Source organism: Thamnophis elegans, chromosome Z (genome assembly GCF_009769535.1).
Source record: "Thamnophis elegans isolate rThaEle1 chromosome Z, rThaEle1.pri, whole genome shotgun sequence".
Taxonomy (NCBI): Eukaryota; Metazoa; Chordata; class Lepidosauria; order Squamata; family Colubridae; genus Thamnophis; species Thamnophis elegans.
In genome coordinates, this window is record NC_045558.1 from 123,617,053 (window position 1) to 123,689,141 (window position 72,089).

A 72,089-nucleotide genomic window follows, 5' to 3' on the forward strand; every position below is an offset into this window, starting at 1 on the left:
TGTATTTCATATTTCTGATGGATTCCTGACCCTTAGATGAGTCCTAAATGACGCACATACAATCAAACTAATGCAAACTTTTTCGATCCAGAAGATATCAACTCTCTGGACTCTGTTAGCTAAGATTTGTTAATCGGCCGCATTAGTCATCTTTGAAAAGGCAGTGTCAACATGGCTCTCCCCATTTTCAACCTTCCTGATTTCAGAAAACACTGAGTTGCTGGTTTATCATTTTATCTTAGAGTTGTACAATTGTGGCGATACAGAAATTCAGAGAATAAACAAATCGGGAGGAGGAGCCTTTCTTAAATATATTCAAAATGAGATTAAAAAGGCGAGTTAATGACCTTTGGATTCTTGAAGCAGACAAAATAAAGCATCATATTTATATCATATATGTTCCACACTGGGAATTGTGGGGGTTGCCAAATAAATGAGGTGCAGACAGGAATAAAAGCTAACATTTTATTCCAGTAACGATAGCAAGCTAACAGTGAAAACCGGCTCAGTGACAGGCCTCCGTCTGACAGCTCCCTTTTATACTCAGCTGTCAGACGGCTAGCCAATCAGCTGCTACCTCGGCTCCTGCCACTACGGCGGACCAGAGTATAACCTTAGAACGTGACAATATATTATATATATATTGTGTGTGTGTGTCTTCTAGATTCACCATGTTAGCTTAGAGCAGTGTTTGTCATGTGTGGACTTCAACTCCCAGAATTCCTCAGTGAGCAGTGTTTCTGAGTCCTGGCAGCTTGAAGAGGGGTGGACTTCAACTCCCAGAATTCCCCAGCCAGCAATGCTGGCTGGGGAATTCTGGGAGTTGAAATCCACATCTCTTCAAGATATCAAGATTGAGAAACACTGCTGACTGGCGCATCCTGGGAATTGAAATCCACTCATCAAGGTTGAGAACTACTGGCTTAAAGAGAAATCTGGCTGATATTCATGGGAAAGAAAATGCTAGACAAGATCACTTTGAATCTAATCAATCAATATTTATTTATACAATATACAATACAATAGCGGAGTTGGAAGGGATCTTGGAGATCTTCTAGTCCAACCCCCTGCCTAGGCAGGAAACCCTATACCGTTTCAGACAAATGGCTATCCAACATCTTCTTAAAGACTTCCAGTGTTGGGGCTTTCACAACTTCTGGAGGCAAGCTGTTCCACTGATTAATTGTTCTGTCAGGAAATTTCTCCTCAGTTCTAAGTTGCTGGTCAGGCCTGCATTTATATTCCTTTTAGAATTTTGGCCTGCCACACTTTCTCTTATTTCATTATGCCGTTTCTTTAAGTATAGTCAATGGGAGGGGGGATTAGAAGGGGTAGGATTTTGGAATGTATTGTTTTTCATTCTTTGCTAGAAGCCAAGGTCATCTTTTGTCTCCACACTTTCACACCTGACCGGAAGAAGCTGGGCATGGACACCAGCGTGGAAGAAGGAGATTGGACCATGTGATGGACTGTGGGTGTGGGGACAAGATCATGAACTTTTAACTGGGTGGGATTCTGATGTAACTTCCAGAGTTGGAATCCCCACAGCTATGTGCCAACATGCCTGCTTTATTAAATTGGAACTTTAAGCATAGTTTTGCCTTCGACTCTGATTTAATTCTACATGGTATTTGAAACGCTGACATTGCTTCTCTCTTTGATTAGTCTCCACCCATTGCTCTTGTTCTGCCCTTAGGTGCCTTGGATAATAGTTTGACTCCCTCCTCTTTGTGGAAACTCCTGAGATATTGGAACACTGCTATCATGTCTCCCCTAGTCCTTCTTTTCATTAAACTAGACATACCCAGTTCCTGCAACTGTTCTTCATATGTTTTAGTCACCAGTCCCCTAATCATCTTTGTTGCTCTTCTCTGCACTCTTTCTAGAGTCTCCACATCTTTTCTACATCGTGGCGACCAAAACTGAATGCAATATTCCAAGTGTGGCCTTACCAAGGCATTATAAAGTGGTATTAACACTTCACGTGATCTTGATTCTATCCCTCTGTTTATGCAGCCTAGAACTGTGTTGGCTATTTTGGCAGCTGCTGCACCCTCCTGGCTCATATTTAAATGGTTGTCCACTAGGACTCCAAGTATCAGTGCAGCCTCCCTCAGTAACCAAGAAAGAAACCACTCATCTCCATTTTGCAGAATTAAGAGTACTTTTACTGGTTATGAGTAGATAGCAGCTAAGCAAAGCAAGATCTGAGGCAAAAGTGCGCGTAATCATAGATATCAATATGCGACCCAACGTCCTCTGGTAACCCCATCCCATAGTCCAATCCGCACACCCCTCAGGTGTCATGTGGGTTCCATCTTCGAAAAGCATCATCAGGTTGGTATGCTGGATAGTTGGCCTTGGCGGGCAAATCCACTATCATGTGCATGTGCAGTAGATGGTGAGAACAAAACTCCCTTTTTTTTACAATCACTCCTGTACTTAAAACTTCCCCTCCCAAATACCCTGCCTCCTCCTCCCCGTTTCAATGACAGCCGAAAGCCAGTAGCGAAGCAGAGGCTGACACCAAGAATTCTCTGTACTATCTAATCCGCCCTCTTCTAAGTGCTAACGATCTAGAGGTTAAGCACTGTTGACCTTATTCCTCCATCTACCCATCCATCCCTTTAGCTGACTTTTCTGTGGGTGTTCCTTCCCTAAATTGTTTAGCCTTAGCCAACCCAAAATTGCAAAATATGGTTTCTCAATAAATTGTGAATAATCCCTGAGCAAAATGTCAGGGGCGGGGTGGGGAGAACAGTAGAAGAGGAAGGCTACCAATGTTGTGTTTTTTCCATAATATAACCACTGTATATAATGCTTATATGCACAATCCATGATTAACCAGATAGGGTAAAGAATAACATAGTTGGAACGGATTTTGGAGGTCTTCTAGTCCAACCCCCGGTTCAGTAATGGGCCCCTATACATTTCAGACAAATGGTTGTCCAATTTCTTTTTAAAAACCTCCAGTGTTGGAGCACTCACAACTTCATGGAGGCAAGTTGTTCCACTGATGGTTCTAATTGACAGGAAATTTCTCCTTAATTCTAGGTTGTTTTTCTCCTTGCTTAGTTTCCATCCATTGCTTCTTGTCCTGTCTGCAGGTGTTTTGGAGAACAAGTTGACCCTTTCTTCTTTATAATAGTTTCTTAGATATTGGAACACTGCTATCATATCATCCCTAGTCCTTTGTTTCATTAAAATAGACGTACCTGGCAGCTGCATTCTCCCAACAGTATTATGTCTTGATCCTAACAGATTAACAGAGTTGGAAGGAACCTTGTAGGTCATCTAGTCCAACCCTCCATCCAAGTAGGCGACCCTATACCATTTCTGACAATTAGCAGTCCAATTTCTTCTTGAAAGCCTGCAGTGATGAAGCTGCTACAACTTACAAACGCAAGCTGTTCCATTGTTTGGTTGTTCTCACTGTCAAAGAATTTCTCCTTATTTCTAGGTTGAATCTCTCCTTGATTGGTTTTCATCCATTATTCTTTGTCTGGCCTTCAGGCGCCTTGGAAAATAGTTTGACCCCTTCCTCTCCATGGCCCTTCAAATATTGCAACATTGCTATCATATAAGAGCCGAGGTGGCGCAGTGGTTAAATGCAGCACTGCAGGCTACTTCAGCTGACTGCAGTTCTGCAGTTCGGCTGTTCAAATCTCACCGGCTCAAGGTTGACTCAGCCTTCCATCCTTCCGAGGTGGGTGAAATGAGGACCCGGATTGTTGTTGGGGGCGATATGCTGGCTCTGTAAACCGCTTAGAGAGGGCTGAAAGCCCTATGAAGCGGTATATAAGTCTAACTGCTAACTGCTATGTCTTCCGTGGTCCTTCTCTTCACTAGACTATCCTGGGTTAGCCTGCCCAGTTCCTGCAACCATTCATCGTATGTTTTAGCCTCCAGTCCCCTAATCATCTTTGTTGCTCTTCTGTGTACTTTTTCTAGTATCTCAACATCTTTTTTATAGTATATGGTGACCAAAACTGGATGCAGTACTCTAGCTGTGGTCTTACTAGGGCTTTATAAAGTGGTATTAGTACGTCACTTGATCTTGATTGTATCCCTCTATTAATGCAATTTAGGATTGCATTGACTTTTTTGGTTGCTGCCGCACACTGCTGGCTCATATTTAACTGGTTATCCACTAAGACTCCAAGATCCCTCCCACAGTTACCGCTATGGAGCCCGGTTTTACAAGCTAAAAAGCTTGATTTGTAACATTAGTTTCATCTGTCGCTTAGAATTTTGCTCAGACAGAGGTCACTGAGATAGTATATCTCCTTCTGTGAATGCCAATACCGTACGTGATTAAAATTTTGGAGTGCCACCATGCTGTACCATTCCCATTTCCAATTTTCTTGCAAACAATTGATTTTTGGTCCAAAGGTTTTATAGAACGCATTGTTTATTCTTCTCCTAACAAATACTGTATATTGGATTTCTTTGTTTGAAACACATAGCTAGGACAGAGGTGGGTTGCTCCCAGTTCATCCTGGATTGGGAAAACCAGTAGTAGCGGCGGTGGGAGGCTCCGCCAACCCACCCAGACGGTTCTGCGCATGCACAGAAACATTGTGCGTGCAAGCACACCCAAATCGGTAGTAAAAAAAATGGTAACCCACAACTGATGTAGGAGCATAGCAGATGAGCATCTAATTCTATCTCCATGCTGCATGATATTCATTCTCTTAGCTGAGAACCTCATTGAAGTGAGTCCTACTTTTGTTTTATAAAATGTGATGGAACGAAGGTTTTAGGAAGAACTGACTCTTCTGAATAAAGAAAAGGTGTGAAAACAGACCCTCAAAACAGGATGCCACTAGAGATACAACGATGAAATATGCTACTATTATCATCCTGCCTTCATCTTCTTTTAATCTATTTTTTTTCTGTTATAAAGGAGAGAGTGAGTGGGTCTTTTCTTAGCAGAAGTAAAACAGAACCTATTCAGGAAATGGCTTAGTTACAGCTAACTTATTTCAAAATATTCCGGCTTCTTATTTAGAGTGACTAAACTTTGAACTCCTGAAGATAATCTAAATATTGTTCTCATTTATATGAGGCACAAACAGAGTATGCCCATTAATCTCAGTTTCTGTGAATGTTGATCAGAAAATTATATCAGTTTTATTCTACTTTTAGTTGTCATGGATTCTACTGATCCAAAAATTATGGATATTATATATTTGAGGAATGTATGTGGCTCAAAGTGAAATTATTGGATCCTTGGTATTCTCTTGCCTTGAGAAATTGTGGGAGCTTCATCATTGAAGCTTTCGAGAAGAGACTGGACTGCCATCTGCCAGAAATTGTGTGAGGTCTCCTTCTTGGGCAGGGGGTTGGATTAGATGACCTACAAGGTCCCTTCCAACTCTGGCATTTTGTTCTGAACTCAGTTATTTTCCTACAGATGTTTGATTCAGAGGTGGGTTGCTGCCGGCGTGCACAGTTGCCTATAAATTGTTTTGTACATGAGCAGAACATTTAAAAAGTACTAAAAAACATGCCAGCAACGGCATGGGAGACCGAAGAACCAATTCGGGAGTGTGGCCAGCTTGCCATCCCTACCAGTTCGGTGACCCAGACGCAATTTCCACTACCGGTTTGCCTGAACCAGTGAGAACCAGTAGCAACCCACCTCTGGTTTGATTACCAGACTAGGTAACATTATCAGTGCAGAAGGAAGTGCTGGCTATAAGAGGGAAGTTGACCAGACTTTCTGAAATCTTAATATTTAATAATCAAAAGTAATTCTTTTTTTTTTAAAGTGGGGCCATTTAGAGCAGGAGGCTGGTTGAGCAATTCTGAGAGTTGAAGACACCCATCATTTAATTTAGAAAGTTAATCTCTATTTGATTTTGTGAATTGTAATAATCAGGAGCATTGAGCAGCAGCAGCAGCAGGGTTTTCTAGAGATAGTTACTTTTCTACTGGCTAAAAGGGGTGGGGGGAATGATTAGATGATAGTGATCCAACCATAGAGGAACAAGAGAAGATTAGGATGGAAACCTGTTGTACCTGCAAGGATTCCGATGATAAATTATTCCTCCTGCCCAATGCAAGGGGTTGGAGCAATGTTGGCGGAATAAAAGGCAGCCCACTACATTCATATTTAATGTTGTAAGCACACAGCGTTGATGTTGTAAGCTGCCTAAATTGCCTTGCAGAGAGATGGGCAGCAAACAAATGTATGGTTCATTGCACTGTCAGCCAGATGTTCAGACTGAATTTGGCATTTTAATCCACCTATCAAGTTCTTTCTGAGGGCCTGGGATAGGCAGATGTGGATGTTTGATGGTGTTGCAGATATCATCGCAGGATGTAAGCTTTTCCAAGTAAAGCTGCCATTTGCACTTGACCAATGGTGAATTCATCACCACTTGGAACACCCTCGGCATTGACATATTCGCCCACAGTCAATTGCAGCTTAACTTGGAACAGCTTACATCCTGTGACAATATTTGTAATACCATCAAATATCCACATCTGCCTATCCCAGGTGCTGGGAAAGAACTTGATTGGTGGATAAAAATGCCAAATCCAATCTTAACATCTGACAGTGTGATAAATCATAATAATATTGATGAACAGGAAGAAAAAGATCAGCCGGGCTGGTGGAGATAGAGAGGATACAAGATCTCAGACAGTTTCCTCTACCAAATGAAGTGCCAGAAGAAGGTGTGTGTGTGTTTGTGTGTGTGTGTGTATGTTTGTGTGTGTGTTTGTGCATGTGTGTAGGTATGTCTGTGATGTTTATTCTTGTAAACATGCATTCAGCTGGGGAACCTAATTTAATTAACACTATTTGTATGACCTTATCCTTTGATGTGTGGATTAGGTCTGGGTAACTTATTTGGGGTTTTGAGGAAGTAAAGGATTTTCCCACGTTTGCTATTTTTACTTGATCAATTTAGTTTCAGTTGACTGTTGTTTTTTTTTAAGTGTATGGCATGTGTTAGCCAGGGATCACCAAGGTGGCTGGCTGCTTCTGTGAAAGGACTTTTTTCAGGTGGTGTTATCTTTACCCGCGGGACACCTAATTGCCGGAAGTCATTTGCGGGAGCTCCTTTCTTGTCCCTATGCAGTTTATTCACTCACGGGAATCAAGCCACCAACCTCAGCGGTAGGTAGGCCCAGAGTCTTACTATATGAGCTACCACAGCCCCCTGACTGTCAATTATCTAGTGGAGATGCTGATTCTCAATCCATTGTGGATTCTGTTAATGTTTTAAGGGAAGATGGAAATAGAATAAAGAATAAAATAAATCTCTCTATATAAAAGCCAAATACCACTCAAACACATCATCATGAAATCTCCAGAAACGTAAAGCTTATTAATTTGAAATTTGGCACGTACTGTATGTTCCTCTTGGCTTCTAAGTGCTTGCTAAGAAAGGATTTTTCGGAATGACGATCAGATCATTAATATTTCTTATACAGTAATTGACACGCTCTGATACTAAGGAGTTCTACTCCCCCTCCCCACCTGAAAAAAAACCTGTTTCAACTGCCAGTTACCTCACATTTTGTTACCTCAGTTCAAACTGGCAGACATTCCACTCCTTCACTCAGGAGTGGTCTGGGACTCCTTACAATACAAAATGCCGGTACCTCACCAAAATGTCTACTCCTTCCACCTATGAAACTGCTTCCAGACTCAAGGCAGTGGGAGCAATATTCCCTTATGTGTTTCAATCATTGACCACTACTGACCAAAGGATTGAACCGGAGTGTACTGCCCGATCACATAGTTTCATCACAAAGCACTGGTATCCAGGTACCGGTAGTTTTATAAAACATCACAGATCTAGGTGAAGGGAATGATAGCCAAGTTTTTCTCTCTCCGCAGCCTGTCAGAATGTTTACTATTTCTGAAAGAGGAATGTGCTAATGCCTTCCCGCGTGCAATAACCATTGATAGATTCTCAAAAAGGGAAATAAAGTTTTGCTTCCTACAGACATATTCCGAAACTGGAGAGGTGCTATATCTAGCCATTCATAGGAAGTCAAAATATTTTGTTTACTAACTATTATTTTATGCCGCATGCGTTATATCCTTCCTCATTTTAAGTTTAGATGTTTAAAAAAAGGTAAGGAACAGAGTAATTCAGGATAATTCGCTTTAATATTTGACCAGTGCTAAAATTATTGGTCTTACACACTTACTGAATAGAAGGTTGTAATTGCGAGTGTGAATACGATAGGGAACTTGTTCTATTTTTCATAAATAATTATTGTAACTATTATACATATGGTTTTTAAATGACCTGTCCTGGAGATAATTCTTGAACTAGAAACACAAAAACAGGAAGAGAGTTGTTTCCAATGAAATTTCATTTTAATGTATAATGATTACTGTACATTCAAAGCAGTGGTGGGTTACGCCCGGTACTGTTCCATTCCGGTGCTCAGGAGGGGCCACCTGCCCACCCATGCTCCTTGCCAGTATTTGAGCTCTTTGGCGCTTCCATCACAGAGCGTACGGCGCCTGAGCAACGCTCTCCCAAGCAGCTGGAGTATCACGGAGGCGTCATGGATCATCGCAGGAAGTAAGAACGCATGCGTGCACTGTGCACGTTCATGTGGTGGACGCCCGGCCCCATTGCACCGTACTAGTGGCAATGCGATCCAGAACCCACCACTGATTCAAAGTGACAATAAAGTTATTATTCTGTTCCGTTCTATACCACTTGTTATATTCTCTGACTTGCATAGAGGAATATTGGTCTTTTAAATATCAACGTCCCTGCTTGAAAATTAATCTACGTAAAGGTGTTAAGTGGAACTTTCCTTTCATTGCTATTATCATGGTGCTCTGTAGCTATTACAGACAGTTCTTGACTTACAGCAGTTCATTTAGTTCATTTAGTGACTGTTCAAAGTTACAACGGCACTGAAAAAGGTGTCACGGCCATTTTTCATACCTACGACCATTGCAGCATGTCCATGGTCACATGATTTACATTTGGATGGTTGGCAACTGATTCACATTTATGACGGTTGCTGTGTCCAGTGGCCGCGCAATCCTGTTTCGTGACCTTCCAACTAGTAAAGTCAGTGTGGAAGCCAAACTCGCTTAATGACCATGTGGCTAATTTAAGAAGCAGTAGTCCACTCAACAAATTTGGCAAGAAAAGTCGTAAAATGGGGCAAAACCTACTAAATAAATTTCTCACTTAGTGACATAAATTTGGGACTCGACTCCACTGTGGTGGTATGTTGAGGACTACCTGTTTTATTCTGTATGTCCTATTTTCATTATGTGTACAATATGTTTTAATATTATGTGGAGGTCGTCTTTTGCAGTTTTTTGTCTGTTATTCTTAATGTGCACTACCCAGAGTTGTTGTTGTTCCGTTGCTAAGTTGTGGCTGACAGAAAGCCAGACTTCCCACTCTCCACTGCCTCTTCATGATCATTGTGTTGATGACGCTATCTATCTCATCCTTCTCCTTTTGCCTTACATCTTTCCCAACCTCAATGATGCTTTTCCCCTCTCTTCTCATTTGGTAGCCAATGTATTTGAGCTTCAGTTTCAGTGTTGGTTCTTCCAAAGGACAATCAAGGTTGATTTCCTTCAGGATGACTGTTTTGATCACTAAGGGACTCTTGAGAGTCTTCATCACAATTCAAAAGCATCAATTCAAATGTTGTATGGTCTTATAATTCCAATAACCTAAATAAATAAATATTTCCCATTTGTTGTTAGTAGCGAAGTCGTGTCCGACCCATCGCAACCCCATGGACAATGTTGCTCCAGGCCTTCCTGTCCTCTACCGTCCTCTGGAGACCATTTAAGCTCAGGCCTACTGCTTCAGTGACTCCATCCAGCCACCTCATTCTCTGTCATCTCCTTCTTCTTTTGCCCTCAATATTTCCCAGCATTAGGCTCTTCTCCAGGGAGTCCTTCCTTCTGAGCATATTTTCCATGGAAAATGGTATCTATCTTTCCCAAATATCAAAATATCGGAGCTGCTACTAGAGTAGAAATCACTTGTTTTGATCACTCATTTAATTTTGATGTAGGATTGTTAGAGATTTGGATTAATTTATACAATTTGTTTTCACTGCTCATAAAACGATTTTACTCTGTATTTTCCCTTTGTTTCAAGACAGATGAGAATCGATTACATTTGACCGGTTGCTATAAATCCATTCTGCCTGGTACCGTGTTTCCCAAAATGAAGACAGGATCTTATTTTCTTTTTGCCCCCGAAATAAGCGCTTGGTCTTATTTTTAGGGAGATCTTATTATTTTTGAGGTGCTGAAGGCGGCCAGCATGGTTACCTCATGGCTGCTACTGTGTTGGACTTCTGACAATTTCCAATGAGGACTGTAGGAAGTTAGCACCCACCCCTCTCCAAGAAGAATGAAATATTCTAAGAAATATTAACAAGGTAGAACATTATACCTTCCTGGAGGAGAAAAAGGAGATGCATGCTCTTGGAAAGCAGCCCCCATCTTTGTTAATAGCCCCAGAAAGACTGGGCCAGCTTATCTACAACACAAAAGACCTTCATCCTCAGGATATAATAGGATTAGCCCTCTACCCATCTCATCCCATGGTACCTGGGAAGATTACATCACCCAGCGGGATTCAACCAAGCCTGGGACTCAAGACAACCTACAAAGTTACCCCTGCATTGCCCTATGGGAGTCCGACAACCAATCAGAATACCTGCCCTTACACAGGAACAGGAAATTCCAAGACAGGGCCCAAAAGGGTGTAAATTTATTTCTTTCTCTCACCCATGTGCTCATTTTGCCCATGAGTTCAAACCATGCGGTCCTGTCCACCATTAAACCATCTTTCCATATAGCCTTCATGTTTCCAGTGTCTTTCTTCCCACTTGAAACTGAACCCAGCATGTTTCTTCCAACATGACTATAGTGATAGAAGAATAAGGATCACGTAATGGGACAGAAAAAGCAGCTATAGGCAGGGCGTTAGTTAGGTCTCCATTCTCACATGATCGGTGCTAACTGAGGAATCCTGGGAGTTGAAGTCCAGACCCCTTAAAGTTCCTATGGTTGAGAAACACTGCTCTGTCTTCCTGAAAATTGGCCAGCCTGAAACATCCCTTCTCTTCCACAATCTGTGGATGTTATTTGTGTGTTTTAAGTTTACTGAACACGCTACAAGGATAATAAACCTTTATTTCCAAACCAAGAAAATTGTGAAGATTCAAAGTTTAGATGGCAGACCTGTGCTGATACAGTGACATTTCTTTTATCAAATTGAATGTGGCTATGATTTAGGAGTCTAAGTGCAATGGAGTTAAAATTGCCAATAATTGGGGAGGAGATATAATGTGCAACTTTGGTAAGAAATAACTTCTCTGAAGACTCTGGCAGATGAGTGTGTGTTGTGTGTGTGTGTGTATTGTGTCACAATACACACACACACACACACACACACACATATATATATATATATATATATATATATATATATATATATATATATATATATATATATATCAGCACAAATGATATATAAAAATGTTTTCGTAGATTTTCACGGGTGTAGGTATGCTGGTCTTGTTGTATTCGGGTCTTTTCCCATGTAAGATTAAGATTGTCTTGGCAACGTTTCAGCGAGGTCTCACTCACCATCTTCAGGCCTGGTTTCCCAAAATACATTCATACATACACACATACACATACACACACACACACACACTATATTGCCAAAAGTATTTGCTCACAACTGATTCTGATTATGTGGATGGGCGAACGAATACGTTTGGCAACATTGTGTATGTGTGTGTGTGCGTGTGTGTGTGTGTGTGTGTGTGTGCGCGCGCGCATATGTATGTGTATGTATGTATTGTTTGTTTTTGTGTGTGTGTGTGTGTGTGTGTGTGTGTGTGTGTGTATGAATGAGCTGGTTTATAGCAGCCTTTGCTCATCTGGTGTCCTTCAGAGCCATTGGGATTACAATTGTCTAGAATTTTAGGATGCTAGGCAGTCTCAGCACATTAAGAGGAAGCCAGGTCTACTAAGTCTGGTCTAAAAGATACTAGATCATGGTTAGTTATTGCTCTTGTGACTCTGGGGTGTAGATGACTAAAGGCTGGCTGTTCTTGCCCTTATCGTGCCAACAGACATCAAAGAAGGGGTAAAATGTGCCTGTAAAACGCTCGTGGAAAGCAAAGAGCTGGACTAGATTGTCTTCATCACTGGCATCATAGAAGGCCAGGAGGCCATCATCGAAGCTCAGGTAGATGCCAACTCGGCTGGGCTTTCCCTCCAGCTTCAGAGACCGGGGTTCCTTGTGCTCCACATAGGCCTCGTAGCTCTTGCCTTCCTTGCAACCTACCAGCCAGAAGCCATTGGACGGGGTGGCATGAAGGCGACCCTTGCGTCCAGTTTCAGCTGAGATGAGGCCCACAGCCCAACGGGGCTTGTCTCCCACTGTCACCTCCCAGTAGTGTTCTCCTTGTGAGAAGCTCTGGTGTGAGACCAGGCAGTTGGACTTGTCAAACCGTTGTGGATCATCTAGGCTCACGGCTTGTTTGTGTTCCACACATTCCACTCTTTTCCCATCTTCGGACACCACAAGATTGGCTTGGGCAGTGGCTGGGTCAAAGGTCAGGTTCTCCAAAGCTTCAGGAGGACAGAAAGAAGGTAAGATTAGCCACAATGTGAAAATAAGGACTTTTTTTTCTCCCCCCCCCCCTTTCGTGGAGAAAATTTAATCAATGGATGATTTAATGCATGTTTTTTTAAAAAATAGCATAAGAATGTTCACAATCATTCATTCTGAATTATTCATTCCTTAACATGCAAAGATAGTTCATTGTGAAATCATTAGAAGTTGCTTTTATGGACTTCCGATTGACATCACAGCAATATCAGACACAGGAAAATGGGTCTCCGTTCCCCTGTTCTGACTTCTCCCTGCTGGTGGGCTCCGAGAGGAGCCAAAACCATCCTGTAGAGAGGGTGAAGCAAAGAGGGGAACCCTGTGAAGAACTTTATTAGTCTTACTTATATTAGAATGCATGACACCCAGGTGCCACACAGTTCATGCATTGATTCAATATATTTGTAAAAAATAAAAAACTTGAAATAAAAAAAAGTTTCTTTTCTGAATGAAGCTGCCCAATCTTATACCCTCTGCAAAATATTTGCCTCGCTCTCTCTTATTTTTGAATTAAGCTTTCCCAACAAACTATTAATTCAATTTTAGAAAGGATAGAGCTGAAAAAGGAGGAGCCAATGTCATGATGATATGGACGTGCGGTCTCGATGCTCCGAGACCACTGCCGATACTTTTGCCACTGGGTGGTCCAAACGGACCTAAACCATCCCGTAGAGATGGTGAACAGGAAGAATATGTCTTGCTGATCTCAGGGACACCGCAAAGTCCCTGATCTATCCAAGAGAAGTTCTTCAAGCCAGCGACAAAAAGTCCAGCCCCAAGCTGATGAAGTTGGGACGGCTCCAGAATGGAAGGGAAGCAGAAAGAGAAAGTGTGTCCATCTGGTGAGGAAACTTTACTGTTTTGGAAAGACTGCCCCCCAAATTTTTTTTAAGTTAAATTAAATCCGAAAGCAGAAGAAAATAAGCAGTGAAAATAACCTATATTGGATTGCTATGGATAGTCTGTTTCTTTTTCTTTGTAATTTTACTTTGTAAATTGAAGTGCTTGCCACTTTTTTTTAAAGAGAACGGATCAGTTTTTCTTCTTCTATTTTTTTTTTAACCTATGGATTAAAGTCTTCTTTATTTCAACAGGGACTTTTGTTACTTGCTATTAATTCTATGGGATAAGAAAAAAGAGGAAAAACGATGGATTTAAGGAGAGAGAACTTCTCAGAAGCAAGATTGACAACCAAAGATAAGCTGAATAAAATAGCAGATGGAGGGCATCAAGATTACTTAAGTGATGCTATAAGCAACAAGCTGCAGAGAGAAGTCCACAAAAAAATTATTAAGGAAATAAATAGAAGATCAATTCCACAAATGACAAAAGAAATAAGACTGTATTATTACTGGAAGGATACAGGCTGAAATATGAAAGTTGATAATAAAAAGTAGTTAATTTTAGTAATTAGTGATTAGTAATTTAGTAATTTCTAGAGTGCTATGTTAAATAAATAATTGACATATATGTGCTGGTTTGATGAGAGAAAATTTGATATAATTAGCGAATGAATTTTTGTTAATAAATAATATAACAATAACAATGAAATCACAAGGGTTAGACTTAACAATATATATATATGTACTGGCTCAATAAAAGGTATTGGGATACAAATAGTAAACAGCGATTTGGAAAAGAGGATTAGAAATTTTGTTATCAATCATAATTAATTCTTTCTTAGAACATGTTATAAAGGTGTAATGTTATTGGATGATATTAGAAATAATTAATGAAATGTCACTATGTGGTTGTGTTTTTAATTTTGGATTATTTCATGCAAAAGGACGTTAAGACAATTATAGTCAAATGAGAATTGTGGGATGTTGATAGTAAGATATATAGAGATTTTTTATTTAAAATATACAATGTGATGATATGAATTATAAGTAATGACTGTGGAAGAGATGCACGAACGTTATTTGTAACCAATCGACACACTTCTACAATATGTAACGAAAGATGGGGTTTTTTGCGTTGTGTTTGTCTGTTTAACCAAAAATTTAAAAACTCTTTAAAAAAAAAGGATAGAGCTGAATAACAAATATACTGACTACAGCAGGGGTGGGTTTCAACCGGTTCACAGCGGTCCCTGCGAACCAGTTGGTCGGCGAACCCGGAAGTAAGTAACTTCCGGGAACGGCAAAGGGCCCACCCGCCCGCCCGCGCTCCTTACCCGGTTTTGACGAGTTCTGCGCTTCACGCATGCGCAGGACGCATACAGCGCCTGCGCGATCCTCCAGGAGCAGCTGGAGCATCGCACAGATGCTAGTACGCATGTTGCAGTATCCCTGCAGTCACATGATCAACATTCAGATGTTTGGTTCATATTTATGATGGTTGCAGTATTCTGGGATCATGTTCTATGGTCACCTTTTACGACCTGGCAAGCAAAGTCAATGGCAAAGCCAGGTCCATTTAACAACTGTATTCCTAACTTAACAACTGGTGATTTACTTAACAACTGTGGAAAGGTTGTAAAATGGGGGGAAACCAATTGTATTTCTATCTTGCTTAGCCATAAAAATTTTGGGCAGAAATTGTGATTGTATATTGAGGATTACCTGAACACTTTATCTTTAGGAAAGTGTTCTCTTTAGCACTCAGGGCAGAGATGTTACCGTGTTGTGTCATGTGATAGGCAGAGGTGAGATTCAACCAGTCGGGACCAGTTTGCCCGAAATGATAGTGGAAATCGCGGGTGAGCTTTCCCACCCACCCCAGCTCTCTGCCATCCTATTTAGGCATGTTTTCAAGCCAAAGTGCATGTACGGAAGGTCGTGCGCTCACATTTGTGAACTGGTAGTGAAAGTAAGTGACAGCCACCCCTGGTGATGGGCTATAATAACCTGTACTGTAATGGCAACATATAGACTGGGGTGAGGTAAATTGGAGCCCCTACATCAACTCTTGCATTCAAAAGGACACAAAGGGCCAACTTCTTTTTTAAAAAATCCACATGCCACCTTATCTTGCAAGTGGTGGCCTCTACCTGGCATTATTGCACGGAACATCTTCCTCCATACTTGGAATTTAAATTCATCAGAAATTATGGGGAGCTGGATGTCCATGCGGGCAATGGGTGGAGATTCCCCCAGGATCTTCTGCAATCTATGGGAAGAAGGAAAGCAAAGACATTTTATCAGAGCTTGGGGGAGAGAAGGGGATCCCGCTAATTTTCTTTTAGATTTCCCCTTATTAAATTTAATTTAAAAAAATAATGACAGTTAATTGTTTATTAAAACAAGATTCCCAAACAAGGAGCCCATCAACATATCTTGGAAGACATGTTCCACATTTTGAAGGAATTGTGGCAGTTATAATTCAACTTTTCTGGAGAGAGAACAGGATGAAGTACAGAAAAGTTGGATGATGGTCATATAAAAGAGAATAACAGAATTGGAAGGGAACTTGTCGGTCATCCAGTCCAACCCCCAGCCCAAGTAGGAGCCCCTACACCATTTCAGACAAATGATTGTCCGATTTCTTCTTTAAAACCTGCAGTGTTGAAACACTCACAACTTCTGGAGGCAAGTTGTTCCACTGATTAATTGTTCTAACTGCCAGGAAATTTCTCCTTGGTTCTAGGTTGCTTCTCTCCTTGATTAGTTTTCATCCATTGCTTCTTGTCCTGCCCTCAGGTGCTTTGGAGAATAGATTGACTCCCTCCTCTCTGTGACAGCCCCTCAAATAGCGGAACACTGCTATCAAGTCTCCTCTGGTTCTTCTCTTCTCTAGACTAGCCATGCACAGTTCCTGTAACCATTCTTCATATGTTTATAGCAGTGATAGTGAACCTTTTTTGGCACCAAGTGCCCAAACCGGAATGTTAGTGCATGCACTGCATGCATGCGCCAGAGCACCGGAAACCTGAAGACCAGCTGGCTGGTACGCACATGCCTGCTTTTTGAACTTTTTGTTGTTGTTGTTCTTTTTCAAGTTGGTTTTCTGCTGTTTTGAGGCCAAAAATGCCTCAAAAACGTCACCTGAAAACGACCCGAATAATAGCCCGAAAAAAAATGGCCTGTTTTTGGCATTTCTCAGGCCATTTTTTTAAACTTTTCTGGCCTTCTGGTGCCCACAAAGACCAGCTTGCCAGCACGCCTATGAGTGCCGGAAACCAGAAGAGCAGCTGTTGATGGCACGCATGGCCACAGAGAGGGCTCTGCATGCCACCTCTGTCATAGGTTCGCCATCACTGATATATAAAATTATAGAAATCATTCTCCAAGTGCTGCTACCTACAGAGCAAGGATGGGAAGGCCTATTTAGAAATGTCAGCAGAGCCAGAGAAACTGAAGGTTTACAGTACAGATAGGCCTCAACTTACCACCGTTCATTCAGTAACCATTCAAAGTTACAAAGGCACTGAAAATGGTGATATATGACCATTTTTCACACTTATAACTGTTACAGCATGCCCATGGTCACATGATCCAAATTTGGAATCTTAGCAACTAGTTCATATTTATGACAGTTGCAGTGTCCTGGAGTCATGTGATCACGTTTTGCTACCTTCTGACAAGCAAAGTCAATGGGGAACCCCTATTCATTTTACAACTGTGTTCCTAATGGGAAAACTGCATTGATTCTCTTAACAACTGTGGCCGGAAAAGTTGCAAAAGCAAAACACACTTAGCAACTGTCTCACTTAGCAACAGAAATTTTAGGTTCAATTGGGGTCATAAGTCAAAAAGTAGTTTTAGTAGAATTAAAAATTGGAAAAGAATCTTTGAGATGGGAAAGTATGAAGACAGAATCAACGCAAGACAGATGGAGACTGAATGGGCGCTAGGGAAATGGAGCAACCTGTTGGATGGGAAAGGGAGAAATCATAGCGAATGTCATATGTCACCACAAAATAATGAAAGCCAAATAAAAGAATTATAATACGAATCAAACTCTGGGAGATCAGATCTCAAATTAAAAAGAGTAACATGGAATGGAGTAGAGTCGAGTCGAGTGGAACGAAGTGGAATGGAATGAAGTGGAATAAAAATAAGAATAGAATAGAGTAGAATAGAGTAGAATAAGAAATAGAGTAGAATAAGGAACAGAACAGAACAGAACAGAGAAGAGAAAAGAAAAGAAAAAAGAAAAGAAAAGAAAAGAAAAGAAAAGAAAAGAATATTCTTTATTGGTCAAAAGTGATGGGACATGCAAGGAATTTGTCTCTGGTGCATAAGTTCTCACTGTACATACAAACAACAAAATGATAAATGATACATACTAAAAAAACCTCTGCATCTATATAGTTTAACATTAAGGAACATTGGAGATTTTGGTGAATGGCAGAAATTTATTCAGAGCATTTTCCTCTTGATTTCTCCATAGACAAGCCTCATTATTTGTTGAGATTCTAATAAAATTCTGTTTCTATAGTTTCAGGACTATACAGAAATTCTATGTTCAATTCCTTAGAAATGCAGGTTGCATTAAGAGCATCTTCAACAAATAACATTGGAGACTTCGGGTTTGATGTTGCGATGAGATCGAACGTGAGGAGCAGGACTCCGCAATTAAGTGCTGAACTCCTTTTTGGAGGGCCCCCCCCCCGAGGGGCTAAAGTCACCCTGTAGGGTAAAAAAGAAAGGAGGAGCACTCTGCAGGTTGTGGAGAGCAATGGCTCTCTATCTGGACGTAGGTATTCCCTCTCATCCAAGGACAAAAAGAAGAGGCAACCATTATGGCTGCCCTGAAGCTGGGGCAGCCGAAGAAACAAAGAATGTGCTGGAGCAGTGTAAATGAACAGTGATTGGAACTGTGTCAGGTGATTCTTTTTTTTTAACCTAGAACCTAACCCCCCCCCAAAAAAAAATAAACCCACAAAGGAGACTTTGAAATGCTCGTCAAAGCAGCAAATAATTACAGAAAAATAATAGACCTGAAAGAAAAGGAACTAAAGGGAGAGCAAAAAATCTTTAAAATATAGAAAGATTGGATTTTTAAACTTTATTGGCAATATTTTGGTAAGGCATTTTAAAATGTTGGAATTATTTGTCTGAATATTGACTATTTGCAAAAAAACAAAATAAATATCTGTCAGATTTTTTGCAACATTGAAATTTAAACTGAAGGCTACATCTACTCGTGAATGGAATATATATTAAATCCTATAAGCTTGGGAAGTACTGATAAGAAAAAGGGGGGAGTGGAAATAAATAATACCTGGAGGACTGCTGTGCTATCTACTGTTCTATATCTGTCTAATACATGGTTATTGGAGGTTTAACTATGAGATTATGGAAGACATCTAAAGAAAGTGACTTTTACATGCCAGGATCTATGATTCAATTTACAGAGTGGACTTAAGGAGACATTTGGAAATTTTCCTATATTACCTAAATGAAACTAAGTGACTAACTGTGGGATGCAAAGAATTATAATTACTGCATTCCCCTAAAGAGCAACGGTAGAACTGAGCAAATGGTTTCTAAAATGGCTTTTTGAGGTCATAGACAATTGAGACTTTGGGGCAGTGACAGACTACTGACAGGCTAGTGAGCAATATTTGCTATCAAAATAAGGCAAGATGAAAGGAGGAGCCAACGTCGTGACAACACAAAGTGCGGTCTCGACCGTCCGAGACCACCATTGACACTTTTGCCTCTGGATGGTCCAGTAGGACCTAAACCATCCCAGAGAGATGATGACCAGGAAGACAAAGCCTTGCTGGTCTCAGGGACACCATAAAGTCCCTGATTGACCCAAGGGAAGGGCTTCAAACCGGTGACAAACAGGCAGCCCCCAGGCTGACAAAGTTGGAGACAGCTCTGGAAGGAAGGAAGTGAAAGAGAGTCCATCGGGTGAGGTTTTGTTTTTACTTTGAGAAAGATTGCCCAAAGAAACCTTTTTTAAAAAGATAAATTAGTCCTCAAAGTAAAGAATAAAGGGGCGAATTTAATCCTTATTGGACTGCCTTAGGAAGTTTTTGTTCTTGCTTGCAATTATGTTTTGTGGATTGAAGTGATTGTAACGTTTCCTTTTTCTCCGCTTGAAGTGAATGGACTAATTTTCTTTTCCTCTATTTATTACTACCTTATTTTTTGGCTTAAACTAAAAGTCTTTTTTTAATTTTAACCAATTCTCCCTTCTATTTGTTATAAAATTATACCAATGACATTTAAAGATTTTCGTTTTCCATAAAATTAAGAAAAAGTATAAAAAAGTGGAATCTACCATTCGGAAGCCTGAGTCTGAAGTTTTTTTTCTTTGAAACAATGTATCCTTTGTTCACTCCTATTTGATCTCACTGACTTTGTAACTGAAGGGTTTGCAACTTATTTACAAAATCTGATGAAGACGCAAGGGCACAAATCGCTTTTTGCAGGTGCTCTTGGAAAATATTTTGGCAAGAGAAGGAAAAGGAAAGAAAAAGATAAGAACCCTACTTTGAACAGTGCAAAAGAACTTGTGCTTAAGACTTAAAATAAATATAGATATATTCACAAAAGAAGTTTGAAAGGCTAGAGTGGCAGTGGCTATTAGACTCCCTTTTTTCTTTTTTTCTATTTCTTTTCTTTTGGAAAAATTGATCAACATTCAGATGAGGAAACCTTAACATTTCAAAACATCCTGGTTGGAATTCAAAATATCTTAGAAGGATTTGGGAGATTTGAGAAGAAATTGGATTGACTATTGTTTATCACAGCAAAAGCTGATGGGGTTGAAGCCCCCAAAATTAAAGAAGAGAATGAAAATATAGAAGATAAAGACAAGACAATAGATGAACTTATTAATGGAGCAAATATGGATGAAAGCAGAAAGAAGGGAAGATGGAAAAGTGAATTTGACAATTTGGAGCTTTATCCCAGATTTCAAGATACAGGGGAAAAAAGATCGATAAGGATGGAGATAAGAAGAGAAACCTATTCAGAAATAAGTTTGACAACCAAAGATAAGCTAATGTTAATAACAATTCAAAGGCAACGAGACTGTATGAGAGCTCTTCTAAGAAATAAAGGTCGGAGAGAAGTTCATAAAAACTTTGGAAAGGAGCTGAAAAGAGAATTGACACAACAACTGGCAAGAGAGATAAGACTGTTTTGCTACTGGAAAGATACAGGTTGATAATAAAGTTGACGATAAAAAGTTAGCTAATTCTTGGTGATTAATAAGTAGGGATTTTAGTATTTTGTAAACTGTTTTAGATTATCATTGAATGTTTAGTCGTTAACATATAATCAACTACGACAATAATAATGAAATGATAACCTTAATTAGTATAAGTGACCTGGTCATAAATTGTAAATTGGGATTTGGTGAAAAGACCTATAAATTTTATTAATACATTTTTGTTTAGACTTTGTTATGAAGGTATAATTAATTTGGGTCTGAAGAGAGGAGATGTGATACAAATAGTAAATAATTTTTTTTGTTAACCACAATAATAATAAGGAAATGTTAATTGATACTTTTGGTGATTAATAAGTAGGAATGTTAGCATTTTGTAGATTGTTTTAGATTCTTATTAAATGTTCGTCTTGTTAATATATAATTAACTATGATAATAATAATGAAATAACAACCTTAATTAGTAAAAATAACTTGGATATAAATTGTAATTTGGGACTTTGGGAAAAGACCTATACATTTTATTAATAAATTCTTGTTTAGAGCTTGCTATAAAGGTATAACCTTTTTTGGGCCTGATGAGAGGAGAGGTGATATAAATAGTAAATAATTTTTAGTTAATTACAATAATAACAAGGAAATGTTAATGGATAATGTTTAATGATATATACATGTGTGTTGTACCAGTAAAAGCAAATTGGATATAAGCTTTAATTTGTGAGTTGGGATGAGGGGAAGAGGGAGGGAATGCTTAGATATCATACTAACTGACTTTGTTTTAGAATATGTTATAAAGGTGTAAAGCCATTGGAAGTTTATTGAGATTGCGAATGTATGCTAGTAGGTGGTTGTGTCTTTAAATACAAATGATTTTAGATAAAAGCATGTTTAAATAACTGTAACCAAATGAGAATTGTGGTACAGTGATAGTAAAATATATAAATTTTAAAATGTACAATTCAATTTGAATGAAGTATATGTAAGGATTGTGAAAGAAACGCACGAAATGTATTTGTTACCAATCAACACGCTTTCTACAACATGTAACGAAATATGATTCTTTTTTGTGTGTTTTTGTTTAATTAAAACAATAAAACTTTTCCAAATAAAAAAATAAAAATAAGGCAAGATATTGCATCAGGAGGAGATGAGTGGATTTCAAAAAGAAATGGCGTTGATGCTCCAAAGTACTTATGATATATTGATAAAGAACCACAAGGAGATAAAAGACTTAATGTAAGACATTGTGGGGAAATCAGAAAATGTTCAACAAGGGACAATGAATAAAGAGCATAAAACACAGGAAATAGAGGAGATAATAGAAAGACCAGAGGAAAAGATGGAACAGATAAATCAACAAATAAAACAAGATAAGAAGCAGAAGACAGTAAAGACTTATGAATAAAATAAAAAAACAATATATATTAAGAGATCAAAAAATGGAATGATTATTATTATGGTTGTTGTTGTTGTTTGGTTAATCTTTGGTGAGATACACAGCCTTTGGGGCTGGTTGGTAGCTCAAAGCTCAAGTCCTAACCAAGGACCTAGGAAATATTAAAGTAACGCCGGAGGATATAAGCTGTTCCAAGTAGGGCGTTTTTTTGTAGAGTCAGAATGTTCAAGTCTGATAAATTTAAAATTTCCAAATAGCGAGGTAGCCCTTTGGGTATTGCTCCAAGGGCTCCAATTACAATCGGGACATGATTTCTTTTTCCACAGTTGCTCAACTTCAATTTGCAAGTCCCGGTACTTTGTGATTTTTTTTCTTGCTGTTTATCTTCAATTCGTGCATCTCCAGATATGGCAATGGCAATGAACCATACTTTTTTCTTTTCAACTATTGTTATGTCAGGTGTGTTGTGGGCCAAGTGCCTGCCAGTCTGGATTCTGAAGTCCCACAAGATCTTGACTTTCTCATTTTCTAAAACCTTCTCAACCTGATGGTCTCAGTGGTTTTTGCTGTACTCAAATCCAAACTTTTGGCACAATTTCCAGTGAATGGTCTTAGCAACGCGGTCATGGTGTTGTAGGTAGTCAGTTTGTGAATTATTATTATTATTATTATTATTATTATTATTATTATTTATTTATTTATTTATTTGGTTAATCTTTGGTGAGATTCACAGCATTTGGGGCTGGTTGGTAGCTCAACAGCTATTTGTATTTGCATTTGTATTTAAATGAATGATACCCAGATGCCTCGTTGATACTGAAATAATGATACTGATGTATATCCAAAAATAAATTTAATAAAAGAAGTAATATTGAAGTCAAAACAATGATGTCTCATTGCTATACAAAGGATGAAATTGTGTACTAACCTAATGTCTGATGCATGTACATAGGCAGTGTCAGTTGTGTCATATTGTCACATATGTGTCAACATTTGTCCCTCTCATCCTCTTTTGGACACTAAGAAGATGGCTCTGGTAAGGAGGAACTTAACCGACGGGTGTTCTCTGGGCTTCGTTGTTTTCTTTTAGACATTTCATTACCAAACTGGGTAACATCTTCAGTACTAGTAGAAAGAGGCAGAGAGTACAGAGACTCTCTGTACAAATGCCACTCCCTATTAGCACTGATGATATTAACTAGTTTGGGTAATGAAACATCTACAAGAAAACAACCAAGTTCAGAGAGCACCAAGGACTCCGCATTTTGGAGATACTAAAGATGCGCACAATTCAGAGAAGAGGGCTAGCTGGTGGGTTGTTTTAAATGGACACAGCTCACCTGCTGACGACCAGACAATATTTCTGTGGAGAAAAAAAAAAAGCAGAAGTTAGCAAAGTTCATATACTTTTCCACCATAGAGCAGATTTTGACAATTTTGTTTGGTGGATATGACTTCTAGAACTCCTAGCAGCATGGTTAGGTAATTTAAAAATGAAATACAGATCGTCTTCAACTTATGACCATAACTGAGCCCCAAATTTATAATGTGTTAAATGAATTTTGTCCCATTTTACGACCTTTCTTGCCATGATTGTTAAGTGAATCACTGCATTTGTTAAGTTAGTAACACGGCTGTTTAAGTGAATATGGCTTCCTATGAATCCAGCTGACCAGCATTGACTTCATTGGTCAGAAAGCCGCAAAAGGGGATGACATGATCCCAAGACACTGAAACTGCCATAAATATGAGTCAATTGCCAAGCATTTGAATGTTAATCCCGTGACCATGGAGATACTGCAATGGTTGTGTGAAAAATGGTTATAAGCAGGTGTGGGCTGCGGGGGGTACGAAGGGGTTCAGGAGAAGTTCTAGCTAAGATTCTGTGCAGTTTGGAGAACCCCCAAATCCACTGGTGGCTGTCTCCCCCCTCCCTGTCCCTCCTCCCTCTCCCTGAAGTCTCCACACGGCCCGTTTTGGATGCAGGTAAGTGCATGGCGCCCCCGGAGGCCTGGGAAGGGCAAAAAACGGGCCTATCGGAAGTTCGGGAAGCCCAGAAACAGGCCCATTTCCAGTCTCCAGAGGGCTTCCGGAGCCTGGGGCAGGCTAAAACACACACACACCGCCGTGGTGCAGGAAGCCGACTAGGCCACGCCCATCCAGCAACCAGGCAGAGAAGCCCTTCCTAAAATTTTTGAAGCCCACCCTTGGTCATAAGTCACCTTTTTCAGTACCATTGTAATTTTTAAATGGTCACCAAATACATGGTGGTAAGACAAGGACTATCTGTATGCCGCGTGTGCTTATAATAAGGTTGATCATACAATGCAGAAGCATAAAAGGCTTTGACTTGGTTTTCAGTGTCATCAAGACTGAGAAGCATTTTTTAAAAATGGAGATGCCTCACCCTCAGGAACTCAGTCTGTGGTTCGTCTTGAACTTCCCCCAGAACCATCTCCATCTGCTTCAGCTGGTCCAGATAGCGGGTCACAGTCTTGCGTTCATTTTGCAAGGCCTCGGAGGCCTGTTGTTGCACCCTCTCGGCCTCCTGTCCCAGGGAGGACTCCAGCATCCCCAGATAAGACCGCATGGCCCCCAGCTGCTCTGCTACTTGGTGTTTGAACCGGGATACTGTTTCCTAGTGTGGGGAGAATGTATAAAATTATATATAATTGTCCTGGGGCTAAATACAAGATGAAAAAGGCTTATGGGTAATCAGTGTTTCTAAAACCTGCTTATAGTCACCTAGAGAGCATGTCTGTTAGATAGATTTAATCCAATTTTAGGGTAATTTCCTCTTACCAATATGGGCGAAATATAGTACTGTCATTGGTTATACTAAACTACGGTTCTTAAATAATATTAAGAAAAGTGCAATTAATCTGGTAAATACTGTAAGCTTGCAGAGCATAGGTGTGAAATATTTCATATGCATGCCTGTGTGTTTGTGCAATATGTATATTAAATTTATATGCCATCCCTCACTGTTGTAACAACTGGGTGGCTTACAAAATGATAAAAAGGTAATACAAAACGATTAAAATTAAGAGGATTAAATAGGAAAAACTAAGATGACATGCGGTAAGGATATTCTCCCTAAGTATAAAGTTTGTAGAATATACAGTAAGTTCTTCAATGTAAATTAAATATAGAACATTTGTATCATGTGTTTGTGTGTGATGTTTGTATACATGCACACATAAGGTAGGCGTGTGCTTGCTCAGCATGGAGCAATGCAGTTGGTGAGCCAGTGTTTTAAAGCTGTATCTTTATAGATCTTGTATGTTATAAACCACCATGTGGTCTTTCTACTACCTACCTATCTGAGTCTCTCGCACACACAAAGACAAACAAACATCCAGGATTGGTACCTCCACTTCTGCTATTTGCCGATTCAGCAGGGCAATCGTCTTCTCCTTGCGTATTTGGACCTCTTGAAGTTGGACCTGCTGCTGAGGAAGCTGTTTCTGCAATGATGCCAAATGGTAAGCAAGGAATGACGAAATACAGACATTTCTCAGAAAAAGAGCAGGAGAGAAGATACTTTATTTGACAGTGATCTGGAGGCAAATATTCCAGGAGATTCATAATCGCCTGCTCTATCCTCAGGGAGACAGTACAGTTAGTCCTCAACTTACAACAGTTCATTTAGTGATTGTTCGCAGTTACAATGGTACTGAGGAAAGTGAGTTCTGGTCATTTTTCATGCTTACAACCGTTGTAGTATATTAGGCTGCTGGACAGCTGAGTCACATTGATGGCAATTGCAGCGTCCTGGAGTCATGTGACAAGCAAAGTCAACAGGGAAGCCAGATTTGCATAACAACTGTGTTATTAATTTAACAACTGCAGTGATTCAAGAAATGTTGTAAAAAGGAGCAAAAGTCATTTAACCAATTTCTCACTTAGCAACATAAATTTTGAGCTCAGTTGTAGCCGTAAGTTGAGGACTATCGGTAGTTTCATTCATTCATTAATTCACTCTCTCAATCATCTACCCACCCACCCATCAGTCAGTCCATCCACTCATGTCCCCGTCTGCCCACCCACGCACCCATCTGTTGTTCCATTCATTCATGAACCCATCTGTCCATCCATCCATTTGCCCATCTGCTCTTTTGGTTTCCAGAGCTCCCACGCACATGAAAACCAGCTGTGGTGGGCCGGAACCCAGAAGAGCAATGGGCAACAGTTCACATGCCCGGAGAGATGGTTCTGCCACTTACAGCATGCGTGCCACAGGTTCACCATCACGGCTTTAGGACAAATACTTTAGCTCAGAGGGAGAACACAAATCTTGCAAAAATGGTACCAGGTTCATGGCATTTCTCCATCCAGCAAGGTCCTTGCTTGCAATCCCACTGTCGCCTGTCCTTGCTGGGTTGACCAATGACCTGACTGAATCCAAGCCAGGGTCACCTGCTGGACTGACACTGACAGACGAACAAGGAGGAGAACAAGACACCAAGCCCTTAGGGCCGTGTTCGGCCTCAGCCTCTTACCTTCATCCTCTGGTGGGCCTCAGCAGCGGTAATGATGTTGTGCCCCTTATGCTTGCCTAGAGAGGCGCAAACCCCGCAGATCACCTGCCGGTCCTGTTCGCAGTAGACACTGAGTGGGTCGAGGTGTTCTTCACAGTGATCGCGAGGCACCTCCCGGAAAGACTCCACCAAATGCTCCATCTGCTGGTTGATCCGCAGCTGCTCCACCTTGGTGAGGGCTTGGCAGGTGGGGCACGAGGGGGCGGTTTTCCCCCCAGACTCTTCAGTGGCCACACGGGCTAAGCAGGCCTGGCAGAAGGTGTGCCCGCACTCTGTGGTCACAGGGGACTGGAAGAGCTTGAGACAGACGGGGCAGCTGAGGTCCTGGTGCATACCCTGTATGAGGCGTTGTTTGGAGCTGGACATGGTGGCGATGGAGAGACAGGGACCTGGCAAATAAGAATGACAGTGGGAACCCAGAATCTGGTTTGCATAGTCTTCTACTAATGATGCCCCCATTAAACCACCAGGCCCCCCTTGTTTTCTGCAATGCAACAAACATCAAACATAGGAAATATGAATTAGAAACTCAATGCATGATGGTTAATTCCCTGGAATTCTCTTGACAATTGAAGAAGCTTCTTCAGTTCTCAGAAAATGGAATGGAATGGAATGGAATGGAATGGAATGGAATAGAATAGAATAGAATAGAATAGAATAGAATAGAATAGTTGGAAGAGACCTTGGAGGTCTTCTAGTCCAACCTTCTGCTTAGGGAGAAAACCTTATACCATTTCAGACAAATGGATGTCCAATGTCTTCTTTAAAACTTCCACTGTTGAAGCATTCACAATTTCTGGAAGCAAGTTGTTCCACTGATTAATTGTTCTAACTGTCAGGAAATCTCTCCTTAGTTCTTCTTTTCGTGATTAGTTCCCACCCATGGCTTCTTGTACTACCCTCAGATGCTTTGGAGAATAGCTTGACTCCAGTAGTGGGATTCAAAACTTTTTTACTACCGTTTTGGTGGGCGTGGCTTGGTGGGTGGGGTGGGGTGGCTTGATGGGCATGACTTGGTGGGCGTGGCAGGGGAAGGATTCTGTAAAATCTCCATTCCCTCCCACTCCAAGGGAAGGTTACTGGAAAAATCTGAATTTCCTCCCAATCAGCTGGGACTCGGGAGGCAGAGAATAGATGGGGGCAGGGCCAGTCATAGGTGGTATTTACTGGTTCTCTGAACTACTCAAAATTTCCGCTACCGGTTCTCCAGAACTGGTCAGAATCTGCTGAATCCCACCTCTGCTTGACTCCTTCGTCGTGGCATCCCCTGAGATATTGGAACAGTGCTATATCTCAAGGGCTGCCACAGCTATTGGCAGAATAGTCAAGCTATTCTCTAAAGCACCTGAGGGCAGGACGAAAAGCAATGGATGGAAACTAATCAACAAAGAACTGAAGAAGCTTCTTGGATGAGAAATGTTTTCAAGGAAAAGCAAAGGAAGTCCAGTTGCCTTTTGACAAAGCACCTATGGGACAACCATGATCTGGGTGACTGAGAATCTCCACAGAGATTAGGCAATGTTAACTATGCTGCCCTCTACCAAGAAAGATGTAAAAAAATATAATAATGTGCCATTTAGTCCCCGCCTATCTTGTGTAACATTTTGGCTCTGTTGGGATGCAAGGGTAGAGGATGTTTTGTTTGAGGAAAGAGATACATGGGCTTCCAAAGAGTGTAGGCAGGCCTATCAAAACTGGCCTGCAAATATACAAATGTCCACTAGAAGGCAGGAAAGTATTGTTTCCAGCTCCTCTTTGAGACTGCCATCTAATGGCCATCTGGAACTTTGCATCCTAAGATGCAACTTAGTAGTTACAGCATAACATAACGTCCTGTCTCCAGACCTTCTCCAAAATCTGCATCTCCTCAAGCTTTTGAGATCACTGGCCAAAACAGAAATAATGAAATTACAATAAAAAAGGGGAAGCCACCTCTCCCAGTAAGATGATGTATGCTTTTAATATTTGTATAACTTTTTAAAGGAAGTTTCTAACTTTGTGCTTCCCTTTTAGCATGTGACCAAGGTTAAATGACAAATCTCAGTCGGCTCCTTCTAGCGCTGTTGGTCCTTTTTCTCCTTCAAAATAACAATGAGGAAACAGAAGGTTTATCAAAAGAAGGCAAGAACATTTCTGAGTAACAGCTCCATCAACAGAGTTTGGGTCCATATCTTCATCTCACAATCATGTAGCCAGAACCAGGCCCACTCTATATTTCATCCCTCTTTATAGCTCTTGTTAAATTATCCGCCCTCCTCAGTTAGTCCCATTTTTGATTTTCAAGAAATGTAGGGGTTAGTAGACTGAAAATAATGTATGGAGTAATTTTTTTTAATCTTCCATCAGCAATTCTTTCTCCTTATCTCCAGATTTCTATTGGGTTCAAGTTCTTCATTCCTTCTGTGAAGAGGGCTTTCTGATAGGGCTAATTATGACTCTCATATTCACACTATAAAATCTGGGAAGCTAACAAAATAATAGTACAGGTGGTCCTCAAATTACAACAGTTAGTTTAGTGACCATTCAAAGTTACATCCGGAGGTGGGATTCAGCCAATTTGGACCAGTTCAGGGGAACTGGATGCTAATTTTACATCTAATTCAGTGAACCGGTAGCTGCGAGTACTGGCCGGCCCCACCCACCCCACCCCCACCCCTCCACATGGCTTGTTTTGGATGCCAGGTAAGACGCCCGCATGGAGGCTTCCGGAAGGTGAAAAACAGGCCTCCCAGAAGTTCCAGAAATCCAGAAACGGGCCCATTTCCAGACTCCCAAGGGCCTCTGGAGCTCGGGAGAGGCCATTTTTGCCCTCCCAGAGGCTCAAGGAAAGCCTCTGGAGCTTGGGGAGGGCAAAAACACCCACTCACACTCCCCCCGTGGTGCAGGAGGCTGAGTAGGCCATGCTTACCCAGCAACCGGGTATAGAACTGGTTGCGAAAATTTTTGAATCCCACCCCTGGTTACAACAGCACTGAAAAAAAGTGACTTACGACCGTTTTTCACCATTGCAACATCCCCGTGGTCACATGGTCAAAATCCAGACACTTGGCAACTGACTCATATTTATGACTTTTCCACTGTTCTGGGATCACCTTTTACGAACTACTGAAAAGCAAAGTCAATGCAGAAGCCAGATTCACTTCACAACCTTATTACTAACTTAACAACTGCAGTAATTCACTTAACATCTGTGGCAAAAAAGGTTGTAAAATGGGGCAAAGCTCCCTTAACACAGCAACAAAAAATTTGGGCTCAATTGTGGTCATAAGTTGAGAACTGTATATTCAACCTTTACATATTATACTGTGTCTAATATTATCTGTCTGTCAAATCTTTAACAACTTCGAGAGTCCCAATTAATGCTATTATCCTGGTATTTCCACCTTACTAGACCATCACCTCCTCCTTCTCTTCCTCCTCCTCCACCAATTTCTCTTAAGAGATCAATGGAGAGCTACAGTTATTTGCTTATGGTAAATAGCATTATTAGAAGCATTTGAAATGTGGATTTACAGGCGGCTGTTATGTATAAGCTGGGTTGCCAAAATCAGAAATGAGGAGGTGATAAGCTGCCTGGGAAAGCCAAGGGAAATCATCAAAACCATAAAAAAGTGAAAGTTAGAATATTTCAGACATGTGATGCGACACCCAAAAAATTACGCCATACTTCACTTAATCCTCCAAGGAAAGATTGAAGGCAAACGAGGGCCAAGCAGAAGAAGAAAATCATGGCTTCAAAATCTAAGGGACTTGTTGGGACAAAACTCAACAGCACTTTTTCATATGGCTGTTGATAAAAATAGGGTCGCCAACATGATTGCCAACATCCGATGACGGATACGGCACAAGAAGAAGAAGGTAGCATTATCTGAGTAGTCTGGAAATTTAAAAAAACTGAAGGATAGAGTAGAACTGTTTCATGCAAGGCCCTTGTGAAAATCAATCATCAGTAGAGTTTTCACAGTAGAACACAGAGACAAATCTAACAAAATATACATTTCGAAAATATATTGGCTTTTAATAAAACTATTCTGAAAACACCTTAGAAAACTTAGAAATAACACAACCGCCCTTAGCACTGAGTCAGTAGATAAGACAGAATGTGCCTTTCTTACAATCAGAGGTCAACTTACAACTGCTCCAATAGAGTTTTCTTCTGGCCAAGATTATGATGTAAACTCTGCTGCAGCTGCTTCTCCTTTGACTGATGGATGGCACCAGGTTGGTTTTCCCCCTTGGCATGGCACTCTTGTGAGACAAGGGTTATGCTGCAAGCTTTTTGGTGTCTATTAAATTATTGACCAAAGCAAAATTATGCTTCCCTTCTCCCCTGCACCAAATTCAGAAGATCAACAGGACTCTACTCCTACAAGTTCATCGGCATAAAAATAATTTGATATATTTTGGTGCCTCAAAAAAGGCCTGGGCATACAGTTGTTTGCTGGTGCTGATTAAACGTGAGTAGAAAGAACTTTAAAGAAAACCACTAGGATAGGAATCATACCATGTCAGGAATGGAAGATTCAGCCTTCACTCATGGTGAATCAAACTGCCTAAATGATTTCCAGCGAGATAATCCTCGACTTATGACCACAATTGAGCCTAACGTTTCCATTGCTATCAATAGCAATAGCAATAGCAATAGCAGTTAGACTTATATACCGCTTCATAGGGCTTTCAGCCCTCTCTAAGCGGTTTACAGAGTCAGCATATCGCCCCCACAGTCTGGGTCCTCATTTCACCCACCTCGGAAGGATGGAAGGCTGGGTCAACCTTGAGCCGGTGAGATTAGAACCGCTGAACTGCAGATAACAGTCAGCTGTAGTGGTCTTCAGTACTGCACCCTAACCACTGCGCCACCTCGGCTCTATCAAGATATTTGTGAAATGAGATTTGTCCCATTTTACAACCTTTCCAGCCACCGTTGTTAAGGGAATCACTGAAGTTGTTAAGTGAGCAATAGGGTTGTTCAATGGCTTCCCCATTGACTTTGCTCGTCAGGGGCACAAAAAGTGATCACACGAACCCCAGAATACTGCAACTGTCACACATATGAGTCAGTTGCCAAGCGTCTGGATTTTGACCATGTCACCATGGTGATGCTGCAACTGTTGTCAGTGTGAAAAACGGTCGTAAGTGCCATTGTAACTTCGAACTGTCACTAAATGAACTGTTGTAAATCAAATTCACATTGTCAATGGGGAGCACTCATTTATGTCAAGCTGTTGGAAGTTTGAAAGCTGGCCCACCTTATGATCCTTGACGAATGTATCTTGTCTTTTTATGTACACAGAGAGCATATGCACTAAAGACAAATTCCATGTGTGTCCAATCACACTTGGCCAATAAACTATTCTATTCTATCCTATCCTATCCTATTCTATTCTACTCAGGCTCCCACCCACAATCCCAGAAGCTGTCCCATCATGTGCTGAGAGTGACAAATAGAAGGGTTTTTTTTTTGTTTCAACAGAATAGTAGACTTGGAAGGGACCTTGGAGGTCTTCTAGTCCAACCCTTTGCTCAAGCAAGGACTATCCCCTTTCAGGCAAATGGCCGCCCAATCTCTTCTTTTAAATCTCCAGTGATGGCAAGCTCGCAGCTTCTGAGGGCAAGCATTTCTGAGGGCAAACAATAGGCGTTCCTCAACCTACAACCACAATTGAGTCCAAAATTTCCATGGCTAAGCGAGACTTTGCCCCATTTTTACAACCTTTCTTGCCTCAGTGGTTAAGTGAATCACTGCAGTCCAGTTCGTAACTTCCGTAATGATGGTTGGCAAAGGGGATCACATGATCCTCTGGGACACTTGCAACCATCATAAGTACTTGCCAATTGCCAAGCATCCAAATTTTGATCAGGTGACCCTAGGGATGCCACAAAGCTCCTAAGTGTGGAAAACATTCAAAACTCACTTTTTTCAGTGCTATTGTGACTTTGAACGGTCACTAAATAAATGATTGTAAATGGAGGATTGCCTGTAGGTTGTTAGCCCCAGTGCTACCATTCCGATGGCGAAGCGATTCGCGGCTGGGTCGTTTTGGACGCCACACCACGAGCTTTGTGGACCTTCCGACCTTTTGCCGCCAGATCCTTGGACATGGGCGCTCTGCTGGTACTGTCTTCCAGCTGACAGTCAGCCCCAGGCGCATGTGCAGTGAGCCCGCACTCTCTTTAATACGGAGCCGTTCCAGCGCATGCGCGGAAGCATTCGTGGATTCCGGATCCCGTCGCAACCAGTATGCTGCAAAGGGGCCAGGTGTGCTCCTTGGGCACGTGTGCTGCACACGCATCAGAGGTGGGTTCCTACCAGTTCGTACCTATTCAGTAGAACTGGTTCGTCAAATCTACCGAACCGGTTAGAAGAGGTTCCACCAGTGGACCCGGAAAGCAGGCCACACCTACAGAAGAGGTTCCAAAATTTTTTGAAACTCACCACTGGCACACATGCACACACCACTGCCCAGTGACACTCAGCTGTTCGGCGGAAGTCACGCAGGCGCCATATGCTGTGCATAATTGGCCCATTTCCCTCAAAAAGTGGTAAGGAACGTGGGCGGGTGGGCCCAGCGAGCCACCGTTCAAGTACAGTGGCCGCTGCTCCCAGCTACCACCAGTATGCCCGTACCGTGGCGTACCATCCAGAACCCACCACTGCGCGGAAGTATAAACCAGCATGGCTTGTTGCATCCTCAAAATGTATTTTGTGTATTGCGTGCGTACAGGAGAAGGTGGAACAAGGGAGGGTTTAAATGGTGGAGGGAAATACGAAATTCCAGGCTTGACTTTATTTCACTCGTGTTTTGCATTGTGTGGTAGTCGGAAGTACCGGAACAGGCTTATAAAGATTACACTTACCATGAACTAACTCCTTAGTCCTCTTGTTCCTTTTCTTTACCTGAATGGAACCTGACATATATGTATTTGCCAACAGTCTAATTCTTAATGGCAGACAAGATTTGGGGATTAAATGTGGATTATTAGGGTACTTATTTTCATTCTCTTTTTTTTCTTTTTTTGTATGGAAGAAGACGGGTGGGTTTTGATGTTTAGTTTTGCCTTCTAAAAACAACAGCTCAGAAGATGACGTTGGAAGCTTCGTTGTTTTTGAAGGTTGCCTTCAAGGTGGTGCAGAAGTCACCCCAATATGCTCTCTGACTTTGGGGAGGGGAGACAGCCGACTGCTTTCCCTTCGTGCATTGGTTGCTTTCATTGTACAAGAACCTGACTTAGTCCGGTTTGCCTCTTGAGCAAGAGAGGAATGCTAAGCCTGCAAAAGAGCTGCTGTTTGCAGGGAGGGTGGAAATGCTCTATAAATAATTCAGAAGGTAACCGCTATTCTGCGTTCTATTCTAGTATTTATAATATATTGGCTGGGTCAACAAGCTTTTATGTACATGAGTTACAATTAGCAACAAATTATAGAACATTTTTTTAAATAATTTTTTTAAAAAAACCTAACCCTCCATTTAGATATTTGAAAATCATTTGGGTTGAACATACCATTATATAACTATAATTTACCTATACTTGCGTTATGCTGAGCTGCATCATACTCATTTCATGGGTTTCTTTGCCTTATCTCAGTGTATTGCAATTTAAACAAAAAATAAAATGACAGTGAATTCTACCTTTATAAGCAAGGAAGAACCCTGCAGAACACAAAATTTTATAACACAAGCCACACAACAAACTGTTACATATGTTATGCTAAACCAAGGGTTGAATAAGGTTGAAGCTGCTCAGAGTCATGCAAATCATAAGATAAATGGCAAATAAATTTGAGAAAGAGAGAGAGAGGAGAGAGAGAGAGAAGAAGAGGAGGAGGAGGAAAAGGGGAAGGAGGAAGAAAAAAAGAAAGAAAAAAGAAAAAGAAAGAAAGAAAAAAAGGAAGGAAGAAGAGCAGGAGGAAGAAGAAGAGGAGGAGGAGAAGAAAGAAGAAGAGAAAAGAAAAAGGAAGGAAGAAAGAGAGAGAGAAGAAGGAAGGAAAAGAAAGAAAGAAAGAAAGAAAGAAAGAAAGAAAGAAGGAATGAATTTCATGTTTGATAGAACTTCTTATCTACTACGAACAGATCTACTGATTGGTGCTACTCGTCTTGATGGATCTTACTCTCCTATGATCTACTGAGCTGTTTAACAAGAGCTATTATCTGCAAAATTTGACTTCTATCCTTCCCTCAAGCATTTGTGAAAGGTCTATTTTTAGCATTTTTTTTTTAATAGTCTTCAAGTCAGCCTTGACTCCTGGGGACTACATGGACAAATCCCTGCCGTTTTCTAGACCAGTGTTTTTCAACCTTTTTTGTGCAAAGGCAAACTTTTTTCATGAAAAAAATCACGAGGCACACCACCATTAGAAAATGTTTAAAAAATTTAACTGTGCCTATATTGACTATAGGCGGGTGTTTTTCCCACGGCACACCTTACACTATGTCACGGCACACTAGTGTGCCACGGCACAGTGGTTGAAAAACACTGTTCTAGACAACATTTTCAGAAAGGGTTTGTGGCTGTCTTCTTCCTAGAGCTGGGAGAGAATGACAGGCATAGAGGCCACCCAACCATCTTTGTCCAACACAGCATGAGAATTCAGAACCAACCAGAACCAAGGGCTTACAATAAGGCAAAGAGGAAGGAAGGAAGGAAGGAAGGAAGGAAGGGAGGGAGGGAGGGAGGGAGGAAGGAAGGAAAAGTGGGAAAGGAAGGAAAGGGAAGATGGAGAGGAAAGGAAAGGACAGGACAAGACAGGAAAAGGAAAGGAAAGGGCAGAGCAGGACAGGACAGGACAGGAAAGGAAAGGAAAGGAAAAAGAAAAGAAAGGACAGGACAGGAAAGGAAAGGAAAAGAAAGAAAAAGAAAGGAAAGGAATCTTACTAGAACAGAAGATGATTCAAGGCAGAGCAGGTTGCCAGGACTGGAGAATCAGTGACCATCCCAGGACAAACGCAGAAGAAGGCAAGTGAGTGGTTCTTCCCCAGATCTTCCTATATATAGCCCAATGATACATCATCTTTCTGGAATGGCATCCAATTTCTACGTGCATTTCTCAATAGGAAGAGGTAGAGGTGACTAGTGGTATGGTGAGGTCATACCTTACCCCAGTAGACAGACTATTGGAATGCTTAGGGTTTGGGGTGCACCCTTCTACTTGTTCAAATTCTCAAGAGCCCCCCTGGGAATTAATTTTATACCTCATGCTTTGAAAATCCTGACTCTGTTCCACTGGAAGGCAGCCTTTGAATTTCTGAGTACTTAGAACAGCTGCGGAAGGAAGCTATCCAATTTCCCAGCTGGTGAAATTAACTGGCTGGTAACTGGATGTGGGGGGAAGGGGGGTAATAACTGGAGAAAATTGAGTAGGCGGGCAAGGATGGGATGAGCAATTCAGTCAGATGGCAGATTAATAGGCTTCATTTACTAGAAATGATGGGGAGATTGACTTGCACCAAGAATGTAGAAGGGAGACCATGAGTGGTGGAATAGGACTGTTCTGACCGAGGCTTCCCAAGAGCATGAAGCGTTTTTCCTGGTCCCAATAGAAAACCCTTTTATTAATTTACTGTGAATTCTGCTCCTTCACATCCAGCAAAATTTTTCAAGGGAGGATTTACAGTCACAGACCTTATCTGGCTTGGAGAGCTGGCAGGCTGATATCTGCAAAACTTGGCAAGGAGTCTCAGAGAGCCACAAACCAATGAAGCGAACTAATTGTCTCCTGCAAACTCCACTCCCCTTTTGCTCCTCTTTTATTTCCTCTGGGAGGAGCCCATCATCCACCTGTGGCCTTACTCCCAAGTCGACCCCTGTTCTTTAGCTGTTCCCTTCGTCTGGCAACTCTGCACATGTGCACACTGGGAACAGGCTCCAGCTGTTCCTCTGCCTCACTGATGTCTCACTCTGAAGGCAGCTGATAACTGTCAGATGGCCCCCTCTCTGCCTCTGACACAGAGGCCTCATCAGAGTTTTCCCCAGACTCCAGGATTGACCCAAGGTTGATCCACAACCTCCTCACTGTCCAAATTTACTGCCAGGTCTGCTAGCCGCTGGTAGGCCACAATAGGGAGAATTTGCTGTGGCCATCTTGCCACAGGAATCTCATTGTGGTTCTCACCATGGCCAACTCACCGTAGCCAACAAGACTGTTGTCAAATGAGTTTTGCCCCATTTTACTATTTTCCTTGCAGTTGTTTAGTAGCACTGTTGTTTAGTGAATCAATGCAGTTATTAAATTAGTAGCACGGTTCTTAAGTGATCTAGCTCCCCCCATTGACTTTGCTTGACAAAAGATCACAAAAAGTGATCACATGACCTCGGGACACTACAACCGTTATAAATACGAGTCAGTTGTCAAACGTTTGAATTTTGCTCATGTGACCATGGGGATACTGCAATGGTCATAAGTATGAAAAATTGTCATAAGTCGTTTTTTTCAGTACCGTTGTAACTTCAAATGGTCGCTAAACAAATGGTTATAAATCAAGGGACATCAGTAGACATTGCAGAGTGGTCCTATCATAGAATCATAGGTTTGAAAGGAACCTCAGAGGTCATCTAGTCCAACGCCGTGCCAAAGTCAAGAGTCCTTATAGCATCATACCCAGACAAATTGTTGTCCAATCTGTTCTTGAAAACCTCCAGTGTTGAGCATCCACAAATTCTGGAGCCAAGTAATTCCCCTGATTAAGTAATGAATTGATCGATTAATTGATTCGTCATTCTCACTGTCAGGAAATTCCTCCTTGTTTCCAGATTAGATCTCCCTCTGATAAGTTCCGCTCTCAGCTGCTATGGAGAATAATAGCAATAGCCCTTAGACTTATATACCACTTCATAGTGCTTCACAACCCTCTCTAAGCGGTTTACAGAGTCAGCATCTTGCTCCCAACAATCTGGGTCCTCATTTTACCGACCTCAGAAGGATGGAAGGCTGAATCAACCTTGAGCTGGTGAGGATCTACCCTCTTCCCTGTGCCAGCCCTTCAAGTATAATGCAATCCTAAATTGCATTAACAGAGGGATTCAGTCAAGATCATGTGAGGTACTAATACCACTCTATAAAGCCTTAGTAAGACCACACCTAGGAGTACTGCATCCAGTTTTGGTCACCACACTATAAAAAAGATACTGAGACTCTATAAAAAAAATGCAGAGAAGGGAAGAAGGCGGGGCTTAGCAGTGAGAAGACGGAGTTTCAGGCTATTCCTGAAATTCCCCTATTCCGAAGGAATTTGGATGGGTCGTTTCGGACCCTAGCTGTTCCGAAGAGACAGTGAAAGGTGAGGGGAGAGCCAGTGACCTCAGAGACGTTCGCAGGTCTCGGGTGGGGGGGCTTGGAATTCAACCCCTCTTGCCAGCTCCTTCTGGATTAGCTTTATGCTAACCGAAACTGCAGGTTGCCCCTAAGAATGGTGGAAGTGAATTCAACTGGTAAGCTGATTTTATTACTCAAAGAGAGACGGTCCGCACTAAAATTTAAGCTAATTGAAACCAAAGCACAGAAGAATCTAGCAGCGAATTGGTTTTTCTTCAATGGATTTATGGCCGGTGGTTACCCTATTTCTTAAATGTTTTAAAGACTACCTCAACATTCCCCCCTGACTCTTCTTAAGTGGGTTGTAAACTAATCTACTACAAATTGGCTTTTTACGATCTGACACTTTTATTGCTTGGCTGTGTTGGTCTAAGATCAGATAAGATCGCACAGCTCCCAGCGTCTTTACTTGCAAATATTTTAGAGCATTTAACTGCGTCACAACATGGCATCGATACATACTTCAAAAGGTTCATTTCAAATATTTTTCTCTGCATTTCAAAAGTTGTTTGATTCATATGAAAGATTTGAAAAAAAAATTGGACTATTTGACATTAAAATATGAAGAAAAAAGTGAGAACGTTGAATGTTTGAATGTTCCTGAAATACAAATGAAGAATGTGAGAAATGAAGTCTCTCAACTTGCTGACACGCAGGGCATCTGTTTTATCTTGGAGGGAGAAAGAGATGTAACGCTGGAAAGGGGGGCAGCCATACAGAAGATTCATCTTAAAAGACAGAGCGCAGGAGGAATGAGAAGCATTAAAGAATCTACATTTTATGAAACATCATTTGCAGAACTTTTAATTCCACCCTTGAGAATTAAAGACAAACTCAAAAGTTTAACAAGCCTGGGACAACGTTATTATTTCATCAGAGACATCCTAAGCAAAAAGGTGCGAAGATATCCCTGTTTGGACTTGCTTATAAAAACATTTGGTAAATCTGTTCCACGAATGGCAATAGGATTAAGAAGGTTTTGTTATTGGAGAGACATAGGCTGATAGATGGAAGAATACAATTTAAAATTAGCTAAATCTAATTACTTTTATTTGTGATAGATATAGCTGAATAATAATTGATATTGCTAGTAATGTATATAATGTGGAGTTGATATGATAAATAATAATTGGATATGAGAAGGGAAGGTTGGAAATATTTTTGGACCATATACAAAGGTTATTAATCACAATAATTGTCACTATTAAAAAATAAAATAAAATATATACAGTTAAATGTTAACTAATATGGGGAAAATGTTACGATATACGATACAATTACTTAAAGAAGGGAGAATGATAATAAACTACATTGCATGGAAGATGGAATTTTTGGTATTAAATATTATGGATGTTCAGCTAATACAGGATATGAGGATTTGATGTTAATAGAGGATTTTACAAACAAGTAAATGAAATGTCAGCATGTGGTTATGGATTAAATCTTTGGCATAGCTGAGGATGAAGGATGTTTAAATAACTGTAGGCAACTAAAAGTGGAGGTATAATGATGTCAGTATGGTAAACATTTGAGTTAAGATATTTGAATTAATATGAATTAATGGAAGAGATGCACCAAAACATGATATACTTTCTATAGCATGTAAAGAAAGATGTTGTATTTGTTTTAAATTAAAAAATTTTAAAAATTAATAAAAAAAATGCAGAGAAGAGCAACCAGGATGATCAGGGGACTGGAGACTAAAACATACGAAGAACGGTTGCAGGAACTGGGCATGGCTAGTCAAGTGAAGAGAAAGACCAGGGAAGACGTGATAGCAGTCTGCCAATATTCGAGGGGCTGCCACAGAGAGGAGGGGGTCAAGCTATTTTCCAAAGCACCCAAACCAAACAAGAAATAATGGATGGAAACTGGTCAAGGAGAGATTTAACCTAGAAATAAGGAGAAATTTTCTGACCGTGCAAACAATCAACCAATGAAACAGCTTGCTTTCAGAAATTGTGGGAGCTTCATCACTGGAAACAGTCATCTAGCAGAAATGGTGTAGGGTCTCCTGCTTGAGGATATTGGACTGGATGACCTACAAGGTCCCTTCCAACTCTGTTATTCTATTCTATTCTATTCTATTGGAAGACTGATATCGTGTCTCCTCTAAGCCTTCTCTTCACTAAGCTATATATATCTAGCTCCCTTAGCCATTCATCTTACAATTTAGCCTCAAGGCCCCTTATCATTTGTGTTGCTGTTCTCTATAAACTTTCTATGGCTTTAGCATCTTTCTAACTCTAATCACTCAGGTTTTGGGCAATCCACTATGACATGGTCACCATTTCAAATTCAGTTCCAAAACTTCTCAAGGACCTACCATATTTCCATGTTGAGGGCTAATGCATTAATTGCTGGGAATGTCACTTAGATTTAAATCCACATTGGCCAACCATAATGGCTGAGACTTCCAGGTGTTTTTACATCTAACAGGTAACAGCAATGATAATGATAACAAAAACAAAAAAATAATCCACAGGTCATTATGTAAAAAATTATGATTTACCTGTATCCAAAAAGTCATGAGAACATAAAGTGGAAAAAGTTATCGAAAATGAGAAGATAAAGATCTTGTGGGACTTTCGAATACAGACGGATCGTCTTTTGGAACACAATACACTAGATATCACAGTTGTCAAAAACCAAGTACAATTTATTGATATAGCGGTGCTAGGAACCCCGGGGTCAAAAAAAAAAGGAACTGGAAAAAAAATCACAAAATATCATGACCTGATCATTGAAACTACGCGATTATGGATGAAAGATGTAACAGTGATACCCATTGTCATTGGGGCACTTGGTACCATGTCCAAAAATTTCATAAAATACATCAAGAAATTGCAGCTTCCTGCAATAACACCAGCAGAACTGCAAAAAAAATTGCGCTATTCGGAACATCGTACATTTTAAGAAGGTACTTGGTTGATACCTAGGATGCTGGCAGCAACCCATATCAACCATCAGCGCCAGTCAATAATATTTGTGATATATTTTTTAATGTTCAGTTGACTAATTATATATATATATTATATACTGTATATATATATATAATATTTTCCCAGAAATCACAGAGGTCTGGTTCATACAAAATACTAAATTCTAAGCCATGGATTGTGAATACCAAGCCACAATGAAATAAAGTGTGTTATAATTTAGCACGATGGATTAACTGGCATTATCCACTTTGATATCACATTCTCCAACTTTCTGAGACAGTTTTGCTGTTCCCTTTAGGGATCCTATATTGCCATCTAGTGGCTAATTGATAATACAAAAAACAACCTGTTTCCTGAGGGCTGGGAGAGAACTGGGATGTCTTCTAGTCCAACCCCCTGCTTAAAGCAGGAGCATTGAAAATATGTTTATTTAACTCATGATTGTAAAGTAACATTGGGCAACAGGCCCAATGGACTGTTTCTCATCTCCATTTCATAGGTTATTTAATTTAAAGATGTAGCCAATCATCAATAGAATGGAATGCATTAGTTTATGACTTAATAATAGGTATGATAATGAAATGTTTCCTTATCTAGAGTTAAAACAGATGCCTCCTTATTTATAGTAAACCATATGTCTTTATATCTTGGTTAAAACAGATATCCCCTTGTGGAAAGTTATCACCCAGCTCTCTCCCAGAAAAATGAAATATCCTAGGAAATATTAAAAAGGCAGAATATTATATTTCCCTGGCTGTGAAAAAGAAGAAACATGTTTTTAAAAGACAGAGTAGCTCTCTGCAGCTTCCTGCCCACACCCCCTTTGTCAATGGGCCATTAAGATGGCCAAGCCAGTCCCTTTACATAATAAAGAGTTCTCCCCTTCAGATCCAGGGAGATGGGATTGAGGCATGATATTATTGGCCTTTTACCAGAGGTGGGTTCCTGCCAGTTCTAACCTCTTCTATAGAAGAGGTTCCACAAATCTACAGTGCCATTTAGAACCGGTTCCAGCTCCCTCCCCCTGCCCGTCCGCACATCGTCAAGATGAAGAGCGAGAGGAGGAATTCTGGGAGTTGAAGTCCACAAATCTTAAAGCTGTCAAGTTTGAACACCCCCCTGGGGTTTTTTTTCTAAAGGGTTAGGGGTGCAAGGGTCTTGTAACTTGACAGCTTTAAGACTTGCGTGCTTCAAAGGCCAGAGTTTTCTGAGCCAACATTTTGGTTGCTAAGCAAGAGTGTTGTTAAGCAAGTTTCACCACATTTTATAAGTTGGCCATGCCCACCCAGTCACATGGCCTGCAAGCCACTCCCACCCAGTCATATGACTGGCAGGCCACTCCCACAAAGCAGGCCACATCTACAGAAGAGGTTCAAAAAAAAATTGAAACCCACCACTGCCTTTTACCCAACTCACCACATGACATCTGAAAACTCAACCAAACTTGGATTCAAAACACAACCTAGAGAGTTGCCCCTGCATGGCCCCATGGGAGTCTGACAACCAATCAGAATATACAGGAACAGGAAACAGAGGTGGGGCTGAACGGTTATAAAAAGCCTAGCAAGCCCCTCCCTCGACCCTTCTCTTCTTCTCCACCAACACTGAAGCATGTGATCACCTTTTCTGTTCAGGGCTCAAGCCATGTGGTTCCTGTCCACCATTAAACCATCTTTCCAAGCAGCCTCCATGTCTCCAGTGTCTTTTTCCCCACTTGGAGCTGAACCCAGAAGGACATTTCTTCCAACACCCTTAAATGAACATTTTATTTTTATTTACTTGGACACTGGGCCCTATCTACGGTAACAAAATGAAATTCTATGTAAAGTAATTAAGGTTTTACACTTAGACAGGAAAAACCAAATATATAGATACAGATTAGGTGGAACCTGGCTCAATAGCAGTAACTGTGAGAGGGATCTTGGAATCCTAGTGGACAATCACTTAAAAATGAGCTAGAAGTATGGGGCAACTGTCAAAAAACCAAATGCAATCCTAGGTTTCATTAACAGAAAGATAGTATCAAGATCACACGAAGTATTATTATCGCTTTATAAAATGCTAGTAAGGCCACATTTAGAATATTTTATCCAGTTTTGGTCACCATATTGTAAAAAAGATGCAAAGATTCTGGAAAGAAGGCAGAAAAGAGCAACGAAGATGATTAGAGAGCAGGAAGCTAAACCCTATGAAGAGCAGTTGCAGGAATTGTGTTTATCTAATCTAGTGAAAAGAAGGCCTAGAGGTGACATGATAGTCTTCCAATATTTGCACAAAGAAAGGAGGAGGGTCAACCTATTCTCCAAGGCACCAGAAAGCAGGACAAGAAGCAAGGGATGGAAACTAAGCAAGGAGAGAAACAACCTAGAACTAAGTGGGAACAATTAACCACTGGAATGGCTGGCCTTCAGAAGTTGTGGTGCTTCATCCCTGGACCCTTTTAAGCAAGAGACTGAACTTGTCTGGAATGGTAAAACCTCCTGCTTAAGCAGAGGTTGGAAAACCTCTAAGGTCCCTTCCAACTATGTTATTCTGTCATGGCATAGATGTTTTCCTTATGTAAGATATATGTCTTTCATTTATAATAGCAAGAACCAGGGTGTGTTTTTTTTCCTAATTGCTTTACTGCTGTCTTCGGTGCTCTATGAACTTTTTTTTTGTTGTTGCTTGCAGATATTTCATTACCAAATTAGGTAACATCTTCGTTGCTAGCGGGTGTGTGAAGTTTCTTGTTTATATACAGTAGCCTGGCCGGGCTGAGGTGTCATTCTTGGTAATTAATAGATTAGGGTATTGCTTTCTGCTTGAAAGTTTATATTTTATCCCTCCATGAAAATGAGTCACAGCTAATAAAACTGATTGTTTTTAAAGGCATTCATTGTACCAAGAAAACAATTGTTTGCATGAATTTATTTTTTTTCCCAGTTTTTAAAAATTTTGTAATGAATTGCTCACAGTACAGGTGGTCCTCGGCTTACAACCACCATTGAGCCCAACGTTTCTGTTGCTAAGTGAGACATTTGTTAAGTAAGGTTTGTCCCATTTTAGAACCTTTCTTGCCACAGACGTTAAGTGAATTACTGCAGTTGTTAAGTTAGTAACAAGGTTGTTAAGTGAATCTGGCTTCCCCATTGACTTTGCTTGTCAGAAGGTCGCAAAAGGGGATCACATGACTCTGGGACATTGTGACTGTCATAAATGTGAGTCAGATGTTAAACGTCTGAATATTGATCATGTGCCTATGTGCCTATCGCCAGGTTTGGGGACCCCTGGCCTATGGAGATGCTGCAACGGTTGTAAATGTGGGAAAAGGTCCTAAATTACTTTCTAAGTGCCACTGTAAGTTTGAACGGTCACTAAATGAACTGTTGTAAGTGGAGAACTTCCTGTACCTTGGAGTTGCAAACTAGTGCTTTGAAGTAGCTTAAAGATAAATTAAACCTACTTTATCCAGTTAGGTGTAGGAAACTACACCTCTTTGCCAGGGAGGTTGAGAATGTATTTTCCAAAGCACTTGGAAATAAAGAAAAAATTTCTGACAGTGAGAACAATCAACCAATGGAACAGAACTTGCCTTGAGAAGTTGTGGGAGCTTCATCACTGGAAGCTTTGAAGAAGAGACTGGGCTGCCATCTGTCAGAAATGGTGTAGCGTCTCCTGCTTGGGCAAGGGAGGGGTTGGACTAGATGATCTACGGGGTCCCTTCCAACTCTGTCAATCTGTTTAATCTCTTAGTTTGGTTCGTCTTTATAGAGAGGCCCAATTTGCATGTCTCCGTTGTTAGCCTCACGCATCCGGAAACGCCACGCCAAACGAGGTGCTGCTAATATCACTCGCGCTCTCCTAGCCTGAAAAATTCATGGGTCCCCAAAATTGCGCCTCTGAATCCTTAACTCCGCGGGATCCTCCCGGGGTCCCCAGCAAGCGACGACAAAAGAGAAAGCGAAAGTTACGGATCGACGCCCTTTTGACCACATCCTCACATTTCCGGGAATTTTTCTCTTTGTGCCCTCCCCACACAACGCGCATACCCTCTTTCTTTTGTTTCCGAATTTCACCCCCCACTCCCCCCGTTTAGTTGCAGGGTAAGCGCGATGGACAGGACCGTCCGTAGTTCCATCCAAAATGTCCTGGAGGACTTGACGAAGGAGGAGCTCAAGAGATTCAAGGCACAACTCCGCGAATACCAGGTCAAGCCGGAGTACAACAATATCCTCCGAGGGCAGCTGGAGAAGGCGGACGCGCTGGACCTGAGCTATCTCCTGGTCAGTTTCTATCCCAAGAACTACGCCGCGGAGGTGACAGCCGGGGTGTTGAGGGCCATCAACTGCCTGCCTCAAGCTGAGAGGCTTGAGTGGATGGTCTAGAAAAAGGTAGCTACCGCACGGGATGGGCGCGGGAGGGAGAAGCAATAGCAATATCAAGGGCACTTAGACTTAGCCCTCTCCAAGCGGTTACAGAGTCAGCCAATTGGCCTCAACCATCTGGGTCCTCATTTTACCCACCTCGGAAGGAGGAGTCAACCTTGAGCCTAGTGAGGATTGAACTCAGTGATCATTCATGTGTCTTCACACTTGCAACTTTTGTAGCATCCCCATGGTCACATGATTTACATTTGGATGCTTGACAACTGATTCACATTTATGACGTGCATAAATCACGTGACCGTGGGGATGCTGCAAAAGTCGTAAGTGTGAAAAACGGTCATAAGACACTTTTTTCAGTGCCGTTGAACAGTCAATAAATGAACTGTTGTAAGTCGAGGACTACCTGCATTGATTGTTCTGTTTCCTCACAAATTATCTATCCCTATCCTGTCACAACTTTATTTTTATTAGTTTTATTTTATCTGCATTTATTTTTAGAGTATGGTTACAGGCCGTCCTCGACATACGATCATTTTTGAGTGTCAAATTTCTGCTGCTAAGTGAGACAGTTGTTAAATGAGTTTTGTCCCATTTTATGACCTTTACTGCCACAGTTAAATGAATCGCTTCTGTTGATAAGTGAGTCACACAGTTGTTAAGTGAATCTGCTTCCCTGTTGACTTTGCTTGTCGGAAAGGAGTAAAAGGTGATCACGTGACCTTGGGACAGAACAACAGTCATAAATATGATCCAGTTGCCGAGTGTCTGAATATGATTCGGGGGATGCGGCAACAGTTCTAAGTGTGAAAAATGGTCAGGAGTCACTCTTTTCGATGCCATTGTAACTTCAAATTGTCTCTAAGTCGAGGACTAGACTACCTGTTTTTCTGCTGGACGTAAAATATTTTTGCTTTTTCCTTTAGGACCCAATGATGAAATATAAATCACCCAGAGTCCTGGGGTGGCTGTAATAGATCTACTCTATAAAAAATAAAGAAGTTCCATTCGACATCATCCTTCTCCATCAATGAGAGTTTTGAGTTTTCTCCTTTCAGTATATAACTCTGTTTCCAAGACCTTTGCTTCAATCATGTTCCATTAACGGAGGATCAAAAGGTGGCCACCAAGATGTCCACAATTTCTGATTTTGCTTTGAAGATCCTCTGCTTCAAGCAACTCAGTCTGGATGGATCCAAAGCCTTCTCCAAGTTCTACCATGGCAGAAAGAATTTCAAGTTGGTCAAGTTTGGGGTAGTTTGAATCAGGTTCATGGCCTTCAAATCCTTAAACACAGAGAAAATGTTGTTGTTTTGTCCTATCTCACAACTGAAAGATGAACCATCTTAAAAAAGGAAATAATGATTATGATTATGTGCCATCCAGTTGTTTCCATAATTAAAGATCACCCAGGTCTTCTCCAGATCAGGGATCTCCAACCTTGGCAACTTTAAGACTTGTGGACTTCAATTCCCAGAATTCCTCGGCCAGAGGAATTCTGGGAATTGAAGTCCACAAGTCTTAAAGTTGCCAAGGTTGGAGCCCCATGTTCCAGATGGTTCCTCCATGGCCATTCAGCTCCTCCAACGAAGCAGCCATCACCACTGCAATTAAAACCATCCATTTTGTTGCTTGTTGTCTTCTTTTTTTTCTCCTTGGGAAGTCATTGATGTTCTCTGAGCTTAGTTGTTTTCCTGCAAACATTTCATTATTCAAACTAGGTAACATCATCAGTGCTAGTGATGATCATTAGGACTAGCACTGAGGATGTTACCCACTTAGGTAATAAAATGTCTGCAAGAAAATAACCAAGCTCACAGAAGCACCAAGAACTCCTCATTTCAAACTTGAGCTAGAAATATCCTGTTTCCCTGAAAATAAGCCCTCCCTGGATAATAAGCTCAATCCGGGCTTTTGAGCGCATGCGCTAAAATAAGCCCTCCCCGAAAATATTGCAACACAGCAGCAGCCATGAGGTGACAATGCTTGCCACCTCCTGCACCTTAAAAATAATAAGACTTCCCAGAAAATAAGGCCAAGCACTTATTTTGTGGGTCAAAAGAAAATAAGACCCTATCTTATTTTCGGGGAAACACGATACTTTCTTATTCTGTTATTCTCTGCCTTTGACTGTGTCATCGCTGTAAGATTTCCTCATATGAATCTCCTTCGTGGCACTTTTTAAAAACATAGTACCTTCATGCTACTTCTTTGTCCACTATTGTATTTCCTCAATATTCTGATTCTCAGGGGACCAAATGTTGACTTGGAACTTGTATTGTCCATCAAATGAGTCACAACCAGCAAAACTGATTTTTAAAACCATTAATTGTACCAAGGGAACAATTGTTTCTTGTGTGTCTTTTTCTTTCTTTTTGGTAGGTTTTAAGATTTTGTAACGAATTGCTCAAAGTAATCTGAAATTCCAAGCTGGTGTTTCTAAGCTTTACATTAAAAAAAAATGAGAATACAATAAAATTTCTTTATCAAGTCAGGTATCCTACAGATGTATCAAACTACATCTCTCATCCTCTCCTCTATAGGGAGAAAGGACCTAGTTGTAGGCTATTGACCTGTTTACAAACTGTTAAGAGCTTTTATAAGTCACTAGGTCAGTGGTGGGATTCAAAATTTTTTACTACCGGTTCTGTGGGTGTGGCTTTGTGGGCATGTCAGGGGAAGGTTACTGCAAAATCCCAATTTCCTCCTGATCAGCTGGGACTCAGGAGGCAGAGAAAAGATGGGGCCAGTCAGAGGTGGTATTTACCGGTTCTCTGAACCACACAAAATTTTCATTACCAGTTCTCCAGAACTTCTCAGAACCTGCTGAATACCACCTCTGCATTAGGTAATAACCTGGTTGTCAGCCTCTGCTTCGCTATTTGCTTTCGGCTGCCATTGAAACGAGGAGGGGGGGGCTGGTATTTGGGAGAGGAAGATTTGGTACAGGAGGGATTGTTAAAAAGGGAATTTTGTTCCCACCATCTACTGCGCATGCTGAAGATTGGAGTTTAGAGTTGGTCAAGGCCAACTGTCCTGCATACCAACCTGATGATGCTCCTTGAAGATGAAACTCACATGACACCTGAGGGATTTGCAGATTGGACAATGGAATGGGGGTTACCAGGGGAGAGGGTTGGACAAATATTGATATCTATGAGTTCGCGCGCTTTTGTCTCAGATCTTGCTTTGCTTAACTGCTATCTTTTCATAACCAGTAAAAGTAGTTTTAATTCTGCAAAATGGAGAATTAAAGTGGAATTAAGTGGTTTCTTTCTTCGTTGCTGAGGGAGGCCGGCTTGACACTGGCGTTGCCTGGGTATGTATTTATTCCAATCCCATATTACAGGGAACCTCTTATGATTTAAATTTTTTATTTTCATTTTCATAACACACACTCACATGTATACTATACATAGCCCATATCATATAGTATTAAATAATAATTACATCAGTTCCTCTTGTCAACAATGCCCCCCCAAAAAATAGAAACCCATTATAGCGCTTCTGCTCTCCATACACCTCTTTCTTCTACCACCCTCCAACTTTCTATCTTCCCTCCATCATCCTTTTCTACTCTACTTCCCCTCCCTTTCTACTGCTCTCTCTACAATCCACTCCTCCTTATCCTTCTCATCTTTCCCCCTTACCCTCTCTCCTATCCTTCTCTTCCCATCTTTCTTCTTTCCCACTCCTCCTCTCCTTGGTGTATTTCCGCTACATGTCAATATGCTTAGCCTATCCTATTTTTAAAGAAAAAGTAGTAATAATAATAGTAATGAGAATATAAAATAAAGAAAAAAAAGCAGTATACATGTGGAGTTAAATTACATTGAAATCTAACACATCTAACACGATATATATCCCTCCCCCCCAACCCCCCACCACCTCCCCCCCCGACTTCCCAGAACCCGTACACGGTATAGATTTTAAACAAACACAGTCTAAGATATATTGAAAAGAAGAATAAGAAATTAATAACATCTTTACATTGAACTTAGCTCCTCCTTGCTAAACTAACTTTAAACAATTTAAATCATTCCTGATCTTAAGCATAGGCTAACTGGAATTTCTTAGTCCCGTATTTATTTTGTATATAATCAATCCATTTTTTCCAGTCTCGTTTATATCTCTCATTTGAGTGGTCTTTAAGATATGCTGATATTTTAGCCATCTCGGCTAAATTTGTGACTTTCAATGTCCATTCTTGAATTGTAGGCAAGTCTTCCTTCTTCCAGTATTGCGCCACCAACAGTCTTGCTGCCGTTATTAAGTGTAAAATCAAGTTAATCTCTACCGCTGTACAGTTAGTAATTATACCTAACAAAAATAACTGAGGAGTAAACTTTATCCTTTTTTTAAGAATATTTTGCATTAATCCACCATATTTTTATCCAAAATGCCTTAACCTTTTGGCAAGTCCACCATATATGGAAATATGTAGCATCGAGAGAACCACATCTCCAACATTTGGGTTGTAAATTCGAGTACATAGAAACCAACTTTTTAGGATCTAAATGCCATCTATAGAACATCTTGTAAAAATTTTCTCTCAGGTTTTGGGCTTGTGTAAATTTCACATTTCTTACCCAAATTCTTTCCCATGTATCCAGCATTATTGGTTCTTCAATATTTTGAGCCCACTTTATAATACAATCTTTAACTAATTCTGTTTCGGAATCCATCTGTACTAATACATTGTATATCCTCTTTATATGCATTAAACTTTGATCTCTTATTTGTTTAAATAGATTATCCTCGACTTGCATGAAACCAATTTTTTGATCTATTTTCCACCTGGCCTGTAACTGCCCATGTTTGGAACCATGTTTGAATTACCTTTTCCTCTTTTAATACATCTAAGGGTTTTAGTTGTAAGGGAGCCTCTTATGTACTGCGAAGCTGTTACCATGGTTACCATGGCAACTGAGTTCCCTTCGGGGGGGAAAAGGGCGGCATATAAATATAATAATAAACAAACTTCACTGTGCTGTACAGTAGAATCCATTTTAAGACACAACAGGCTCTATCTTAATAGAATGTGAATCCAAAATGTACACTATCACTGTCAAAAGTACTGTAACTTGACACTATAGATATAATTCAGTTCTTTTCATTTTGGCAGCCCAGGCATTCCAGAGTTATGCTGGAACACACAGGTACACACACCCCGGGTGGTGTTAGGGGTGTCTCACCCCCACAGTATTTTTTTCCCAGAGAGTAAGTCATCTGTGTACCAAGCTTGGTTGAAATTACTCGAGGCGTTCCAAAGTTATGCTGGAACACACACACACACACACACAATAGATGAATTTGCTTTAGTCAGAACTACCTATTTTAATCATTGTCTATGCTTTTCCTGGATTGTTAGATTCCCAGTTAGCTAACACCTACCTTGGCATTTATCAGAAACTAAAGAGGTTAATCTCACAAACATTTCAGTTATAGGCAGTGTTAGTCCAGGTGTCCCATTCTGAGTGTAAATACAGGTAGTCCTCAACTTACAACCATTTGTTTAGTGGCCATTCAAGGTTACAATGACACTGAAAAAAGTGACTCGTGTCTGTTTTTTCACACTACTGACCTTTGCAGCATCCCTGTGGTCACGTGATCAAAATTCAGAAGCTTGGCAACTGGCATGTACTTACAACAGTTGCAGTGTCTGGGGGGGGGCAGAGTGTCATGTGATCCTTTTATGCAACTTTCTGACAAGCAAAATCAAGGGGGAAGCTAGATTCACTTAACAGCCATGTTACCAACAACAGCAGCAGTGATTCACTTAACAACAACTGCCTTATTTAGAAATGGGGATTTTCCACTCAAAAGTAGTCATAAGTTGAGGACTACCTGTATGCTAAAGTAGTACACAAATGGGACCATTATTGGAACAAGGAAAGGTAATGTGGTATTTTGCTGAAGCCATGGGCAAAAGTCTGGGCAAAGATCTACAGGTAAATGGTTTATCATCATGAAGTTAAATAAGAATATCCAGAGGTGGACACCTTATCAAATTAAATGCACCCTAGTGCTTATTATGGAATTAAGTTGGAATTAAGCACAACCCCCATGCCTATTAAGGTATGTTAGCTGTGGAAGTCCAATAAATCAGGAACAAGTGATAATATCAGGAATTTCTTTATGCTTATCTGTGGTTTTATGGTACAACCACAACTTGTGGAATGTCAGCAGTCATTCTTGATTTGAACGGGTCTCAAACATCCATCTTTACCTCTGCGCAGAAATAAATGATTAACCCCCTTTTCCTCTCAGCGTGATTATTGGCTCAAATTGTGCTGGATAAAATGAACAGAATGTTGGACTGGGCTGAAAGAAACAAACTGAATTTATCTTTTAGCATTTAAAGATTAGACCCAATTTGCATTACTCTGTTGTAGCCCCACATATCTGAAGATGCAATGCAATGTCAAACAGCGTACCAGAAATAAACTGTTAAACTCTAGTTTTGTCTCTCAGTGTGATTATTGCTCTCAAATTGTGCTGGATAAAATGAACACAGTGTTGGACTGGGCTGAAACAAACAAACTGAATTTATTGGTTAGCATTAGGAGCCGTGATGGTGCAGTAGTTAGAATGCAATATTGCAAGCTAATTCTGCTAACTGCCAGCGGTTCGATTCTCAACAGGCTCAAGTTTGGCTCAGTCTTCCATCCTTCCAAGGCCGGTAAAATGAGAACCCAGATTGTTGGGGACAATATCCTGATTCTGTAAACCGTTTAGAGACGGCTGTAAAGCACTGTAAAGTGGTACATAAGTCTAAGTGCTATTGCTATTTATAGATATACCCAATTCGCATTCCAGGTAGTCCTCTGCTTGCGACCACAATTGAGCCTATAATTTATGTTGCTGAGTGAGATATTTGTTAAGTGAGTTTCACCCCATTTTACAACCTTTCTTTCCACATTGTGACATCACAGGGGCTGCCACAAAGAGGGGATCAGACTATTCTCCAAAGCACCTGAGGTCAGGACAAGAAGCAATGGATGGAAACTAATCAAGGAGAGAAGCAACCTAGAACTAAGGAGAAATTTCCTGACGGTTAGAACAATTAATCAGTGGAACAGAAATTGCCTCCAGAAGTTGTGAATGCTCCAACACTGGAAGTTTTTAAGAAGATGTTGATTAGCCATTTGTCTGAAGTGATGTAGGGGTTGGACTAGAAGACCTCCAAGGTCTCTTCCAATTCTATTATTACATTCTATTTGTTAAGGGAATCGCTTCTGTTGTTTAAATAAATCTGGCTTCCACATTGACTTTGCTTGTCAGAAGGTCACAAAAGTTGTCGAGCATCTGAATGTAAACCACTCGACCCCCGGGGAATGCTGCGACAGGGGTAAGTAGTAAAAATTGGTCATAAGCCTCTTTTTTTTCTGTGCCCTTGAAAGTTTGAACGGTCACTAAATTAAGTATTGTAAGTTGAGGGCTACCTGGTTTCTGTTATAGCTCCACACATCATCAGAAAATGCAACGCGACGCCAATTTTTTTTTTTTTACAGTCCTTGTAAAATTCAGGCGTCGCGCAAAGCTGCACGTCTGAATCCTTAACTCTCTAACGGATCCTCCGGAAATCTCCAGATTCCCGGGAGCAACAAAAAGGGCAAAGCCGGAACGGGAAACAAAGAGAAGGCAAAAAGCGAAAGTAGCGGGTGATCGCGCTGGCGAGCCCTCCCTCTTGCGCGCTTTTTCCGCTTCGCGCCTTTCTTTCTTTTTCTTTTGAGCCTTCTGATTTCGCGGAAGAAGGAGCGCGATGGCGAAGAGCGTCCGCTGCCGCCTGGCAGAAACCCTGGAAGACCTGACCGCGGTCGAACTGGAAGCTTTCAAGGCGAACCTGAACGAGTTCCCGGTGAAGGATGGCTTCAGGAACATCCCTCGAGGAAAACTGGAGAAGGCGAACGCGATCAAACTCAGCGACCTCCTGGTCCATCACTACTGCAACGACTACGCCGTGGAAGTGGCCGCCAAGGTGCTGTCGGATAGTGACTGCAGGCCCCAAGCTGAGAAGCTTCTCCGAGACACCGGGAAAGGTAGCGCATGAGATGAAGGGCGGTTTCAGCGGCGGTAGGAAAGCTGGATCTGGAGCTTCCCCTCACCTAGCAAGCCCCAGGTTGGTCGGACCTTAGTTCCCAAGCCCTAAAAGATCTTGGGTGGGGGAGTTGGGTGCAATCACACTTGACCCAAATCAATGGGACCCCCCCAAAAAACTTTTCAGCTTCCACAGAGGAATCCTTTGCTGGGATTCTGATTTCTCTTTCCAAAAGTTGGCTATGGAATAGATACACCCCCTTTTCTCATATTTTTGTACTTTATATATAATATATTTTATATTATAAAATGTAATATATTTTATAATTTCTATGGAAACCAAACCCACTTTTATGCACCATAGTTTATCGGTTTTTCAGTGCATACCAATTATGCAGGCACAATTATTTGTTTAAGCATTTGTCTAATGCTTCGGAATATTTTATATATTTATACACACATATACATACACACATGTATACATACATTCCGTATGTATTTTATACACATACACACACACACACACATATATATATATATATATATACATATATACATATACACATATAAATGCATATACTACACACACACACGTGTATATATATTATTTGCACAGCCATAAAATCCGAACAGTGAAAGCATTAAGCTAAAATTTGATACCTTTTATAAAAGGTATGAGACATTAAAACACCATCTATAATAAATATAATGCAATAAAGAGTAACCTAGTAACGGGAAATAAAAGTAGCCCTAAAAAGCTAGAAATATCAGAGCACCCCTAACTTATTCCTGTATTAAGGAAGCAGGAAGAAAAATGTCTTTTTCTGATTCTGCGAAAGCAATAAGGGCCACTTTGGGTGTCGGTTGGCAGGGTGTGGCGCCCAGCACTTTGAAGATAGTTAGGCCTGCAGTATTTTGATATGGCCAAAAGATAAGGCAATAAAGCCTCTATTGTATTTGCTTGGAACAGAGCTAAGAACAGAAATGAAGATGGATATTCTTCAGATACAGAAATCCCCAGCCCCAAAGGGTTTTATACTTTGACAGTCAGTACACATTAAATTGTGTCTGAAAACAAGTGAAGAGGGAATGAAGATAGACTGATGGGGTGCACTCTAGTTTCATCCAACTCCAGTCTCTGTTTTTTCCTCAGAAATTGTGCTAACTGACATTACAAGTCATCTTCAGCGGCAGAACCAGATATAAATTACCAGGACATAATTTATCATAGAAAGTTTATTCTTATCCAGGTAGGGCAGTTACTGGTGTTTCCATGCACCATGCGGACATGGTCAACACTCAGAGGACACAATAAGAACAGAGAAATGAAGCAACTTTTGCTGTTCTTATCACCACAATAATTGTCTGTTTCTAGTCAGTTTCACTCCTTGTTTCCCTCCAGCAGCATTCTAGGCATCATCCTCTGGAGGCCCTCCAAAAACCAGGGAGCATAGCAGAGTCTTCACATAAAGAGAGTCTGCATAAATGCAGTCCAGCCTAAAGTTGCCAGCACAGCTTCATTCTAGGTGGAGAACAAGGACTCAAATCGAACTGTGTATCACAACCTCAGGTGTAATCCCAAACTGAAACCCACCAGGGTCCGTCAAGATGATTCTACTGCACAGGCCCAGCTTCCTTGGGAAGTTCACTTGCTACTGTTTTTCCAGCTTCTCTGATCTATGTAAACATGATCTCTTAGAGAATATCAGACAAAATTCTGCACATTGTCCATTTATTGCTGGTTTTGTACAATAACCTTTCCCCGCTCCTCCTCCAGATGCCTGCAATTCTGTTCAGGAACCTGTGCCCCAGCTCAGCACCCACTCAAGCCAACCAGGTGAGTTCCTTCTCCATCAGTAGATAGGAATTAGCCTGCCTGCCCCTTTACTTAACATATCTTCTGACTTGAAACACATGTGTAGCTTAGAACAAATTTAAGTGAATTTTCAGTTTCACAGCAATTTGATTTCTCTCTTAAACTTCAAGGAATTGCAGGGAGATTATATTAAAACCTTAATAAAGACAACATATTTGTGTCTACATGTGGTCAAGACTTTTGCCCCCCACTCGGAAGGTTGAGAGTTCAATCCTAGGTAGCAGCAGCTGTTTCTCTCCTAGAGCCAAAGAAAAAATATCTGCTGTGAACTCCACGTGGTGCCAGGAAGGGCATCCAGCTGGTAAATGCTTGGTTGCATACAGTCATCCCAACTCTATTCCAGATTAAGGGATTACAGGATCCTACAAAGGGTTATGTTGCTCATATTATTTTATAAAGACTCGTTTCATCTGTTAGCTTTCGCTTCATATCTCGGGTTTAATTTTTTCAAAGTTGTTTGTATAGAATGAAACAAGCCTGGCTTGACAACATTGAATCTACTGCAACCAAGATATTTGTTGTTCCCCAAACAGTATTCATAAGACCCCTTAATTAAATAAAAATATTTTTATTTTAAAAAATTAAATATAGTTGTAAGCTAGTAATTTGTGCAATTTTTGTATAATTTCCCTTAGAGACTGAGATTTTGGCTCCTAAGGTAGCATGCATTCATTTTTTAACAAACATTCTCCTGAATGTCAAACTGGGCCTTGAATTATGAGAAAAGGAAATGATCAGAACATTATGGAGAGGAAGAGCATGATTTCACAGCATTCTTAAAATTATCTCCTACAGTGGATGTGGATTTTACTCTAGGATAAAGTGACAGAGATAACTTCGATTTCACTTAAGAATATATACCCTTAAAGCAGGGGTGAGCAGCTGACCACTTTATGATCTGACCACTTTATGACCTGTGGACTTCAACTCCCAGAATTCCAGCATGGCTCAAGAATTCTGGGAGTTGAAGTTCACAGGTCCTAAAGTTGCCATTGTCACCCACCCCTGCCTTAAAGAGTCTCCTATCACACAGCTTCATCTCCAGTGAAGAGAGGGCTGAAGCTGAACTAATGTAAGTGTTGGTATATAATATATTACTATTTATTTTTCATTTCATTTTATTTATTTTTACAGCAATTCTTGCCCCACGAATGCACTTTATTGAACGCCATCGGGATGCCCTGATTCAGAGAACAACCACAGTGGAAGAAATTCTGGACCAGCTACATGGAATTGCCCTGAGCGAAGAGCAATATCAAAATATCATGATAAAGCGAACACCCCAGGAAAAAATGAGGGAGCTCTTTAGCCTGCTGCCTGGATGGGATGAGCATTGCAAGGATATGCTCAAAGATATTCTGAAGGATAAAAGGAGAGCTCTCTATAAAGACCTTGAGGCCATAGATGCGAAAAACCATCTCAGGGCATAAAATATCCAGCTACACAAACATCCTAGGAATCCCACTGACAGGTACATACAGGTATAGACAACATACAGGTAGTCTTATGCCCACTTAATGTCACACCTGAGGCCCAAATTGATGTTGCTAAGTGAGAAACCGGTTAAGTGAGTTTTGCCCTCCATTTTACCACATTTCTTAAGTGAATCACTGCAGTCGTTAAATTAGTAACCCGGTTGTTAAGTGGATCTGGCTTTCCCTGTTGACTTTGCTTGTTGGAAGGTTGTGAAGGGGGATCACATGATCCCGGGACAATGCATCCGTCATAAATGTGAATCCGTTGTCAAGCATCCGAATGTAAGTCACATGACCATGAGGATGCTGCAACAGTCATAAGTGTGAAAAACTGTCATAAGTCACTTTTTCAGTACTGTTGTAACTTTGAACAGAAGAACTGTTATAAGTCAAGGACTACCTGTAGTATCTTGCAGAGTAGCTGTATTTACAGTTGTCCTGGTTACTGAATTGTTCTATTTTGTTGAGTTGGCATAGTACAGGTATTCCTTGACTTACAACCGCAACTGAGCCCAAAATTCCTGCTTCTAAGCAGGGCCTTTTTAAGCAGGTTTTGCCCCCATTTTATCGCCTTTTTGCCACAATTAAGTAAATCACTGCAGTTGTTAAGTAAGGTTTCCCCATTTCTTTCTGGGGAGCATTTCCACTATGTAATAACAATTGTAAGAGACGTTGGAGGTCTCCTAGTCCAACCCCGTGCTCAAGCAGGAGATCCTATACCATTTCAAACAAATGGCTGTCCAATTTCTTCTTAAAAACCTCCAGTGATAAACACCCTACAACTTCCGAAGGCAAAGCATTCCACTAGTTAATTGTCCTCACTGTTAGGAAGTTTCTCCTTCATTCTAGGTTGCTTCTCTCCTTGATTAATTTCTATCTGCTGTTTCTTGTCTTGCCTTCTGGTGCTTTATAAAATATATTCTGGTGCTCTGTAAAATATAGATGAAAAATATATTGATCCCTTCTTCACATTCACATTTCTCTCGCGTACTCATAGCTTTTGATTGTATTCCCAATGAAACTGCTTTTTATCCAAATAAATGTAAACATTTATGCAACATCAACAAGAAGTCTTGTCTAGATGTTATGGAGTATAATTCACCACCACCACCACCACCCCCTGGTCACTTGTCATGCTTGCCGATGTAATGGGAACCCACCAGAAGTGGGTTACTCCTGCTTGGGGCAAACCAATATTGGTGGCGGTGGGAGGCTCCGCCCACCCACCCGCACGCTTCTGGGTATGTAACATGCTTTTCCAAGGCTGGCCCTTTGGGTAAGGTTGCTTCAAAAGGCACCATAACAATTCAACATTGGTGGTTTTCAGGTGTTTCCTTTTGTCAAACAGGTCTGCTACATTTGATGTAAAGGAAAGTTACAGGTAGTTACAGGTAGACTTATAACCACAATGGAATGCAACATTTCTGTTGTTAAGCAAGACAATTGTGAGGTTTGCCTCCATTTTACAACTTTTCTTGCCACGGTGGCTAAGCGAATCATTGCAGTTGTTAAGTTAGTACTAACACAACCATTTAAGTGAATCTGACTTTCCCATTGACTTTGCTTGTCAGAAGGTCACAAAAAGTGATCACCTGATCCCGGGACACTCCTTGCAATCCTATTTCTATCCTCTCCATTGGTCTCTTCCTATCTGGCCTTTTGTTCTTTAACTTTTTCATCTTTTTATTTTTGAGGATCAATTCAGGTCCATTCTGTTAGAAGTATCTCCATTGCGAGACAGAAAGTAGTGCAGCGGAATGTACGGCTAGAGAGAAAGAATGTTGCTAGTAGAAACACCAGAATAGAGGTTCAGACACTGCTAGTAAAAACAAGTAGCTTTACTACTGATAATTGCTTCACAGGCAGTGATAGTAGATATTAGTCCAAACACAATTCAAAGAACAAACAATAGCTTACAGTCGCAGTTCACGTTCCAGTCATCAAGTCATCAAGCATAAGACAAGCATAGAGAGAGAGTGAGCTCTCTTAACTCCTTCTTATTGTAAAGTTAATTAATCTGATAAGTACATCCACACATTTAAAGCAACAACGACCATTTGTTGTTGTGTGTGTATATATATATGTGTGTGTATGTGTGTGTGTGTGTGTGTATATATATATATATATATATATATATATATATATATATATATACACACACACACACACACACATATATATATACACACATATAATATTGTCTACCCAACACCAGGAGTATACTCACAACACATTCGTTCTCCCTTTACATATTTGTTTTGCAACTCTCTATGTAGCCAAACCACTTCAACAGATCTCTTTCATAAAGATCACAGACTTCTATATCCACACCACGTCAACTCAGCATTCACTAATTCTCAATCACTTGTTCATACACACACTCCAAAGGGTGGGTTGCTCTCGGTTTGGGCGAACCAGTAGTGGTGGCGGCAGGAGGCTCCGCCCACCCATCCGGACTCTTCTGCGCATGCAAGCAAACTGATAGCAAAAATAATTGAAACCCACCACTGATACCCACACATGGGGCCCACCAATCTCTTCTTTCCAATAATTAACTCTAGCTTCTATTGTGAGAAAGGCAACCCTTTCCACTGGTTAATTGTTCTCACTGTAGGAAATTTCTCCTTAGTTCTAGGCTGGTTCTCTCCTTGATTAATTTCCATCCCTTGTCATGCTTGCCGATGTAATGGAAACCCATACGTGCCCACCAAACATGCCCCGATGCGAAAAACACAGAGTTCGGTGCACTTGGGGCTGCTGCTGCGACGTCCAGGGAGGAGAAACCAAGCCGTGCGCCTCCCCCAGCCTCTTTCGCAGCTTCCTGGAGCGCCAAGAACCTTCGCGCTGTTCTCCGCACTCTCCTCGGCTCCTCACAACTGCAATAGACGTCCAGAAGCGGCAGGGGCTATCGAGCTGGAAATCCAATCCCCATTAGCCCCAAAAGCCGCTTCTGGACATCTATTGCACTCGCGAGGAGCGGAGAAGAGCGCGAAGGTTCTTGGCGCTCCAGGGGGCCGCGAAAGCAGCTGGGAGATCTTTTTCCACATATAAAGCGCACCGGGTTATAAGCCGCACTGCCGGTTTTGGATCAAATTTTAGGATTTTCAGTGCGGCTTATAGTCGTGAAAATACGGTAATTAGCTCTAGCTTCTGTAGGAAGTTATCACCCAGCCCTCTTCCAGAAAAATGAAATATTGTGGGAAATATTGAAAAGGCAGAATATTTCCCTGGATGTGAAAAGGAAGAAACATGTTTTTAAAAAATAGAGTAGCTCCCTTCAGCTTCCTGCCCATCCCCCTTTGTCAATGGGCCTTTATGATGTCCAAACCAGTCCCTTTACATAATAAAGAGTTCTCCCCTTCAGCTCCAGGATGATGGGATTAAGGCATGATTAGCCTTTACCCACTCCCCACATGGCATCTGAGAATTCAACCAAACTTGGATTCAAAACACAGCCTAGAGAGTTGCCCCTGCATGGCCCCATGGGATTCTGACAACCAGAAGAATACAAGCTCAAGATCAAAGGCCAGAGAGGGCGTAAAACAAGGGACTTTCAGCATCTCCGCCCTTCCTTCTCTTTTTCTCCACCAACACTGAAGCATGTGATCACCTTTTCTGTTCAGGGCCTCAAGCCCTGTGGTCCTGTCCACCATTAAAACCATCTTTCCAAGCAGCCTCCATACTTGAGAGACCGCCTGCTGCCAATTACCTCCCACAGACCCATTAGATCTCACAGGGTTGGCCTCCTCCGGGTTCCGTCCACCAGCCAATGCCATCTGGCTATTACCCAGGGGAGGGCCTTCTCTGTGGCAGCTCCAGCCCTCTGGAATGAACTCCCCGCAGGGATTCGGACCCTCACCTCTCTCCAGGCCTTCCGAAAAGCCGTCAAAACCTGGCTTTGCCGGCAGGCCTGGGGGTGATGAGTTCCCTCCCCGGAGAAGGGCGGCATACAAATAATAAAATTCTATTCTATTCTATTCTTCAGTGTCTTTTTCCCCACTTGGAGCCGAACCCAGAAGGACATTTCTCCCAACACTTCCATTGTGAGACCAGAGGTAGGGAAGCTGCAGAGCAGCATTTCTCAATCCTGGCAAATTTGTGTGGACTTCTAACTCCCAGAGTTCCCCGCCCACTAGGCAGCTGAAGTCCACACATCATGGCTGAGATTGAGAAATCTCTGTAGAGAGCAAACAAGATGATTTTGATAGAGATACGCAGAATCTATTGCCTAGTCCAAAGTAGCTAGAAGGTCCAGATAACATTTCAGAAGTATCTCAGGCAAATGCCTTCTTAATTCACTAAACTCTAAGAAGGAGATATCTATGGAGATTCTCAATCATCCAGGTCATGGTTGTTCTGAAGGTGTTTTTTTTTAATGGCCTTTCTTGTTTTTGTTGTTTTCCCTTGAAAATGTTTCACTTCTCATTCAAGATGCATGAACTGAAGAAGCTTTTGGATGAGAAGCGAAACCTTTTAAAACAAGCAGAGGCAGCAGGGAGGGGAACACAAGAAATGCCTTTTGGAAAAATCTTTGTCTAAGGAGGAGTAGGAGGTACAGTATAGGATAATCAGGCTTGCAAGGTTTTGTTATAGTCAATCTCAAAATAGTTTTAGCCTTGGTGTGGACTTGATTTCTTGGTGTGTTCTACCAAAAGCTCATGAAATAGTTATCTAAATGTTCCTTTTACTGGTAGCCCCAAAGGTAGTCCATTATTTTTTATTTAGAAAATGTATGTAACAATAGCGATAGAATTTAGACATATACCATTTCACACTGCTTTACATATGGCCACCTACTCACTGACAGCGATTCTAGGCAGCTTACAAACAATAGAAACTGTAGTCCGTGTTAGTCCTGATATGGTATGAGTATCATATATAATATGATTTATGATCTATGACCTAACACTTTGTTGCCTGATTGAGACCTTATGCACCAGAGAGAAATTATTTGTGTGTCCAATCATACTTGGCCAATAAAGAATTTTTCTCTTCTCTTCTCATGTCTCCTCTCCTCTCTTCTCTCCTCTCCTCTCCTCCCCTCCCCAACTCTTCCTCTCTTCTCTCCTCCCCTCCTCTATTCTTTTCTCTCCTCCCCTTCTCTTCTCCCCTCCACTCCTCTCTTCTCTCCTCCCCTCCCTCCCCATCTCTTTCCCCCTCTTTTCTCCTCCCCTCCTCTCTTCTTCTCTCTCCCCCCTTCCCCTTCTCTTTTCTTCTCTTCTCCCCTCCTCTCTTCTCTCCTCCCCTTCTCTTTTGCTGTCTTCTCCCTTCCCCTCCCCTCCTCTCCTCTCCGTTCTCTATTTCATTCCATTCCATATACAAAATGTCTAGTATTTTTAAAATCAAGATAGTCCCAGGGCAATTCTAAAAGTGGCAGAAGGAAGAAAGGTTAGAAAAAATGGGGAAAGCAAACTGAAATGCCAATTCCTAGAGTTACCTTTTCTTATATGTCAGGGAAGAATGGAAAAAAAAGCAATCCAGCTTGTCACAAACAGCCAATGTAGAGGAAAGCACAACCCAATGGCTGTAAGTCTCAATGGAATAGGAGGTGGACTTTCTTTGATCCCAATCTCTGCCTTCACATTCCCATCCTTACCTTTTTTCAGACAATTTTGTCCAAAATCCCAATTCACACACAATTGTATCATTACAGAATAAAGCATCTTCTTATCATGTGCTGCTTTGTCATTTCAAAAAGCAGAATGAGATTAAATCAAGATTGCAAGTAAAAGAACTTATAGGCATTTTGGAATGGCTTTGTTAGTACATATTTTGTTTTGATTTACACTTTTGAAACACACTCAAGGGTAAATGATAAGATGGAGTAAGTTGGCATATAATCAAAATGTGACCATAGCCAAAGGCCAGCAATACAAAGAGATAAATAACTGATAGGGAAGATGATCTTCAAGATGCATCATCTGCTGCATTCTTGGGGATAGATAACAAAATATGGTGACCTGATAAATGATCTGAAAGTTCTTTCTAGTAGGAAAGTTCTATAATAATCATCTGCCTGTTCTGGCATTATTTACAAAAAAAGAGAGATTAATATTTAACACTAGTGTAAAAAAATGTATACACATATATAAATGAAAGTTGTAGCAAGATTAGCAATCTAAGACAAACAAAAAAGTTCCAAGCAAAGTACAATGCAGATATTTAAAGGAATTCATTAATTGAGCTGGTTGTGTTTTCACGGAACTGCGACAAATGAAAACTTAACCTTGTCTGGGATTTATTGTGTAAATGTTTATTTTGATAGAACAAATAGTGGTAATAAAGGTAGTCCTTGATTTATAACCAGTCACTTAGTAACTGTTCAAAGTTAGGACAGAGCCCCAACTCCTATTTCAAGTTCTGACATCACACACCCCTTTGTGGTGATGTGACTGCGTTTCGGTCACCTGGCAACTGGCCTGCATTAACTGCAATTTATGTTGGTTTTGCACAAACCTGAAAAAGAAGCAGGTTACGTTTAATAAATTTACTAAAAAAAATATAAGGAAGCATTATGCTCCCTCCCATATTAGGACATACCAGGTACTTTGACGTAACACTTAACCATTTCCTTGGCTCAGCTGATGAGGGAGGAGAGCTTGTGGCTTAGAGCAGCGTTTTTCAACCACTGTGCCACGGCACACTAGTGTGCCGTGACATAGTGTAAGGTGTGCCGTGGGAAAATTACTTTATATATAGTCAATATAGGCACAGAGTTAAATGTTTTTAACATTTTCTAATGGTGGTGTGCCTCGTGATTTTTTTCATGAAAAAAGTGTGCCTTTGCACAAAAAAGGTTGAAAAACACTGGCTTAGAGGTTAACATAACTGCCTAACATGTGAAAACAGCCCAGGTTCGAATCCCACTAAGGGTATGGCTAGCTGATGAGAGTTAAATAGCTTGAAATAGATCTATACTAGCCTCCCTTCATTTATTTATCAGCACAAATGCAACACACACACGTGTGTGTGTGTTGCATTTGTATATATATGGAGAAATAGATGGAGTAGACCAGTACATATAAGTAGTCTTCGACTTACAACCACAATTGAGACCAACATTTATGTCGCTAAGTAAAAAAGTGAGTTTTGGCCCATTTTGCGACTTTTCTTGCCACAGTTGTCAAGTGACTCATTGCCATTGTTATGTTAGTTACACAGTTGTTAAATTAATCTGGCTTCCCCATTGACTTTGCTTGTCAGAAGGTTGCAAAAGGTGATCCCATGACCCGCAGGATACTGCAACCGTCATAAATATGAACCCACTGCCAAGCATCTAAATTTTGATCATGTGACCATAGGGATGCTGCAACCATGTTACAAGGGTTAAAAACATTCATGAGTCACTTTTTCCAGGGCTGTTGTAACTTTGAACGGTTGCTAAATGAACTGTTATAAGTCTAGGACTACCTATATACCTCGGTCAATGGATCTCAATAGAAGGAGATACAACAGAGGAAATTGAACTGTGTGTTAAAGGAGGTTGGCAGGCATTCGGCAAGCTAAGCATAATTTTCAAGAACTCCCCCTATGCTGGGAGAGAAAAGTATTCAATCCGTGTGTGCTTCCTGCTCTAACATGCCAGTGAAATATGGATACAAATCTCACAATTGATACCAAAGAGCCACAGAAAGACACATACTTAGCATTATAATCAGGTGTGAGCTTCAAAAAATTGAACTGGGTTCTCACCCGGTTGCTGGGTGGTCGTGGCCCTGGTGGGTGTGGCCATGTCAGCCTCTGTCACCACAGCGGGGGGGGGAGGGGTTGCCCTCCCTGGGCTCCAGAGGTTTTCCTCAACCCTTGGGAGGGCAAAAAACAGCCTCCCCAAGCTCCGGAGACCCTCTGGAGGGCAGAAATGGGCCCGTTTGTGGGAGTGGCTTGCCGGCCATGTGACTGGGTGGGAGTGGCTTGCCAGCCATGTGACTGGGTGAGCATGGCCAACTTGTAAAATGTGGTGAAACTCACTTAACAATGCTCTTGCTTAGCAACCAAAATGTTGGTTCAGAAATTGACATTTGAAGCACACAAGTCTTAAAGCTGTCCAGTTACAAGACACTTGCACCCCTAATCCTTTAGGAAAAAATACCCCGGGGGTGTTCAAACCTCACAGCTTTAAGACTTGTGGACTTCAACTCCCAGAGAATTCCTCCTCTTGCTCTTCATCTTGATGATGTGCGGACGGGCGGGGGGAGGGAGCTGGAACCGGTTCTAAACGGCACTGTAGATTTGTGGAACCTCTTCTATAGAAGAGGTTAGAACTGGCAGGAACCCACCTCTGCCCTGCACTTATCTACATCCAAAATGGGCTGAGTGGGAACTCCTGGAAGGGGAGGAGGGGTGGGTGGGGCCAGCTGGCATAGGATTTGGGAGGGTTCTCCGAACTACACAGAATCTTAGCTAGAGGTTCTCCCAAACCCCTGCAAACCCCCAGCAGCCCACCCCTGACTATAATAGAAGATAGAAAGACCTGCACATGGATTAGAGAACAAATGAAAGAATTCAATATCATCAAGAGAGTAAAAGAATTGAAATGGAAATGGGCCGGTCACAGAGCAAGAAGAACTGATGACCGCTGGACCAAGGCAGTCACAGAATGGATCCCACTCGATCAAAAGCGTCCATGAAAGGGGCCTAAAACAAGATGGATCGACAACGTCAGCAATTATTGTGGGCCCAATTGGTAAAAGAAAGCTTGGGACCATATTGGTTGGAAACATGCGTAAGAGGCCTTCATCCTGCAGTGGATAGATGAGGGCTAAAATCATGATGAAGAAAATTCATTTACTTTGGGTTTCCAGTAAAAATCTCTCCACTTAACGACTACCACAAAAAACGTTGTACAATTGGATCTGGTCATACGGTGACTTACTCTACTACCATCATGACTTACTACCTTAATTGTCAGATTCAATTGTGATCATCATTTAGAATAGAATAACAACAGAGTTGGACCTTGGAGAACTTCTAGTTCAGGCAGGAAACCCTGCACCATTTCAGACAAATGGCTGTTTAATCTCTTCATTAAAACTTCCAGTGATGCAGCACCTACAACTTCTGAAGGCAAAACATTCCACTGATGGTTCTAACGAATTTATAATTTCTCCTTAGTTGTCGGTTGCTTCTCTCCTGGATTAGTTTCCATCTACTGCTTCATGTGCTGCCTTCAGGTCGTTTGAAGAATAGCTTGACTCCCTCTTCTCTGTGGCAACCCCTGAGATGTTGGGAAACTGCTATCATGCCACCCCTAGTCCTTACAATACAATGCAATGGCAGAGTTGGAAGGGACCTTGGAGGTCTTCTAGTCCAACCCCCTGCCTAGGCAGGAAATCCTATACCGTTTCAGACAAATGGCTATCCAACATCTTCTTAAAGACTTCCAGTGTTGGGGCATTCGCAACTTCTGGAGGCAACTTCTTTCCACTGATTAATTGTTCTAACTGTCAGGAAATTCCTCCTCAGATCTAAGTTGCTTCTCTCCTTGATTAGTTTCCACCCATTGCTTGTTCTACCCGCAGATGCCTTGGAGAATAGGTTGATTCCCTCTTCTTTGTGGCAACCCCTGAGATATTGGAACACTGCTATCATATCTCCCCTAGTCCTTCTTTTAATTAAACTAGACATACCCAAATCCAGCAACCGTTCTTTATATGTTTTGGCCTCCAGTCCCCTAATCATCTTGTTGCTCTTCTTCTCTGCAATCTTTCTAGAGTCTCAACATCTTTTTTTACATCATAGCGACCAAAGCTGGATGCAGTATTCCAGGTGTGGCCTCAGTAAGCCATTATAAGGTGGTATTAACACTTCATGTGATCTTGATTCTATCCCTCTGTTTATGTAGCCTAGAATGTGTTGGCTTTTTTGGCAGCTGCTGCACATGGCTGGCTCATATTTAAGTTATTGAGGACTACCTGCAAAAAGTTTGTTGTGGTCTAAATTCCTATTAGTTTTAAACTCCAGTGTTACTTAGGAGACAAATTCAATAAAGGCTGTGAATAAGAACATCTTTTTACCTAATTTGTTAACATGGAAGGGCCCACCAGATAAGCCAGGAAAAAATGAAAAAAAAAAGTTGAATTCAGCAAGAATAGGAAGTCTAAGACGTGTGTGTCAGTGGTGGGTTTCCATTTTTTTTTACTAAGGTTCACTTGTGCAAGCATGCATGTTCACTTGTGCAATGCACATGCGCAGAAACGTCTGGGCAGGTGAGTGGAGCCTCCCGCCACTGCCACTACTAGTTTGCCAGATCCGGGCAGAACTGGGAGCAACCCACCTCTGGGGTGTGTGTTTATGAACAAGTGATTGAGAATTAGTGAATGCTGAGTTGATGTGGTGTAGATACAGAAGTCAGTGACCTTTATGAAAGAGATCTGTTGAAGTGGTTTGGCCCCATAGAGAGTTGCAAAACAAATATGTAAAGGGAGAACGAATGGACCTGAATTGATCCTCAAAAATAAAAAAGATGAAAAAGTTAAAGAACAAAAGGTCGGATAGGAAGAGACCAATGGAGAGAATAGAAATAGGATTGCAAGGAGTGTCCCGGGATCAGGTGATCACTTTTTGCGACCTTCTGACAAGCAATGTCAATGGGAAAGCCAGATTCACTTAAATGATTGTGTTAGTACTAACTTAACAACTGGAACGATTTGCTCAGCCACCGTGGCAAGAAAAGTTGTAAAATGGAGGCAAAACCCACTTAATGACTGTCTTGCTTAACAACAGAAATGTTGCATTCTATTGTGGTCGTAGGTCGAGGACTACCTGCAACTTTCCTTTACATCAAATGTAGCAGACATAGGTGTACTGTCCGACAGAAGGAAACACCTGAGAATCACCAATGTTGCATCGTTAATGTGCCTTTTGAAGCAACCTTACCCAAAGGGCCAGCCTTGGAAAAGCCTTTTACATACCCATTGATATACTTGCTTATTCGGTTTTCTACACGTAGTCCTCGACTTACAACCACAATTGAGCCCAAAAACTATGTTCCTAAGTGAAATATTTGTTAAGTGACATTTGCCCCATTTTTATGACCTTTCTTGCCACAGGAGTTAAAGGAATTGCCATCACTCTTTGCTAAATTAGTCTAAATCTGGCTTCCCCATTGACTTTGCTTATTAGAAAGTATTTAAAAGTGACCCCAGGCTGCTGCTGCTCTCATAAAGATGAGTTAGTTGTCAAGCCTCTGGATTTTTATCACGTGACCATGGAAGTGTTACAACCGCTGTAAGCGTGAACACTGGCCACAGGTCACTTCTTTCCATTGGTGTTGTAACTTTGAACAGTCACTAAATGAACTGCTGTAAGTTGAGGACTACTTGTTTCCACAGGGGACAAATGTCAACAGAAGCACATTGCTTTAAGCTCCTTTGGGTGAAACAGAAGTCTATTCTGGCCTGCAGTTCCAGAAGTGGACTTGGGAGGGCAATTCTTTCATCAGCAAACATTAAAAGAGGCTAAAAGTCTGTAGAGATTCTCAGTCATCCGGGTCCTGGTTGTCCCAAAGGTGCTTTTTCAAGAGGCAACTGGACTTTCTTGGTTTTTTTTCCCCCTTTTGAAGACGTTCTGCTTCTCATCCAAGAAGCTTCTTCAGCTCTGAGAGGATGCTGGGGAATGGAAGGAATTATATTCCTTGCAGACAGCTGTTCACATGCATTTTTTAAAGAGAGTCACTGAGGCCACTTGGAGGTTTATCTGTATCCTCAGGGTCACCTGCATAATTTTTTTCTACCCCCTTTTTTCTTGTAATTTGTCTTTACTTTATGAATTTCTAAATTTTGTTTTAAAAGGAAAGATTAACAGTGTCTTATCAATCATTAATAGTGGGGGGGAAGGGCTGGGAAATAACATTACAAGTTCTGTGAGTCTATGGAGATTCTCAGTCATCCAGGTCATGGTTGTCCCAAAGATGCTTTTTCAGGAGGCAACTGGACTTTCTGTTTTTTTTCTTTTGAAGACGTTTCGCTTCTAGTCCAAGAAGCTTCTTCAGCTCTGACAGGATAGAGGGGAATGGAAGGATTTATATTCCTTGCAGACAGCAGGTTATTTGCATCCTTTTAGAGGGTCCTTGAAGCACTTGGAGGTTTATTTGTGTCCTCAGGGTCCCCTGAATAGTATTCAGTCTACAATTTTTTTTGGGGGGGGGGTCTGGAAATTCATTCCTATTCCCACACGATTCAATGGATGCTCATCCCAAATTGGGAATCATCCCCTTTTAGCTATGCAATTTGGGCAGAACAGCCTTTGAATGGTGTGGGATGGATTTCCAGAGGGAAAAACAAATTGCAGACTACAGGAATCAGAAGCACTACTCGAGTGACCCTAAGGACACAGATAAATTTCCAAGTGCTTCAAGGACCTCCTAAAAAGGATACAAATGCAGACCAGTTGTCTACAAGGAATATAAATCCTTCCATTCCCCACCACCCACTCAGAGCTTCTTGGATGAGAAGCGAAACGTCTTCAAAAGAAAAAAAAAGCAAGGAAATCCAGTTGTTTCCTGGCGGGGGGGGGGGAAGCACGTTCGGGACGTTTGAAAGAGGCTGAGAAATCTGCACTTCCAGGGCAGCGGAGGTTCCTCCCTTTTCCGGAGGTCGCATCAGGAAAACTCGCTGAACGGAGCGAAATCGAAACGACTTTCTCGCTCTTTTCATTGTCATCCACCTTCCGAACGACTCGTGGTTTGGTGCTGATCCCCGAGTGGCGCGAATATGCCCAAATCCATGCGTGGATGCCTGGAGGAGACGCTGGAGGACTTGACGGAGGTCGAGCTCAGAAACTTCAAAGCGAACCTCCACGAATTCCCGGTTAAACAGGGCTACGACAACATTCCCCGAGGACGGCTGCAGAAGGCGGACGCGCTGGATCTGAGCGATCTCCTGGTCAGTTTCTACGAGGGCTACGCCCTGGAGGTGACAGCCGCGGTGCTTAGACTCTCCCACTGTAATCCCCAAGCCAATAAACTGGAGACTCTCTCCGGAATCGGTAAGGACGGGAGGATTAGGGCGTGGCGAATTTGGGGGCGATCGAAGCGCCTCACTTGATCCATATCGAGAAGGCGGACATCTGTTCTGGGTTGGTAGCAGAGGAGTAATTTGCAGGATCTTGTCCCGTGGCCGTTCTTGTTGCAAACCGAAGCGCCAAGCCTTCACAAATCATCCTTTCAAAACTTTTTTCGGCAATGTTTATTCAAACATGAAACAAGAAAACCTATGAACGCATCAGGCCTATTTTTCCTTTGGCGCCTAAGGTTTTTTTTTTTAGTTTTTTTTTAAAGGAAGTTAACTTCCCTCTATTTCTGTAGAAAACATTAAAATACAGAAAGTCGTGTAAAAAAGAAATGCACAGCACGGTCTGCAACTTTTTCACTGAGAGCACCAAAGACCAAGTCCTTGTGTGTCCAAGCACACTTGGCCAATAAAGAATTCTATTCTATTCTACTCTACAATAGTTTTAAAACCACCATGGCTTCTGCTTACTCTTCTTAATGTTTCATAGGCCTCCCTTTCTTATTTTCACATATTTTATCATATTCTTCCTTGGATGTTTATGGCCCTTGCTATCTTCTGCAGTTCTTACACAGTACAGAGATTTGTCATTAACTTATTTAGCATTACCCAATCACTTCCTTACACGTTTGAAAAACAAATTCTTTTTTTTTTAACCTCCTTGTAAAGTCCCACCTTTTTATCTTCACTTATTACGCCATTTCCTTTGTATTTATGAACTATGGAACTTTATTTGGCTTTTTAAATTTTAATCTATTCTCTTTCTGGAAAACGCCCCTGTAAAATTTGTGAACAAAATTGCCTCAGAAAGAGCTCCCAGAATTCTTGGCGATGACCACTCTGGCTGTGACATTTGGGATTTTAAAGCATTTTTAAAGTGTTTGTTTCCTTTTCTGACAATTATCAGAAAGGTCAATTGTCAGAAAGATGTTCTTTTTTTGGAATGGCATCCATGTTAAGTCTTACTCAGTCTAAGTCTTTGCCCCCATGGTGGCGCCTTTTGGCATGAGTGCCAGAGGTGGCACACAGAACCCATTCTGTGGGCATGCACGCTGTTGCCCCAGCTCAGCCAGCTGGTTCTCAGGTTTCTAAGACATGCATCCACATCGGCCAGTTAGTCGTTGGGTTTCTGGCATGCGTGCGCACCTTTCAGTTTAGGACTCTGTGCCTAAAAGGTTCGCCATCACTGGTATATGCGCTACCTGAACAGAATAGTCTCACTGAACAATTGCATACATATTCGCTGTGCTTGCTGTCACTCATTGATAAATAACTGATGCAACAGTAATGTGAAATGCAATTTGATTTTCTATAAAAACTTTAAGAAGTTTCATGTACAATATTTAAAAACGAGAAATTTATCTCCCTTTCAGGGGGGAAAAAACTTTACTCCTGTAATCAGGGGGCAAGAGCTGGCATGCTTTGGTAGGAATATGGGCAGGGTTTTCCCCAGCCATTTTTCATATAAGTTGGCCAAGGCAGAGCAATGCAGATATGTTCCTACAGGCAGGAAGTCAAACTCAAGCAGTCAGCCAGCATGCCCTGATGCTGTTTTGCACACCCAGTTTCTCATCCTTCCGATTTACCACTTCCTCTAAAACATTTACTCTTTATTAGTACATATACTGAAGATGTTTGTTTTATGTTTCTTAAAGTGTTAGAATGTCTTCTCCCAACTCCAGGATTTGGGAAGGATCTAAAATGCTGTTAGAAACCATTAATTTGATCTCCCTATTCCCAAAGCCTAGAGCAGTGTTTTTCAGCCTATGCAACTTCCAGATGTGTGGACTTCAACGTCCCAAATGTCACAGCCAGAATGGCCTTCACTGAGAATTCTGGGAGTGGATGATCACACATCTCAAAGCTGCTTAGGATGGGAAACGCTAGCTTTGAGGCACGGGGAAGGAGTTTGCAGCTCGTCTAAGACTATCCTGTGAGCATGTACAGAGTTTTTCTCTTCTTGTTGTTTCTTGACAGGGAATGGGCCATCTAGTCGGCCATCTAGTTCTCCTGACCAGCATTTCATTGACCAGTTCAGGGAGCAACTGATCCAGCGAACTGTCACAGTGGAACAGGTCTTGGATAAATTGCACGGTTCCATCATAAATGAAGGACAATACCAACAAATCTGCTCACGGGAAACGAATCAGGCGAAAATGCGAGAGCTTTATAAGTTAGTTCCTGGCTGGAACCTCGAGTGCAAAGATCGATTCTACAAAGCATTGAAGGCTATCAACCCATTTCTCATCAAAGACCTAGAAGGGAGATGAAGCAACAAGGAAGATGGAAAATTAAATCATTTTGTGCACACACACAGACACAGATACACACACACACAGACACACACACACGTAAGCATGGTTTAGAGAGTTTATTAATGTTCCCCAGCAATTCCCTTGACCCAGCCT

At 41.2% G+C, this 72,089-nt stretch overlaps 3 protein-coding genes and 1 long non-coding RNA gene across 4 annotated transcripts in view; 3 read left to right on the top strand and 1 right to left on the bottom strand.

Annotated features, from left to right (window-relative positions):
- Positions 1-11,858: 11,858 nt before the first annotated feature.
- TRIM72 (tripartite motif containing 72) lies at positions 11,859-44,529 on the bottom strand. The gene is made up of 7 exons (XM_032234478.1): positions 44,494-44,529; positions 26,628-27,055; positions 25,497-25,592; positions 24,533-24,763; positions 23,466-23,488; positions 15,649-15,767; positions 11,859-12,616 (listed from the first exon to the last, which is right to left on the bottom strand). The coding sequence occupies exons 2-7, from the start codon at positions 27,030-27,032 to the stop codon at positions 12,045-12,047; spliced, it is 1,446 nt and encodes a 481-aa protein (XP_032090369.1). The 5' UTR covers positions 27,033-27,055; positions 44,494-44,529; the 3' UTR covers positions 11,859-12,044.
- Positions 44,530-45,097: 568 nt separating this feature from the next.
- LOC116522674 lies at positions 45,098-46,496 on the top strand. The gene is made up of 2 exons (XR_004256989.1): positions 45,098-45,184; positions 46,210-46,496. It is a non-coding gene; the product is annotated as an uncharacterized LOC116522674 (long non-coding RNA).
- Positions 46,497-52,847: 6,351 nt separating this feature from the next.
- On the top strand, positions 52,848-56,809 carry LOC116522673 (apoptosis-associated speck-like protein containing a CARD). The gene is made up of 3 exons (XM_032237689.1): positions 52,848-53,325; positions 55,101-55,160; positions 56,334-56,809. Exons 1-3 carry the CDS (start codon positions 53,049-53,051, stop codon positions 56,627-56,629), a joined length of 633 nt encoding a protein of 210 aa, XP_032093580.1. The 5' UTR covers positions 52,848-53,048; the 3' UTR covers positions 56,630-56,809.
- Positions 56,810-69,251: 12,442 nt separating this feature from the next.
- The window catches only part of LOC116522651 (apoptosis-associated speck-like protein containing a CARD), a 4,745-nt gene continuing 1,907 nt past the window's right edge, over positions 69,252-72,089 (top strand). The window contains exons 1-2 of the mRNA XM_032237659.1: positions 69,252-69,658; positions 71,659-72,089. The exon at positions 71,659-72,089 is cut by the window's right edge and continues 1,907 nt beyond it. Coding sequence (XP_032093550.1) covers positions 69,385-69,658; positions 71,659-71,951 — 567 coding nt within the window. The 5' untranslated portion in view covers positions 69,252-69,384 and the 3' untranslated portion in view covers positions 71,952-72,089. The remainder of the gene's footprint in view (positions 69,659-71,658) is intronic.

Coding starts and splice junctions, on each gene's coding strand:
- LOC116522673 (XM_032237689.1), top strand. CDS start 53,049: ATGGCGAAGAGCGTCCGCTGCCGCCTGGCAGAAACCCTGGAAGACCTG. Junction 53,326..55,100: donor TCTCCGAGACACCGGGAAAG/GTAGCGCATGAG, acceptor CTCCTCCTCCAG/ATGCCTGCAATTCTGTTCAG. Junction 55,161..56,333: donor CACCCACTCAAGCCAACCAG/GTGAGTTCCTTC, acceptor TTATTTTTACAG/CAATTCTTGCCCCACGAATG.
- TRIM72 (XM_032234478.1), bottom strand. CDS start 27,032: ATGTCCAGCTCCAAACAACGCCTCATACAGGGTATGCACCAGGACCTC. Junction 25,593..26,627: donor AGGCCCACCAGAGGATGAAG/GTAAGAGGCTGA, acceptor GCATCATTGCAG/AAACAGCTTCCTCAGCAGCA. Junction 15,768..23,465: donor TATTGTCTGGTCGTCAGCAG/GTGAGCTGTGTC, acceptor TTCTTCCCATAG/ATTGCAGAAGATCCTGGGGG.